General features: G+C 40.5%; 2 protein-coding genes across 3 annotated transcripts; both read right to left on the bottom strand.

Moving 5' to 3' along the window:
• Positions 1-25953: 25953 nt before the first annotated feature.
• Positions 25954-31151, bottom strand: alx1 (ALX homeobox 1). Its single transcript, XM_035427232.1, has 4 exons — positions 30888-31151; positions 30011-30315; positions 28928-29056; positions 25954-26462 (listed from the first exon to the last, which is right to left on the bottom strand). The coding sequence occupies exons 1-4, from the start codon at positions 31111-31113 to the stop codon at positions 26142-26144; spliced, it is 981 nt and encodes a 326-aa protein (XP_035283123.1). The 5' UTR covers positions 31114-31151; the 3' UTR covers positions 25954-26141.
• Positions 31152-31233: 82 nt separating this feature from the next.
• Positions 31234-68169, bottom strand: lrriq1 (leucine-rich repeats and IQ motif containing 1). 2 transcript variants are annotated; one of them, XM_035427230.1, is made up of 28 exons: positions 67553-68169; positions 67058-67160; positions 66814-66920; positions 66575-66683; positions 66009-66220; positions 65774-65851; positions 64185-65669; positions 62591-63391; positions 61842-61994; positions 61413-61563; positions 60857-61050; positions 59596-59723; positions 59447-59520; positions 59020-59113; positions 54402-54578; positions 51151-51552; positions 50645-50807; positions 49843-49962; positions 48786-48875; positions 47854-47999; positions 47022-47090; positions 46659-46747; positions 45884-45985; positions 41516-41642; positions 40560-40620; positions 39824-39974; positions 37155-37284; positions 31234-31379 (listed from the first exon to the last, which is right to left on the bottom strand). In XM_035427230.1, the coding sequence occupies exons 1-28, from the start codon at positions 67673-67675 to the stop codon at positions 31268-31270; spliced, it is 5751 nt and encodes a 1916-aa protein (XP_035283121.1). In that variant the 5' UTR covers positions 67676-68169; the 3' UTR covers positions 31234-31267. The 2 variants fall into 2 exon arrangements, with proteins under 2 accessions (XP_035283121.1, XP_035283122.1); XM_035427231.1 differs by lacking the exon at positions 31234-31379 and having other exon boundaries at positions 35678-37284.
• Positions 68170-72089: the final 3920 nt, after the last annotated feature.

The following is a 72089-nucleotide window of genomic DNA, read 5'->3' as shown; positions in this document are numbered from 1 at the left end:
CCTGCACACGCAAAAGTTTCAGTCCAACCACCATGGCACATTGTTCTCAAGTGTAAGTAATATTTTATGGTATTTTTCCCAGTTTATGGTAATTATTATAACACTGGAAATGACACAAAAATGACTGTTTACAAATTGAAAAATAATTTATATTTTTATATTCTACTTTTAAAAATTATTTTTCTTGTGTGTGTGTGTATGGGGAGGGGGGGGGGGGGCGGAAGAGAGAGAGGATGTTTCTAGACAGCTGATCTCATATTTCGCTTTTATGCATAGGCTAACTGAAGAGCCAGGGGCTTATACTTCCACTTTGGAAGTGAAGAAAACAACATACTTTTTTTGTGGGTAAATTTATGTCTAAGCAGAGTGATTACTAAAAGTAAAACAAATGTTTGCACTCAGAGCACACAATGTTGAAATAGAAAAGTTAATCTTAGCATAATTTTCAAGAATGTTGTCTATGTGTGCATGTTTTTTTATTGTTTATTGTGGCTTTGAGGAATTTTCTTTCCATATTTTATTAATTTAAGTAAGTGATGTTCTGGCCATCTATCATACTGTACTTTTAATGAACAATAGCTAAATTCTAAAAAAGTCTTTCTAGCTAAATATTTCCATTTTAAGAAAAGTTTAAGTTCTCTCACCAATATCCCAGCAGAAACTGATACGGCCCCCTTGAAATTTCCCCCATTCTATTCTCTGTGCAAGAAAGAGTTAAAAATGGAGAAGAACAATATGGCTGAAAATAATTGTCTCTCAAATTGGACTCTCAAACTCGAACCGCACATTTGAAACTGATAGGATGCTCTCAGTGGTTTATGCAATTATTTCACCCGCAGGGTGACAGTGTTTCATTGGGGAGGGCAGGTGCGATGTTAGTAAATGGAAGCCCTTGTAGCAGTTCTAAATGGAGACAATGCAAGCTCTCCAAGGCAGGAAAGAGACTGTGTACTATAGATGTTAAGAACTCCACGGAGGAAAGGCAGGAAGGGCCAGAGATGAGGCTATCCAGAGGAACACAAGACACACTAGTGTTACATGAGAAATCCCAACAAATAATTGTTTTCTTATTGTTTTCAGATTGGTTATTGTTACTGAACACCGTACAAATGACCAGCTGTGTGGTTCTCATTAGCAGTCAAGCGAACTTTGATTCTTTGCCCATTTGATTGGAAGTGTTTCCCATTAAGATATGCATTCATGTGTAGGACGTAATGCCAGTCTGTGTGTCGTGTCTGTGCTGACAGTGTGAGGGCATGGCTTCGGTGAAGGCTCTGAGTTTTCTGTCAAAGTCTCCCTAGCAGGGGCAGACCATGCTGGGAACCTTCCAGAAGCTCTGGACTGAAAGTCTTCTGAAAATGTTGAAAAGCCTACCAAGGAGTATCTACAGTGCATTAAACTAATGGTTTTCTGTACATGTGATCTAATGGATGCAAATTTTTAATTATCAAGTAATTGTTTCTTGTCTGAGCAATTCTTTTTGAGTGTTATTAAAAGCTTGCTATTAAAAGCTCTTTTTTTCCTCCTGAAGTTTATCTTTGGACTGGAGCCATTGTGCGCAATGAGGTGTTCATATTGCCTTAGTTTAGCCTGTAAGTCAGGTGTTTTATCTGTGCAGCTGGGTTTCATTATAATTAATATAATGTGACCAACCAAGCGGATGAGCTTCAAATGTGAATGACTGCCAATAATAGTCTTCTGAATGATGGTTAATCAATAAAGCTGGTCAGCTGAAAAATGTAGCAATATGTAAATTGGTAAATAACCCATTAAAACAGAGAACGCTTTATTTCTGTTTAGTCACAACCAGTCGTGCTTGAAGACTCATTTCCTCTATTGCCATAAATATATGGAAGCCATCAAAAAATCGTCTTTATGACAGTAGGGCAGGATTAGCTCTTGGTTAATTACAGCTACATCTCTGGTATGCGTGCATAATATAAATGTAATGTGTATTGCTTCGTGCAAATTAATAAAAAGGATAGAAACTGCATTTAGTGACTGCATTTGCAAGGTATCACAGATCATTCAACAGGTAATCATATTAGAAAGGTTCAGTCATTTGTTAGGGGGAGCATTGGTTAATGAATATTTTGAAAACATTTTTTCCGTTTTTCTCCCCATTGCCTCACCACTATGTTTTTTTTTGAGCTGAGGTTCGATGTACTCACCCATAGGTCAGTGATAGATTCCCACACTACAGCACAACAAGAGAGCTAGAGTGCCAATCTGAGGACCTGTCTCTCTGGTGGTAGCTGGCAGCTTGTCATGTAGTTGGGAGGATCAAATACAGTGATAACCTGTATTCTGATCAAAACACTATTCCTTGTGGGTGTGGCTAACCATGTTCCTCTGCTGTTGACTCCTGGTTATAGTCCTCTACCCTGCAAACACAGTTTACTTAGTTCTCAACTACAAAGGAATAATGGGTTTAAAGAAGACTATTCTTAGTCTTCACACTGTATTACAAATTCAGCAAAGGACAATGTATCGCAATGTTGGTTCTTTCAGGTCATGAAACATAAAGAAATGTCTGTGTGCTTTTCAGGTAAACCAGGTAAACATTTTTTTACTTCTGCTTTTGTTCATTTTTGTCCCACTGTTTCCACATCGTTTTCTTTCTTTTAGTACCTTTTTTCTGCATTGAGGGAAATTGTTAATTTTTCTCATTTCATTGTTTTTTTTTTCAAGTTCTGCATGAAAATGTGTTGCCAGTGCTTTGTGATAATTTGATTGCACAAAAAATCTCACATTTTCTAATTATTTCTTTGATGTGAAGGAGAGACACTTAGCAGCAGGCCAAGAAACCCAATATCAATTTAGTGATGCTACAGACACAACAGTGGTATTGTCATATGATAGATGGATGATGTTAACACTAATTGTAATTGATTCAGAACAAACTACCAACAGAAGGTAAGGAGCCATGTATGTTTTCATTTCAGTAATGGAAAAGATGCATATCACTTTGTTTAGCAAATTAAATTTTCCCGAAGGGCAAAACAAATGGCAAAGAATCAAGTTGGATCAAAAATAGTTTTTTGTTTTTGTCTTTATGTCCACATACTCTTATTTCACAAGAACGCTAATTATGAATGTTCCATTTAACATGGGTAATACAGAACCAATAATAACATTACTGAGCAATATTATTCATCAGAGTGTCTGTACTGTACATTTTATTCATCTAGGAAGTTTTCCCTGTGCCTGTGTTTTGTCTAGGTACACGTCTCACAAACTCCCTCCACACTGAAATGATATAATCAACAATACACCATTGATTTCACCCTCATATTAAAGATAAAGTACAAATACAGAGCAAGGGGTTTAAGGCCAAGAGTGATGCCTGCAGCAGTTCTCAGGTACTTACTGTACTACTGCGCCAATTCAAACATATTTTGAGATTTTACCTTCTTCTCTTTGTAGAAAGAGCCAGACATGTTCCACCGAGAAAATCCATGTCATTTGCTGTTGAAAGCTTGTTTATTAAGAATATTGTTCACACTCTGTTTGTTATATCAATATTCAGCAAGTCTTGAAAATGTTAAAGGTTGTACTTTTCTTATACACATGGACTCATATCCCACCACCACATGACCCTTGCAGTTGACAAACAATGGGGTCTGCTTTCAGTTCATCAATGGCCATCCATTCATACAAGCTCAAAACACAAGTGTGGGATTTGAATAAATTATTGAATTACTAGTATAAGTATATATGATCAAGTAAGTATATACATGATTCTATGAGGCTGTACTTTCCATGCAATATAAACAACACAAAATGAGACCTGAAGGCACTGCATTATAAACCAAAGCACTGTGATACGCAGCAATAGACAATGAAGGAACATTGTCAATGCTTGCACTACAATATTTCAACATATTACCTGATGCATGACATCTTTCAAGTATTTTTCAACATTGATCTCACTTTGCCTGTTTAAACCAATGGGTAAACAGTATTTACTAGGCTACGCACATGCTACAAGGTTCATGCTAAATCACAGAAGTCATTTTCTTTCCACCCTCATAAATACCATTTTGTACGTCACGTGGTGGCCTGTTGGAAAATGGTTGTTTTCTGTAGTAGGTTTGATTTAAAATACATTCAAGCAAGTATATACTTTATAACATTATACAATTGTACTCAAAAATGTATTTTACAATGTTTGTGGCAAGGCTAATTGTTATTTTTGTTCTGACTTCTGAAACTACTTCCAAGTGCATTAAAATTTGAGAGTTTCCATTTTGGAGCACTACAGAGGAAAAGCCTGCCTTTTAAATTACACTAAGCTGTTCTTCACAGGCCAAAGGAAAACGAAGCTCTCTTTAAGCAGACTAGCTGTGTCCGCTGCCAAGACGAAACAATCATAGAGCCATTGGCTGTGTGTCTTCAGAGGCCACATGTGACCATTAACAAAGGCAAATGCTACTTAGGACAAATGAAGCCTTTTGCTTGCAAGACATTGCCCATTGTGAGTGGAAAGCTGTGGTCGGATGTTAAGTGCATTTAAGCTGTGTACGGTTTGAGTAATTAGGTTAATTATACCACCCAGCTGTGTGTTATGAAAAACGCTCAACTAATTCATATAATAATTATTTGTAGAGCACTGGAGGCTGTGAATGCAACACACATCACAGTTACTGTAATTTTCAGGGAGTGTAAGGATTAAAAAAACATTAATTGGTGCAGCTGGTGGATTCAAGAAGAGGCATGTTGTCTTTTTCATCAGATTCAACCCACATTGTAAGAATACTACATGAGAAAAATTAGTTTATTCTCATAATGCAAGATAAACTCTGTGGTGCAGCTGTTTTTCAAAAAATGATTTACCTGTTCAATCAAAGGCAACTGAAACCCATAATTATATTGCCCAGCTCACCGGGCAATTAGAGCTCAAGTAAACTGTCCAATGTCCATATCAAGGAGAACCATTATTTTTGTGATAAAATATTTTAAGAAACTCAGTAAAGGTTAAAAAGTCTTGAATTATGTTTATAGAGGTATCATGCGTCCGAGGCTTAGAATAATGGTGAATTGGGATTTTACACCAAAGGCCATACGTTTGATCTACTATTGTAACAAACTTTAATTGCTTAATGTATTCATGTATTCTTTTTCTTTTTTTAACGTTATTTGAGCAGTTTCCATGAAATTTATCCTCCATAAATTCATACTCGGTTCTAGGCTGCTGTGACTGGGGGGTTGCGACGGGGGCAACTTTTTATTCAGGGCACAGTGTGTGCCACACAGTTTACAGGATATTTTCATCCTTTGTTTGCTTCAGTGTGTATTATATGCAGTGTGGTTTGCAAGTATTTAAACAGGGACAATTTTTGTTAGTTTGGCTCTGTACTCCAGCATATTGGTTTTGAAATTAAATAAGGAATATGGGGTTAAAGAGAGACTGTTGGTTCTTATTTGAGTATTTACATCCATACTGGGTGATCCATGTAAGAATTACAGACTTTTTTTATACATAGTGTTCTCCACACATTCTGGTTTCCATTGCTTTGAATCTGGCTATAATGGTGGGCCTTCTTAGATGACCCAAGTCATTGTGATACTCCTGCCATGGCTTCAATACCCACTGCTCTGAAGCACATGACCTAGATGAGTTGTAAATTAACCTCACAGTGTCCTTTAGCTCTGTGTTGTTATTATTTACTATAGATTGCTGCTATACTGCAGTTCTGAATACTAAACAGTCTGTAACATGCTTTGTCAGCTTCAATAAAATAACATAAAAGAAAAATAAATGAATTTATGTATTCATTTATTCAGTTCCAGGCTCCACTATGATTGTTCAAATGATTGAGCTCATCTCATCCTCAGACAATAAAATCCTTAATAAAAAAGTGCTGTGCGTTTAATCATTTTTCAAATATCAACATAAATTCCAGCAATAAAAACCATATAATGCATATTGTGTGAGTGGTAGAAAAGCATAAATTCACAGATACATATAGAGTATAGTTTCTTAGGGGTCATAAATGGAATGCACACCCTGATAAGGAACAGATTCAAATGACATGATTCCTGTAAATCTGGAGAATTGAAATTGTTCAGCCCCAGAATTACATTTTTACTGTGATCTATAATGAGTGGCCCCCAAAAAAACACCATTTGAAAAAGCTTTGTCTGAACAATCTGTGTTTCTATTTTCCCCTGAGATCCATTGTTTTGGCTAATACAACATATAAATACAATGTGTGCGTGTGTATTTATTTGTGTGTCTGTGTGAGTGAGTGTGTGTGTGTGTGTGTATGTGCATGCATATAACACAGTGCGTGCCTGTGTGTTCCCCACTGCTGATTGGGGAGCACATTTTGTTCGAAATGAAGCAATGTACTTAGTTTTCAGAGGACACACTGCCTCATTGAACAAAAAGGAATTCTCTCAATTCCACTTCACTTTAAAGTCAAAAGAACATGATAAATATGGCAAACTCCTTCGTGCTAAAAGGAAATTACCTGACCTGTTATAGTTACAAAGATTAGTATAGACTGCATGAACCATATAGTGAATATAAACTCATTGTGTCTTCAAGAGTAGTGTGCTTCACAAAAGTGTGTTCATTTTCATTGCCTATTCTCATCTGAATAGGAGATACTACTTATCTGTCATTATGATAATGTAATTTCTTTTTTTTTTCTCATATGAAAATTGTATTAAGGTTCTGTCGACAGTGATACAGAAATACAAAGCTGCTGTTATAATAGCAGTTTTTCTTTGTTGTGGTGCAATTGTGCTATTCTGCTTTACCTGAGTAAGTTGCTTTCTGTATAATTGTACCCATTGAGGTCTTAACAATATAGTTTTTTTCCACAGATTGTTCTGGTAGCAGTAGCACATGCAGCACAGCTGCTGCTTCTGTTTGGATGCAGGAAACTGAAGCATAACGTTGGCAAAGAACTTGGGAAACCCTATCTTTGCTTGTGACCTCCAGAGATGTTATTGAAACGCTGTAACAATAGCAGGGTCAGCAAGTCTTCGCAAACAGACCAGAGACAATACTGGCATTCTTTTTTTACACTGGGCGACAGAAATCACACAGATGATTTTAAGCCACACACTGCACCAAGGTGATTTTGTTTTTGTTTTTGGCAACTGAACTCTTGCTCACTGGATGCTTTTTGTTTAGCGCACCATTCACTATGAACCGTACAAACTGTTGTGCATGAAAATCTCAGGAGGGCAGCTGTTTCTGAGATGCTGGAACCACCACATCGGTTGCCAATAGTCGTACCATGGTCAAAGTTGCTTAGATCATGCATCCGTTCTGATATTTGATCAAAAAAATAAATTAAACCTCTTCACCATTTGCATGCTTTATGTATTGAGTTGCAGCCACATGATTTGCTGTTTGGAGGGGGGAAAAAAACAAACCAGGCTATTTGGGTTAATGAGCAGGTGTACCTTGCCAGTGAGTGTGTATATAAAGAGGCTTACCATAACAAGCGTGCCCACCTTTAGGCTTTGAAAACAAAAATCACCATCTTTATTGCTTGGAAAATCCCACCATGTCATTTAAGGGAATTTGTTGTTTTTCTTTCCTCTGCAAACCCATTTAACATCAATTCTTCCCTAAGTCTACGGTTCAGTCTTATTCATATATACACAGATTATGCAAAACGACCAGGGTCAGCTCATTCTTCTTAAAGAGAGTAGAGATCAGAATGCAGGGCTTACCAGATTCAAAAAAGCACAGGTCGAAGTAATTGCTGACCTCCTCTTGGTTTTTGTCTGCATTTAATGATGACATATTTCATCAATTCTGTGGTCCCATGGATTTCCACTCAACAGTTCCCTGCAAGAGCTAATACCACACCATTCCTGGTCTTGTAACTGCTAACACCAAATGTAAAAGCTTTTTCTCTCCATCCTTTAAGAGATTAAGGTTTTATGAATAAACAGTCTTGGTGCAACAAGGTGCACTGTCGTCCATCATAGTTGGTGCGGCATGGGGTTGGATAAATTTGTTATCCATTATTTGCTCATGTCATTATGGACCCTTGATCTTGGGAAGGGTTGTAAAATTTTGGGAAGGACATGTCAGGTTGATGGGGGACATCTGAACTTTACTTCTGGCTAAAGAAAATGGATGGGCCCAGCAGGCAAGGATCACCAGAGAGACTCTTAATCCTCAACAGCACCTAAAGCCAGTAGTCTCTGTTATGCCCTCAGCAATAAGCTTAATGCTCTGCTGGGCTCTGCAGAAGTATTTTTACCATGAATCTCACTAAAGGTCAGACACATTATTGTCTCTTTTGATATTTCATCCTGGTTTCATTAATGGGGGGAAAAAACAAAATGTTAAGTTGAGTCAAGACTTTCTCAAGATATTGTCAGGATACATGTATGAACAATAGCCAGCATTGCACATTAATTAACAGTTAATAGCAGATATGTAAGGCCAAACAAAACAAAGTAAGTTGAATTTACATAAAGTCTGCTGGAATTAACTATCCATTTGTGTAAGTGAATTGTGTAGTTCACTCTACATAAGACCATCTGTTAAATGCCTAAATGCAAATGTAAATTTACAAAAAGTTGATCACAAAAAAATGTAATGCTATTCTGAAGTATGGCACCCAGTTCTTTACAGAGGTTTCTGTGTTGAACTCTACCACATCAAATTCTTTTAATTTTCAGAAAAAGGGCTCACACAATAAGTTCTGAGCAGTGGGGCTGTGTTCTGACTAATTTGGGGGCCAATAGGTGAGTAATTGTTGATTTACTCATAAAGAGTTGAGAGAATGCAGTAATCATCAACCGAGGAAACATGTGGGTGACAGGGTGAGGTACATACCACAAGCTTGACTAACCTGTGGAATGTTCACTTAATAAGACAAGCTCAGCATCAAGGGATAAGGTATTTTTTGGCCGTTAAAAAGGGAGGTAGAATTATGTCTTTGCAGTTCACTTCATTTCATTCAATACAGTAGGGTGAAACAATGTTCCATTCAACAGAAAACTTAAAGCCATTTCTAGGCATAAAACATGATGACACTATGCAAAGAACTTGGCCATACAATATAGTTGCAATTTTACTTGTATGCAAATTGGTTTATAGTTTTGTTTGATGTGCTCAATTATTTCGGAAAAGCATAGATTGGCTGATTAATTGATTCATTGATTGATTAACTATGGAATGTACCCCTTAACATTGAAGATGGACCAACTAAGAAATACGTCACAAGACCTCCAGCAAACATTTACAAATAATGGAAAATATCTTCTCTGATGGAGAGGCAACAAACCCCAGAAAAAGCTATATTGTCTGGAAGTGTCTTACAAAAATAAACACTGTCGCATCAGAAAACTGAACTGTAGTATCAAGTGTAGAAATGCCAACTTTTAGGTGATGAAAGGGTGTATTCTCCAGATTTTCTGAAGGGAGAACCTGTATGATGTGTCCCTAGGAGCTCAACTGGTCATGTAGGGACACATTTAGGTTCTTACCAGACCAGGCCAGAGACACTGCTTAACCACAGACATTGGTTGAAACTGGAATCCATAAGGAACCATATGCTGGAATGAAAAGTTCTACCTTCCCCAGGTTTACCCTTGAGGTGGTGGGTGAACATCCAGGCTATGATGTCAGTCATCTGTGCTAAGATATGTACCTAATAACTGCGGATAACTGTCTCAATAGATTTTTTAAAAAGAAAGAATCAGAGAGGGCCAGACACTATGCCTTGTGGGACACTGGTCAAGAGGGCATGGGGGAGGAGACAAATCCCCTCCAGGCAACCTCATAAGAATGGTCAGTCACAGTAGATATGAATAAAACCATGTGAGAACAGATTCTTAGATGCCCAGCCCCACAAGAGATGAGACTAGGATCTGGTGGTTGGTGATGTCAGAGCTGGACAAGTAAAGCAGAATGAAGGCAGAGCTCAATGACTTAGCTTTTACTAAGTAGAGGGATTGACCAGACTTGAAACCTGATTGCTCTGTAGCAGAAAAAATTTGGAAAGACAGTTGGATGGAGAGACTTTATGTTCAAGTGTTTTTGATGACAGAGGAGTGAGACATGTTGGCCAGTTATACAATGTAAAAAGGCGTAACTACAGATGCAGCCTGTTGATTTCAGACTTGCGAGTCATATTTGCCACCCTGAAATGGAAACCTGTGAATGGCAGAAAAAAAAATTGACAGCCTGGCCAGAAAAAAATTTAATTGCACAGACTGCGCAGTGCAGAACACTTGACATTTGTGATTCCAGAGCAATTTCATGAACAAAGACTTTCAGTGCAGTGTGGTTAAAACAAGACGACTTGAAAATCCCTTTTCATTAAATTTTGATGCTGGAAGATGATTGAAAATTCAGTAATTGTTTTTCTTTTTTTTTTTTTTTTACTTATCTCTGGATGATTGATGAAATGTCTTTTTTTTTGTCCGTAAAACTGTAAAATCAATATTTTGTCAAAAAAAAAAAAATTGCTACTTGTGTGAAGACTACTTGACATAAGTTTTTTTGCCCCATCTTGGCAGTCCCATATGAAAAAATCTTGGACACACCACTAATGATTCCCCCAGTCATTCAAACAATGTCAAACCCATTTAAGCAGTAGAAGAAAAACTTCCTCTGCCTGCCAAATAGAAAGTTGTGAAGTGTTGCCACAATTATGAAAAGCTTAAAATGAATTTTTTCCAGTCAATGACAAACATTAATCTTGCCAATAAAGACTCACTCTTTGCTCCAGCGAGTGCGCTGACCATTGCGTTTAATGAGGGCTGCATTCACTGTTGCCCTTAGCCAGGTAATGTAGCCATTACAATCAATGAAAGGTGCTCCAAAACCCAATTGCGTCAGCATTGCGTTGTGTCTGATGGCTGTGTCGGCGAGCTTAAATTCTTGACACCGACCCAATGCATCCACTCCATCCACTTACATAGTAGTGCATTAAAATAATGAGAAATAAATTTCATGTAGGTTGCTTTCTGATGCAAGCTATTCACTCACGTCCTTAAATAGCTTATTAAATTAAATATTATTAGTCAGCAAATTGACAAGGCATATGAAAAAGTGATGTGTTTCCAGTCAGCTGATAAGCATGCACCCACTCACTAGCTCTAAAGAGAATGTTGAATCAAACCATTTTGATTAAAACGTTTGCTCAAAACAAGCAGTTTGCTCTCGCTCTCATTAGCCTACGAGCTTGAGCTCAAGCTAAAGTTGATAACTGAATGATCTCTACATAGCTTCTCAGAAGTGATATTGCACATACAATCAAAACCTACCTATATTTCCTGCTATACTGTAGTAGTTTCCTGGCTAAAACAGTCCACTGTGGTCTCCACTCCACCCATTTGTACAAATAAAATTTTTGCTTGCGTGATCCTGTACTCTATTTAGAGTTTATCCAAATTCGCCGTTTCAGTGAAAACCTGAAAGTATCTCTGTGGTGTTATAAACTCATCATTTCTATAACTACAATGGCCGCAATTATTGATCACCGTGCTGAAATCAATAATCATGGATCATGGAAGGAGGTATTGCATTTGTGGTGTTGGATTACTTTTAAATTTTAACCTTTCTAGTGTTAACTAAGGACTTGACTAATTTTCTGTGGCGATATTAACTCTTAAAATTTTATCACCTCATTAGCTCTACAAGGTAATTTTTATCAATGTTTTTAACTGTCAACTATGATTATGACCACGTAACTTTTATAGTGCATGCCTATCTTAGTTTTTTTCATTATAACCACTCTTGAATTTTTAAGTATTTAAGAGCAAGTTAACCAAATACACCAGCAATTAGGGGGCAATTTATGGTGGGGGAGGTGCAGTACACTTTTTTGGCAGCTGCTGTGAAGTTATTCTATCAGTTTCAGGGCAAGACTGGACACTTTGTCATTCATACTCTTAACAATGTACCTACAGGAATAAATATAGCTTGGGGGTGGGAGTTGTGTTCTGAATAGTAGGGCAAGAACAATGAGCTGAAACTGGGTAAATCTAGTCTGCACTTTAGAACAAATCATGGAAAGGATATGACTGATGCAGTCCTACTGCATTTATAAAAGACTAAATCCCTTTAAGATTGCACTCATAGAGATAGAGAAGGAAGCTACAAAGCTGTTTTTTTTTTGGTTTGTTTTGTTTTGTTTTTTTGTCTTTTTCATGAATTCATTTTTAAATCTAATTTGATTGGCACATGTAGTTCTGAATTTGAGTCGGTTGCTACATGGGAGGCGACCACAGAATCCACATGAACTGGTTATGTGGCCTTGGAATGACAAAGAATAAAGATGAGCTGATCCTGAAAGATGGAGACTTGCGTAAATGCGACCCCTGGGACTTCGTCTCCACCCACTGCTCAAGGGCCCCGGCATATACAAAACATTCTTAATTTACAGCAATTAGGAAAATCGTAATAGGAGATAAATCGTTTGGGTCCAGTTGCACCCCAAGTGCAGTAATACATGTTCAAAGATAAAACAGTGTAACCAGTTTATAGATTATAAGAGAATATGCATGAGGAATCAAATAACCTGTCTTGCACGTAGCCTGTTGGCCTCTTTCCATGTATTTATTATCTTCAGGTGGTATTTGTTCTGTTTGTAGGATCTACAGAAGCATTTGGGAAACAACAGATGTCTGTTTCAAAATATAAATGATATTCACCTTTGTCAATGATCTCAAGAGTTTACTAAATGCCATTTAATGAATTTGAAAGGATTTAAGCCTGTTGTAATAAAGACACAATCCCGGGTGTTAGACTGGCACATGTAGTGGATATTTAAATGACACTCGGTAGTGTAGTGTTAGAATGTCATTATTTGTAATGGGCTTTAGCTTTAAACAATGGGAGCGTTGGAATGACACACTTCAGTGTGTGTTAGAATGTCACAGTGCATTATGTGTCCTAGAAAGAGACAAAGTATACTATCATACACCACTGTCCATGCCAGTTGAAAGAATCCGAGTTTGGGGCAGGCACCGGGGACAGGTGTCTTTGTGTCTCTACAAGGGGGCTACACATACTGAGACATCAAAGAGAAAGTCATTGGATCATTTTTGATTCATGTCGTCTTAAAGAGGCCGATTTCGCGGGAGCGTGATACTCGAGAGGGGAACGCTGAAGTGCAGATGAAGCCTCGGCTCTTTGTGTTTCTCAATCCTGCTCTCCCTAGGGGCTGATGTCTATCTTCACATCATCCAGGAAGGCCAGTGACGTCTCTCGAATGCTAAGTGATTTTAGCTTCATCTGCACAAAATCACACAGTTTCCCACCTACTTTTCATCCTACCATTTTATTGATTTCTTTCCCTCAATCCTTATTTGTTCAAAATTCTGCAAAAAGAGCACAAAATTCAGGATAACGTGGCCTGTAATTTGAAAATCAGATATTGTTTAAATGTGCACCCTGCTCTGAGTCATCCCAATGCGTAGTGAGATTTGTCTCTGAAAGGCTCCCTTTAACCTTTCAGACTGGACTTCAAAGGTGAATCAGAGACGTGGGAAGGTCATGATCATCCAATGAAAATTTAACAACTGGGCCCCTTGTGCCAGAACCGCCAAAGCCGTTGTACTACAAACATCACTGGCAGTTCCGTAATATATCAAGATTCATTTTCAGATTTGTATTTTTTTTTCAGACTGAAACGTTATTAGAATCGGAACAAAGAGGGTTATTGATGATTCATGAACTTGTCTATGATTTTTCCCATTTGTGATGATCTGAAAATGAAACATTTTTAGCACATTGTGTATATCTGGAATAATGAGGATGACTTGTCATCATGACTGTCACCACTGAGATTGAGTCAATGGTTGTTTTTTCTTCCAATACAATAAAGTGCAGAAGTTACAATCCATATTCAATCAAACAATGATGACATCTGGTCAGCAGTGACTACTTTGATGACTAAGAATGTTAGAGCCTTTTCACCTATAAGAGAATGTACGCTCATTACTTTTTGGTTATCACACACAGTCATTAATTCAGTGTACAATGCTATCATGGCTTGAGCTGCTTAATACCAAATTCAGGATATGAACTATACCTTTGTCTTACAGTATAATTACATCAAGTCATTCGTAATTGTATGCCGGATGTTGTTGCTGCAATTATACTGCCATCTGTTGGAGAAAGTAGAAACTCTGCTGAGAACTGGCTTTCAATAAATCTGCAGGTTTAGAATTGTTTCTCCAGTGTTCAGTTGAATGGATGTGGCAGTTAATGTCAGTTAGCCATATGACTGATCCTTGCTCTTTCTGTGTGAAAAATGGGCGTGTGTTCCATAGTCAAATTATTATTCAAATACCTTTACATAAATTTCTGTACACAAATAGTTCATTTTTTATAGGGAAAGAAATTAATTCTGGCCTGACAGGAAGTATATGTTTGCAGGGATCTCTGCCCATGCATGTTATATAGACCACACATTGCACTACTGTACTGCACTTAAAGTTCAAATATATTTGCATAAGACAAATGATCCTGCTTGTTTGCTTACATAGCAAAAGAAAATGAGTGTGAGGGCCTTTTTGTGTTCAAACTGAAGTGATTGTAATGATGAGGATGAGGACGAGGATAATGGTGATTTGCTCATAAGCAAATTGTATTGCATTTGGCTTACATTGAGTGCTTATCACTTTCCAGTTTTGGTACAATTTAAATTGGATTTTTCAGAATAACCCCAAGTTTTTTTTTTTTTTTTTTTTTTTAATCGATTAAATTATTATTATTATTTTTTGAGCTGAGACACATCTAGACGTGATATACAATGAAATAATGTTGCTAATTACCTTAGGTTCCAGAAAACTATTTCACTCTGTCTGCCTCATCCTTTCTCAAAACACACAGCTACACCCAGTCGCTATGTGTGCGTGTGCATGCGTGTGTTCACTTGATTGATGGCCGTGTCAGACCACAGTGCTCGCCAACTGTTTCACAGTGATAGCTGGGAATTAGAGTGTGACTGTTGTACCCTGTTTCATTTTTATTTATTTATTTATTTTTGTGAAAATTCAATCATGTTGCAAGGCCAGTTCAGTGTGGTTAATGTCATTAGTAGATTTAAAATGTTGGGGTTTTTTTAAAGGGGGATTTTTTTCACTAAAATGTATAAAATGAATTTCAAAGAATAAAAAATAAACTGTATTTTTGTTATAGAAAACCAGGGTGAAAGGGTTGGGTCACATGGCTTTTGACAGTTGGATTCAAACAGACGAGAAATATGTCACAGGAGGAGGGACGGACTCAATTGAGCAGAGATCACTCCCACTGACAGCCTTTTTCATCTGTAACAAGCAGATGCACAGGAAAGCTCAGCAGTCTCAGCTTGACTGAGAATGACAAGGTAGTCATTGTACCCCAGAAACATGTCACATGTCCTGTCTCTTTTGTAGGTGGGTTATGGCATCACCCAGCCTGCCTGTGGGTGATGATGAGAGTTTGAAGTAGAAGTCCTCTGAGTTTTGAGTAATCTGTGACTTAGTCTCCAGCGGTCATCCTGCCACTTAACACCTGTCAGTGCCACCCCCTGTCTCTGAGGTGAAATGTAATCTTGTTATCCCTTCAGGGATCATTTCCACCTTGTAGCCGTTTCCTTGTCTCTTGGCTGAAGATAACCATGGCAGAGCTTGATTGGTCCTTGGGTGGAAGGACCAATCAAACTGAGTTACAGTTAGAAGTTGTGAGTTGCTGGGCCTGTGGGGGGTAGTCTTCCCTCTGGGCCAAGCAGAATATCAATTCGTGTGTATGTGTGTTTAACACATATTTCAAATAAAAGCTTCTGCTAAAAAATGTAATGTAATGTGTAATAGCCACCCTTAAATAATATTTGAATTGTCACATACTGGCCTGCTCAGTGTTCTGGTCACCATTGATTCAGAAAAGATTGTGTGGGAAGAAAACCAAGTATCTCATTCAATCAGCTGCTAAAAGCTTCTTATGTGATGGCAGGGCCTTAAGTTAGCTTGGTTTACTGAGCTCCTAATCGATGCAAACCTACAGTAATCTTTGTCTGAGAACAGCAGAGCTTGTAGCATTCATGCTATCAGTGCATGTCAGTAGACAGGGGCTGTTGAAGAAAGGGGCCCGGACGTAGTTACACCGATACATTTCAGTGGTGGAGTATGCCACTTCCCTAGGCTGCACTGCAGGGGTTACTATGGAGATGAAATGGGTCATTACCAGCCACAAGTCACTATTCTTGGTCAGATGAAATCCATGAAACCTCAAGCATGTGACTGTGTCTGAACATCATGACCAAACAGAGAATCTCAGTGACATCTTGCATGATGTTCAGTGGATTTGCACAATATGTGTGCACATGTGCCTGCCCATAAGTGTGAAGCCAGGGAAATAAATATGTGGCACAGCAAAGTGAATGGCAGATTCCGCTCCCCTCTCCAGAAGTACAAGTGCCTGAGAAGAGAACAGTACATATATTTCACCAGAAGGTGGCGATGCTATTCCAAATTTTTGTATACACATTATAAGAGCTCTCAGGGATGAGACTGGTTGCACCCAACCATTAAAATTATTTTTTTATTTTATTTTAGAAATGATCAGGACATGATATAGTACTACAAAGGAATAAAATGCTTCAAAGGAAAGTAATTCATAAAGTATAAATACATAAATACAATATTCAGTTGTTATACACATGGCATTTAAAATGTTATTATAGTATGCATTTCCATGTCATCATTTAATATAAAGCAGATTATTATTGATATGCCTGTATGCTCAATATCAAGCTGGGCTAAAATGGCAATAGAATTATTCCGAGTTTGGTCTCTTCGAGGCCTTTACGGGGAAGGTCCTAAAATAAATTCTATAATAATCTTGTATCTGCATCAGGATCATATGTCTTTAGAACACCCTTGTGGATCTTTACATTTTAACTACGCTAATGGGTACAAACCATGACAAACATTGTTATAAATCTCAGAGACTACAGCATGTTTTTGGGGACGTAGAATGAAACATTGTCTTTTAAATAAATGGGCACGCATATAATGCTCTGAACTGTGCTGATTCATAACCATGTTCCTTTACTCCCCATAAGCTTCATATTCACATTAGAGAATTAAGACTTCTGCCAAAAAAACCTGGCTTGCCATGTTGTCTGAATCAGGCTGCAAGATATTCTATTTAGGTTTTGTTAACTTGTTGTTGTTTAGCACAGCTGGCTGCAATTGTATTAAACCAAAGATTCCCTAATTTTTCCAATTTATTTACAGAGGCATCACAGCCATCTGACTCCTCTACAAATGAGTGAGAACAACAAAAGAAAGAAAATTAATGTTCATGCCTGGATGGGTGAAAGTGATGAAAAATGCAGTCATGCTGATCCCTCGCCCATATTCCTAATTCCTGGAATATTCACTGCTGGTGAAAAAGCAGGAGGTGAAAAGAAAACACACTGAAGTCTCAGGTATGCTGTCAGATATATTAGATTGCGGGCACAGGAGAGCTCTCTGCTCTGGTTTTGTTATATTTATATTCATGCTATTTTATATATGAGGCTGCTTTAACATAATCTGCTGGCCTTTGCTGCCTGCCTGCTGGTGGATGAATACAGTTTATTCTTTACCATTTTAGACATTCTTTCTGTGTATTGCACAAAGGAGATCCTTTAAGAACTTGGCTAGACAGAAGAAAGTGTCATACTGAAATACCTTTCCAGTGTGACACCCCTCAATTAGCTGCTTTGTACAATTAAATTTACAAGCAGTGTGCACAACAAAGGAAAATGGCAATCAGCAATCAACAACTCAAGATACACAAAACATCTTCCAGGGGTGTGGTGCCATAGCAGTGAGCTGTGCGATCACAGCGCAAGAACACTGACCAGTGTTTGAGTTCTACTTCCAGTCGTGAAGCAGACAGAGGCTTGTGGGTATTGAAGTAGCATGGTAGTATCTACTGGTAACCATGAAACCAATTAGGGCAGATTAAACCAGAGGGGGCTCTAATACACTCCTGGTTCATACAGAGGGGGTTTTCCCTCTGGGCTTTAAGTGAGAGGGAGGAGCTTTTAAGCCTTTCTCTGTGGGTCATTAATGTTGCCCTGTGCCACAGATTAGTGATAGAAGCAGCACTAGAGACCATAGGACCTGTTTATGTTACTCCATGATTGTGGCCCCCCGGCAGGACACCCCTCTGTGCCTATCTGTTAAATTAACGGGGTCTCCAGAGAAAAGATGTGGTATGCTGGGGAGCCCCTGTCAGTCAATGACACAAGCCCAAATCTCTCTCACCATCCAGGGGGATAAGAACACTTTACGGGGTGCTAATCCCTGATCGCTTTCAGTGGGACCACCGACAAACAAACAGCGTTGAGGGAGTAGTCTCAAACTACCAACATATGGACCAATCTCTCTCTCTCTCTCGCTAAATAAATAACAAATTGTGCTAAATAATCTACCTTTCAAATCGCCTGATGGAACACCTGACTTGCTTCCACAGGGCTGCTATGTTTGCATGTCAGACGAAAGAGCAGGGAAAAAGAATGCTGTTTTTGTGCAGAGGAGAATGAGGAATGAGGACAAGGAAAGAGTCACCAGCACCATGACTGAATTTATTCTCTCCTACCATTTTGTGAGGACATAGTTGATTATTCTTTCTGTCTCTCAGGAGCTAGCTCCAGAAATGAAAATGCCTGGGACATATGCATGCATCCCTAATGCTCTACCTGCGTGAGGAATTTATGACCAAATGTGCAAGTGTTCCTCTTGCCACTCAGCCTGTGTTGGGTTCCAGGGGAAGGAGTGTGGTTGTCAAGGGCCACAGCACTTTGAAGACCGCATGGCATGCAGGGCCCCATCTGGAGCGGTGAGAGGAGTGAAGGGGAATAATGAGGTGATTGTGAGTCCTTTAAGTGGTTATCCCTGGATCTGTCTCTCCTCATGTCAGCACTTTGGGGTGTGGGAGGTGGCCCCGGACCCTGAAGGTCCCAGGTCCCACAGGCCCAGATACAGGCATGGTCAGGCCACACCCACAGAAAGACATGCAGTGACTTTCACCGTGTAGTCTTTCACCAGGGGCCAGATCTTTCTGGGTTTTACAGCAGCACAATGAAACCACATATCCAAAATCTGATTCCATCCTTCTCATGAAATAAGGGAGTCTGGGAGCTAACAGCTGAACCAATGTTTAAATTTTTAACTAAATAATGGACTAAATAACAAGAGCAACAATGAGGGTTTACATGTCAGATTACTTGTGGTCCATCTGCTCTGGAAGCCAAGGGTGATGAGAAAGAACATCTACACTGAGATTGTAGATGTTGTGGGGGGCAATAAAACCATCCTGAATGTCTGCAGCAACTGGACACCAGTGCTCTGAACATTCAGGTTACCTTCACAATTTGAGTAAAACTGTACTATTCTACAGCTGCTGTATGTTTTGTACCCTTTGTAAGTCAATAGTTACGAGATTGTGGTGAAAGCGAATCCATCGGCTTTAATGAATTAAACATCTTGAATGGACGCTGGGTAGGCTCACAAAAATGTAATGAAAATGAAGAGTAACTGAAATGGTTAGAAAGCAAATAGCTCTCTCAGAATTAAGTCTCAGAATCTGACTCTTTAAAACTTTACAGATCTTGTATGATTACAGATTCTGTCTTGTGACATTTGATTGCTGCTGGCAAGGCAGGAAGTGTGTGTACATTTGCAGAGCAAACCTACAGGGCAGACACACTTTTAAAGGGCAGACTGAGAGGGCAGAGAAAGTTATAGGTCTGATAGGCTAGACAGTTCAACAGTGCAATCTAACACCTGTGTGTTTTACATTACTATTTCCTTTAGGGAAAATGAACTTATAGTTCCAGCTCTGCAAGGACAGGTTAGAAGTGTAGTTGATCTGTTATAATACTAATTATTGATTTGTTTAGCTAAATGCACTTCTGAGATGTCATACATTTGTATTTGTGAAACTAATACTGATTTTCTCTGCTTGTGTAAGTCACATGATAAGACCACCAGCCATGTGATTGTCATGTACTATAATGTACTGTAATGTCATGTGTTGCGCTAACAAGGCTAACAAGGTGGTCTGTAAAGCAGCATCTCTGCTGTCCACAGAGGAGCTGCAGGCTGTGGGCCCAGCAGGACTCTGATTGAGAAGGAGGTGTCAAAATATTTGTCGGGGGGCCAGAGCCCTGGCACAGCGGGGGGCCCCGGCAGTCCGCTCTGTATCTCTGTTTGGCAAAGCAAGGGGGCAGGGCCTCCGCGGGGAGAGCGCCGGCCACTCCCCGGGACATCAGGTGCTTTTAATTGCCTGCAGATCGAGGGAGGCAGGCCGGGGGGGTGGTGGCTCTCAGCCCCACACTGCAGGGGACAGCCTGAGGGATCTGCCAGGGCCCACATGAAAGGCAGGTTACAGAATAAACATATCTGTAATTAAAGCAGAACATTCAATCTGCCTGCTGCTGTGAGAAAAAGAAGAGGAAGAGAGAGAGAGAGAGAGAGGGAAGGGAGCTTTTGTTTTCCTGTTTAGTATCACAAATAAGAGGATACGGCCTTGTTATGGGCTTTGCGATGAAGAACCAGCTTCTGTGCAGAATCAGTGGCATGTACCCACTAAATCAGTGCCTTGAAAGGTATAGAACTATAAATATACTGCATTTGATTCCTTTGATAATTTAAACAGATTTCTCCAGGGGTGTGGGTTAGTTGCTTTGAACATGAATTGTTTGAGAAATAATTGATTACGGGATATTTAAAAGGCACATATCCATTGTATATAATTTCTTTTCTTTAGGTATTTCAGCCTTGGGTGCACTAGGTGGATGATTTGGAGGCCAAGTTTTTGGTCTGTATAAACAAAACGGGCCGATAGGGGTGTCTGGGTCAGATTACTCACAGTAGCTTGAGTCTAGCCTGATAAAGATTTCTTTTTTATACCTCCCCTCAAAGGAGCCATTCTAAGAATTTATTTTGCCATGACATGGCATGATAAATCAAATGACAATGTACATTTGAAAGAGCAGACTTTTTTAAAACTGGTCTGTAACTTACTGCATGCACATTTCTCACATATTCATGTATTTTTGCACTGTGATTTGTTTCACTTAAATGTCCATTTCAAGGGTATCCTGGTGTTAACTCACATAAAAAGCAGTTAACTGCTACAAAACTATTTCATCAAACATGAATTTAGTGAGTGATGTATGCTTTAAATTATGGGATGCACATGAGTACATTTTTTATTTGTTAACTACACTGAATAAGAATGTATAAACTAATCTCAAGGAAAGTTAGGCCTTGTGTGCCAAAAAAGTTAGGCCTTGTTTATTTTCCTTGTTTGCCTTTGATTTAAGTCTTCTTTGCATAATTCAACATAACATTTGTAAGCTTCTTATTGTTTAAGTTCTTTTTTTCCTCTTAAATGAATGTTTAGATTTCTATCTTCTGTAAATATTGTTGCCAGAGCTACTGCCAATGACAATAAATTATGCTTTTATATTATGATCATTCAGTTCATAAATTAGTTCAGGATTGTATCAGTTGACATAACTGTCCAAAATACATGAAGTACCTTTGTTTTACCTCACTTCACTTCTTGCACAAAAGTTCAAGGATGACTCTGTAATATCTCCTGAGAAGCAGAAGTTTTTGTTTGACAAATGCTTTCAATTTGATTGCCCGTGCCAAGGATGCACATTTGCTAGCCTCAGGCATAATTATATGTTTATTATTGCCACATTCGTCGCATAAACAAAACATCATTACCTCAGTGGGATGCTGCCACAGTTGTGTATTCGTGGGCTCTGTGATTTCTGTGACTAATTTGCAGAAATGAACTTGCAGTGCTATGTTGTGACTATAGCATGCGCTGGATTAACTGCTTGTGACTCACTAATGGAAAACTTGAGGCCTTTCTAATTTAGAGTTAGAAGCAGTTTGTCCCGTACTTCGAGTGTCAGTTATCTCCTGACTCAATCTAATGTTCTGTTCCTGGCTGTGTGTGGTGCTTCGATGCATTGCGTACCTCTTATTGGTTAAAAATAAATTCAGTCCCTTATGCTGGAGTTTTGGAGTAAAAGACTCCTACTAAAGACTCTTGAATATTCCTTGGTTTCTATTCAACATCTATTGAGATTAGGATTCTGCTATGTACTGGAGTCCTTCCCTGATTGTGACAAAATCTGACCTTTTTAAGGTTTAAACCCAGTTAGTATTATGTATTGATAATCATTATAATGATCTCAACCAATCAAGACAAACAAAAAAAAACTGTATTTGAATAGCACTTACAACCTTTCTCACCATCCATTTTCAGTGTCTACATATTTGCAGTTGTACTACTGTAAATATATATTCTGTAATTGTTTTGAGATATATGAATTTATATTTTTGTATGTCTTACTAAGACAATGAGGTACTGCAACAGTCCCAGTGTCATGGGCCTATTGAATAATTAACTATCAGTTTTATTGCCCTCGTTAAAGTTTGACACTTTCTTGCTTTCAGTCACCAACTTGGCCTCGTGTAACTAATTCAAAAATCACACATCATAAATCACCCAGGGTCCTCCAGGATTTTTAAAAAAGTTCTTTCTCCTTATTTTCTGCAATAAATCAGCAGGCTTAGAGCAGGTTTGTCACACAGCTCCAACTGGAAATGCAATGAAATGAGCGACGCCTGGCCTTTGCACTCCAGGAGTCAGAAAACATAAGGGCCCGTTGCATTTTGGGACTTAGCTTGAGTGATGGGACCCCGCTGATGCAAACATCACTTCCTGTGTGTTACGGCGATGAAGGAAAAACATACAGAGGCTTTGTGCTGACACGCAGGCTCTTCGGTGATCTATGCTTTCCATATTTGTAACGCAAAATGAGGAGGGAGACTAATGTGTGTCTTTGACACGTTTAGCATAATTCACCAGGAACTCCCTAAAGGTGTCCCAAACACACGTTGCCTCGAAGCAAGAAACACAAATACAGTCTCATCAGTTCCTCAGTCAGGCTGAGATGCGGTCATGCTCTCACCTACTTATCTAATCACGCATGGGAACGAACCCTCCGTCAAGAAGCAAAGAGCCTTTTTATTACCGTTAGCATTTTTGAGAAAGGCAGCAGTCAAGTATTCCAACGATGGCATTGACGTTGAAAATGCATACACAGAGTGCCTAGCCTGGCAATTCCTGCCTCTTATTACATTAAACAGGGTCACAAACATACCCTCTGTATCAATATCTTGCTGGGCTGCCTTGGCTCCCTGTTTGACTCTCTGCAAGACGCTGGATGTGGGCCAACGTCAGTCACAATTCCCGGCTGAGGGAGAAACTAAAATGCCTGAGAAATGCATGGATCATGAAGTCACTAAACAGGCCGGATCCTCCATTTGTCACACTCCTGAGATGTGACTGCACCTCAGGACCCCAAATCTCACCCACACCACCCCCCTTTCAGCCGTCTCAGAGGTGAGGGGACCCTCAGCCGTCTGCATGCCCTACTCTTCTGGGGGCTAGATTACTGAGGGTTAATGAAGCAACAGTTCATCCCTTTCTAATGAAATTACAGTGTTACCACACTGTTATGTTCTGCCAGTTCTGTAGAAGAGGGCTTATGCTGTTGAAAAGCAGTTGGCCCAGGATGGGCAAGGGAAAGGATGTTCTGTGCCTAAGCTTCTGTGGGGGGGAGGGTGTTGTGGGTTGGTGGGAGGTTGGTAGTCATCCTGGTGACATCCCAGCGCATTGGGCCGCAATAGCTACAAAGAGGAGGCCTGTGGCAGAAGTTCACCAGCTACCATCCCTAACAAAGCTCAAATGGGACAGCAATGTATTTTTCAGTGTTAATATTTGAAAAGTTTTTTAAGAGGATATTTGTGAATTTGAATAGTGAAACCCTGCGTACAGTGTTGCGTGCAGTTCGGATAATTTGGAGTTAAAGGTTGTATCTTTGCAGCTTAGCTGGGGTGACGTTCTGAGAGAGCCCTATTCCCCACCACCTCCCCCCCTTCCCTGGTGCACTCCCCCGCAGGAGCGCTTTATTAATGGCTGCGGTTAACCCCGTGAGGTCAAATCCATTCGGGCCGCTGACGGATCGCGTCTGCTGAGCTCGCCCAGGGACGTTTTCTGCTCACGCGTGCACGCCGCTCGGGAACATCCATCTCCGCGCCATCGAGCGCCCAATCGCGGCTTAGGCGGAGATGGAGAGAGCCCCCGAGGGCAACCGATGGCCAAACAGATACTGCACGGAGTGAACTCTGTGAGAGATTACGCGTACCTTCGTCGCGAACGCGAAAACAACCTCTCACCTCAGCTCCCCACTCCCACTCTACCGGCGTCACCTGCACTGGCCTCTCAGCCTTATTTATAAAATAAAACAATCTCTCTAAAAGAATAACACCCGGGCCAAGATGTTCACTCAGACATCTTAACATATTTACACAGATGGGTTTCCATTTCAAACGATTTGAAGTTTTCAGAACTTCAAAAGGGAAAATCTTTTTAAAAAATGCAAAAAATCCTTTTCATTTGAATGCTGAAAGCATGTCATATTTTTGATCAACAGCGTGTATGACGTTACCATGTTCCAAAGAAAAGGCCCTAAAAGCGCAAATGCAGAGATGTCTATCTGTGCATCTGACATGAGTTTCAGCTCTAATTCAATCAGCGGTATCATTCATAAGGACTAGTTTTCCTTGAGAAGCCAAGAGATGCAATCTTGGAGAGGAAGTGACCTCACACGCTAACTGACTGGGCACGGTTTTGGGCAACTGTCTGATAATGCATGCAGCAGATATTTGCTTGTTTTCATGCTTGTCATGTGTGTTTATATGTGTGTGTGTGTGTATTCTTGTGAGGGAGTGGATGTGCGTCTGTGTGTGTGGAGGGAGCGGGGTGCATGTGTCTGCGTGGAGGGTGTGGGCTTGTGTGTGTGTGTGTGTTGGGGGAGGGAGTTGGTGTGGTGAGTGAGGTTGCAGACAGGATAAATTATGTAAAGGGTATCGTGGGCCTTTAAAAACACAATAACTCAGATATTTTGCCTCACAGGCCCCCAAACAAATCCTTGGAGATATAAATGTATTTGATATGTTGCTAGAATATTGTGTTTCAGACAGATCATGATTAAGAAATAGTTGCAACACCCAGTATCACACCCAAGATTAAAAAACATAAAAAATAACACTGATAAAGCACACAGAACCAAAGTGTATAAGTGAATATCTTTGTACTTTTTCTTTTCATAAATGTACACACAAGTATACGCTGCAAACACACACACACACACACACAAACACATGCACACTCAACAATTTTCTTATTACAAAATGGGATAACTCAAATTATCAAATGAAAAAAGATACCACCATTCCTTCTTTTTGTATTTTAATTGTATAGGCTTAAAAAACATATATTACAAAAAAGAATAACTGCATCTAGTTTGTGCGGCAACACTAAGTTGACACAGTTCATGAAATACACAGCTTTGCTGCAAAGCACACAGACATATGTTAGTATGTCAATTCAATTTATCTCAGAGTTGAATTCCTGAGCTTGGACTGAGAATACAACTGGTATAGAAAAAATTAAATTATCTGCAATAGTCTGCACAAATATATGTGACTCCACATACCAGGAAAGGCTATCATGCAGACAGAGTGTTGACTGTTTTTTTAATTATAAGTTGTTTTTAGAATTGCATAGTGAATGTTTTAGCTGAGGTTTATTCCCCCATAAACACTGAAGTTGCAAAAAAAACATGATCGATGCCATTGTTTGTGCAACAAAATCTTACGGCCTCCATTTAGACTGACCACAGTGAGTTTTATTCCTTAGAGCCAAGATTCACCCAAACCGCAATACATATTCTCCTTCACTCTGAGCAAGACATTCGGCAGGTGCCAAAAACAAGAAGAAAACAGCCATCACTTATTCAATACTCTTAGGGTTAGGTTCGATGTCCTTCCAGGTTTGACTGAGCTTGTTTTGCCAGCTGGTCTACAGTGACCTGCATATGGAACTGTGGTACGTCTTCCTACAGAGCTTTGATTTACTTGAACAAGTAAAATATTATTATTATTATTATTATTATTATTATTATTATAACAAGACACTCTCTGTACCATGTTGTTGTTGTTGTTGTTTTTGTTGTTATTAACACAATAATTAATCAACCGTTAACGTAATGGGGTTATTTTTCGTCGCACCTCGTTCACATCGTCCAGGAGATGTTGGCCGTGTGCTCTTTCGCCTTCATCCGCAGGACGGCGATGCTCGATGAGCGCCTCTCGAATTCAGGCTTTGTCTCAAAGGCGTGCCCGTTGGGGGGCGGGGTGAGGAGGGAGTCAGTGAAGAAGTTGTTGAGGGAGACATGGCCAAACTGATTCTGCTGGTTGGGGAACCCCACATAGCTGTGCTCTCCACGGGGGGAGTGAGGATATGAGGTCATGCAGGGGGGGGAGCCTCGTGGGATCATGCAGGAAGACACCATGGAGCCGCCGGGGCTTGGTCCCGCCCACAAATTGTTAGGAATCTATAGAAAAGAAGCGAGGGGTTCTTATAAGGCTCAGATGAACAGATCTAAGGCTTGCAATCAAATAAATACTATGGTGCTTGTCCAGTCAATTATCAGAATCAAACTTGTGCTACAATTTATCAGTAATCTCAGTAAGGACAAAACCAGTGATGATGTGCACTTTAAGTATCATAAAAGGGTACCAACTCCCTTAAATTCTGGACTGGCAGCACATTCATGAGGTCAAATATGCCCCTCAGAATAGCACATAACAGGTGGAGTTTTAAACCAGGACTGACAGTCACAATTGTCAAAACAGCTATTTTAACATTAAACACTGATTTGGTAGAGAAAGAAACAAAGAAAGGATATATATGTACACGCATGTCTCTGCGTGTACATGTTTCTAAATGTATGGGTTTACCACATCCTCCTTTAAGAAGCATTCTTTGACAAACATACTGTATGGCATCAGCCAGAAATTTCAGATACAGACTTCAGATACAGCCAAGTATAAACATAGTGACTATTATGGTTCCATTGTTTGTTTTTTTAAATCACTCCAGATTATGCTCTTGGAAATACACAACCCACAAATCTGCAATTTATAAACCCACATTTTCTTTTTCTTACATATTGTCATTGGATGACTATATATATATATATATATATATAGATATATAGATATATATTCGCTTTTAAGTAAATTGATATTTATCATGGTTGTAAAACTGAAATGTTATACAATGTAGCCCTGAAGTCTGTGAATCTGCCTGCTGTAATATGTAAACTGGGGTAAATTGGGTTTATACTGATGTTTATATGAGAAGCATATGAGCAGGAATGAAAAACAGAATTAAACAGGATTTGTGGCTGGATGTGTGCCAAGCCATTGAGTTCCACTGTGGCTGGATCTATATCATCTGAACTAATCCCCTTCAACAATTATGTCAGTTACTGTCAGTAAATCTCCTGCACATATGGCCCCTGTCTCTGTGCGTCTGAATACTTTTCTACAGAAAACTATAACATTTACAAAAGTTTTTTAGCGGTGTCTTAGATTGTGTTCCTGTGTGTTTTATGTTCACCTTTTTTATGCATCGGCTCTTAATTGGCTAATTTGCCCCATTTTTACAATATCCTCATTTTTTCTTTGTGTTATTTTACACAATTGTAAATGACAAGTGACATCCAAATATGGTATTGCACAAAATAAATGCATTTAAAAATATGTATTCATAATAGTTCATTTCAATTGATCCCTTTTGGGATCAATTTATATGAAAAAAAAAAAAAACATGAACTTCTAGACCTTTGAGGAAGCTAGTCCGATAACTGTTAAAGAGCTCTTTGCACTGTGTCTCCAACACATAATATACCCTCATGGGGCCTGTCTCATTACCTTATGTGAACCATTCCCCACAAATATGCAAGCACTAATTCTAATCCCACAATTTCCTTTCCTCTTCTGAATGACACTGAGACCATATTTCAACACCAATGTGTTTCTTTATCACAGTGCACAAAGAACATACACACAATATCACTCTTCCTCTGCAAGATTCTGTGCTCTTTGATAATACCAGTTTAAGAAAGCTTAATAAATACTGTATTTATACATAAACATAAAAATAAATCTATAGACAGACAGAGTTATGGCAAATAGTTGAAATATGGATTTCTTGTGAAGCATGCACCTAGGCCTGTGTCCACTGGACAGCTTGCTAACACAATAATAATCTTTATTACAGTCTAGTTTTACCTCACAAAAATGATACCACTCCTTGCAAAAAATAATATCATGCACCATAAGGGGTTTAATCCTTGAAACATAAAATTCGAAAAGTAATCATAACTCCAAAACTACCCAGATGCCTCTTGTTAATATACAAAGTAACTAATCAATATATAATACAATAATATTAATATTTCCTAAACACTAGAGAGTGTTTATAGATGAAGAGGAAAACGTAATAAAGATGTATCCAATCAGCTTATCAGGTCCAAAACCATAATTTATTCTACTCTTTTTTATTAGAACAGAATAAAATTGAAAATATGCCGTTTTGCATTAAAATGTATAGTCTTCCATACACAACCAAAACTGTCTGATGCTTAAACTGGTTATGGTAGCAGGATAAAGAAGCCTCATTTATTTTCAGGAAATTGTGATAAGTATCTTGTGAAAAAGCTCTGAAAAAAACGTCTTATGGACAGCCTAAACTATTGACTAACTCCTATTTCTAAAGTGTGAAATAAGCAAATATTTCTCTGCTCTTTGATACAAAATAGCATTAGACACGAGCCTTGCAGTGGCAAAATAGCCTACTGCAGCGGATACAGTATTACTGTCCTAACCTGACTGCTCCATATCAATAACAACCGCAGCAATAAATCGCATACGTTAAACATTGGTTTGTTACTTATGGGTAGGCTACGGCACATTTCAAATGACCTATTAAAATACAAATTAAGTGTCTCACCTGTGAATAGCTGTCGGTGCGGGGTAGTACTGATATGTCATACGTGGCCGCAAAGTGGCTTTTCGCTTGCTGGATCTGCCCGTAACGTTCTCGTTTTCTCCACTTGGCTCTTCTGTTTTGAAACCATACCTAAAGATGCAACCAGATAATAATTTCTTATGAAGTTGGCTATTTAAAGGCTTTTATCAAGTGTTGGTCGCTGTCAGGAAAACACATTTGTAATGTGTCATCGGTTCACCTTTGATGATCCCAAAATTCGAGTAGGCCTAAGTAGATTATGTAGAAATACTGCAGTGCCTCCAGATAGATTTTATAGGTAGGCTACACAGTAAAATGTTCAATGATAAATCAACTCTTAACAGGTATGGTTCCTATTGGACTCATTCGGGGATGTACTTTGTTGACTTAACACTGGACATTTCACTGTGTACATGAAGGACTCACCGAATTTACGAGTCAATAAAGCAAGCATAAATTAGAAATAGGCTAGTATTTCATGGGATACTGATAATGGACCTATTGTATCATCAAACGGAATATTTCAAAATTGTATTTTTGTTTCCAAAACATTCGATATAAGCTATGCCAATACATTACGGCGTGTAACTCTAACTACCATTCAATAAAAACAGATTGGTCGTGACAGTTTTTTTTTTTTTTTTTTTCAATGCAGCTTTTCTAAAGTCTGATTCATAGGCCTTGGTCTCGATATTTTATCTTAAACTGGGCTATTTTCCTGTCCAATAGTACACTCAAAAATGATGTGTTAATATCCCACACACTTTTTGTGTTAGCCTACTGCTTTTGTGTTACTTTCAGCACGTGTTGTGTTACAAATACACATGCGTTAACAGACTCTACACTTTTTAACACATAGGTATACTGTTGAAAGAAACGCAAAATGTGTACTGCATAACTACACATGAAGGCGTTAAAAAGTGACGCATTGTGTGTTGTTTTTAACAGATCTGTTTTGAGAGTGCATGAAAAATGAGTTAAATTAGTGAACCAAATGACGCAATCTGTGACAATTAATTTCTCAATCGTAATAACATTCGGATAACAGCAAAAATTGTAGCCTACCTGAACTCTCGCCTCTGTGAGTTCTGTCCGCATCGCCAGCTGTTCTCTGACATACACATCCGGATAGTGGGTTTTCTGGAAAACTTTCTCCAACTCCTCTAGTTGTGTGCTAGTGAAGGTAGTTCTGTGTCGCCTCTTCTTACTGCTGCTCACGTTGCTGTCACACTTTTCGCCAATGTCGTCCAAGTCCGTTTTCTCTTGCACTGGCGTTACTGGGGACGCTCTCAAATTGCAACAATTCTCCATTGGCCTTCCCAGATCCGTATGCAGGCTATCATCCTCGGGTTTTTGGACACCATAATTTGCTAAATGAATAGAAATGAAACGTTTTTAATTTGACAATAACGTTGACATTGAAATATCTGTGACAAAGCACTCAGGGGATGCAGATTAATACAGTTTGAAATAAAAAAATTGGCATGTTGACGCCTCTGAGGCTAAAGATCAGCAGGATTTAAATGGACGTTTAAAATCAATTAGACTATATTTTAAAATATTTCATTTTGAAATTATGTTGTTAGTTGCAATGTCTCTCCCAAAACATCAAGGAGCCCACTGAATAGCATCCAGTAGATTTTCTTTGCCAGTATACATTTGCTTTCTTCCAGAAAATAATATCCCAACTGGTCTGTAAATAATGAATATGGATAATTTCTTGACCGAATAAGATGCTAATTAATTAAATGTTATCATAACTACAGCCCACTGTTTTTCATACTCAGGCCGGTTTTATTTAAATTCTTTCAGAGGCCACAGTAGGATGAAATAAATGCAAGTTGGACATATTTTGGTAGCATTTAAAACTCATCCATGACTAACCTACATATGTGAACTATTTTATTTAATAAAAAGTCAGCAAATTAAAAATGTCGCTCACCATTTTGGTCATCACATGGAGACGTTCGATCCAGTCTTGCGTGAGGGTCACTGCTTTGTAGACTGAAGGATTGCACGCACTTTGACGAGTTCTTATTGCTGTAGTACTGCACGCTATCCAAGTTCTCCATGACCTGGTCCAGCGCTCCGCTCGATCCCATGTAATAATCACCGCTCTTCATGACTTGACTCTTCATGGAGAATTTCTCAGTCATGTATTCCATCATCCTGCTGAGGCCTGTCGATTTCCCAAAGCTTGCCAAGTTGGAGCATAAATATTCGTGGTGTTAAGAAGATTTAAATAGAGCGATACTGTACCCCGAAAGTATGTTTCCAAAGCCCGTTAATTTGTCTTGTCATAGGGAAACCCGAGGCCTCGTTTTATATGGCGAAGTTAAACGGGGTCCACGAGGTAGCCTCCCACCGTATGAATATGGAGTAGACCAACTCCTCCCAGACCAAGAATCCAAGCGAAACAGAACTTCTGCACCGCCTTGAAAAGATATAACAATTAAATTGACTTTCATTTTCAGCAAATGTTTTGACATCTCCTGTAAACGTGTGCAACGATTCATCATGATTTTTGCCGTTTAAATTAGTTTGCTAATTGTTTAGAAATGTGGAAACACAACTAGGCTTCATTCTTAAGAAACACTAAATGTATAACTGTCCTATATAGGCATATAGTGAAATATTTATATTTTTAAACAAAAAATAAAAATAATAAAAATGAAAGTACTGACTTTATAGAAATGTATGCTTAGCCAAAAAACTACTTGTTACAACTTTATTCGACTTTCCATGCGATTTATTTCTTATACATCTTCACCCGCGATTTTGTGCAAAAGTTACAATTAACCATACGTTTTTTGTGGTTTGATGATGAAAGCAAATGCCACATGTGTTTTGATGGTCGTATACAAGCAGACATGTTGCGTGTAAACAATGAAAAGCAATGATGGAATGTTTTAGAAATTATCTGACTGTAAACCACAGAGTAAGTGGTTCCCATATTTATAAGGGAGCAATATTCCATTATATGAGCAATTTATTTTTTCCGTATGAATTGAGAGCTTTGTCCCTTCGGTATAAATACAAATTAAGAAAAGTTGAGTACATATTTACTTTAATATCCAAAGCATTCCTGAGATAATTCTTATAGCCGCCTATAATTAATGCAACCAACGTTATCTCTTGAGCGACATGGCAAAGTGAAAATTGTATTTCGTATGTTCGTATTTCCAGACGTTTGAATCGAAACATGACATTTCAAAGAAAAAATAAAAAAAATAAAATCAAATAATAATAATAAAAACTTGTTTTTCCTATTATTCCCCGGTTATTATTATTATTATTATTATTATTATTAACATCAGTAAATGGATACATAAATGAATATACTTTGGAGAACAAATTTAGAGGATAGTCTTTTAAATAAAAAAAGGCTATTTCGTCAATTTCAGATCGCACAATTTACAACAATTAGATAAGTAAAAATAAAATGTTCCGTGTCTAAAAGTTCGACACAGTTAATTTTGTTAAATAAGTTTAAGTAAGAATCTGTGGAACTTTATAATGATGCAACGCACACCGAATCCGGAGTGACGAAATGATGCGCATAGCCTTCTGCACAAATGAAGACTTCAGAGAAATGACACCGACGGTTGTCTCGACTCGAATCCAGAACGGGCGACAGTTACAGTCAAAATAAACTAATATTTATCCAGAACTTCAGAATGACTAGTCATTATAGACAAATCCTTGCGTCAAAATGCATTATTCTAAATTTAAAGAATCATTCAAATTTATTTTAAAGCCTAATGCAACGACAAACAGACAGCACATAACTGTTTTAACAATATATCTATATTGCTGCCTACTTTAAACACAACTGTACATCAGATCAGACTTCAAGCAACGAAAATCACGTTGTATATATATATATATATATATATATATATATATATAGTTTGTTTTGTTTTGTTTTTATACATATGGCATTAAGATAATAATTACTTCCTCATAATTTGCAATCAATAGGCTTTTTAAATGGAAAATAAAATCTTGTTTTATATTATGTGGTGGAACAAAAAGATCCCAGTTCGTTGTTGCCAAATTGTAATTGTATTTAAACGTTCACATGTACTAGAAACGAGGTCACCTAGAGATAGGTATACAATAATTTTGCTTTCACTGGTGACTATAAAAGCACAAATTTATGCCAAGTTTTTTATTGTTTGTAACAGAAGCTATAATAAAATATTCTAGGATGCTAGTGCAATAGAATTGAAGCCTACAATAAAAATAAATGTAATTACATTCTGTTATTAGCAGGAAAAAAAAATAATAATAATTAACACAAGCTTTGATTAACAATAAAAATGGCAGAAGTTAGCCTGTCTGTGACCACCTCGTTCACTTTTAATCCTCTTCCCCCTGCAGTGCCAGACAGCATGCCACATTTAGATATGGGTGGTCAATGATAATACCCTGGCTGGACGGTGCGAGAAGGGAAAAAAAAATCAAAATAAATATGAATGGGGGGTACCCTTTATTGGGGGCTGCAGGGTGATCTCCAGGCCGGCCCCCATGCTGAGGAGAAAATGTGTCTCTCTCGGACATCTGAGCGCGCTCACTAGGGTCTCCCCTCAGATCTGCCACAAGTGGCAATTCTGCTGGCATCAGATATTCAGGATTCATAACAGGATTAAGATTCCTTCCAGTCAGGGATCACATTCTCCTTAGTTTATGGTGTAAAAATAACCAAGAATATTCCATATGTTTAAATTCAATGAAGCCCTTCAAATCCACATTTCTGTCTGAAAGGCATAAAATATAAATAGCTCCAAAAACCTGCCTACATCTACCCAGAAACAGACACATCTATTATTGCTTGTTATGGTTCGCTTTTCAATTTAAACAAACCACAAAGCTCTTTTGCTTTTTATTCTTGAAAGTCATTACAAATAATTCACTGTAAAGCTGTGGGGTTTTGCAGTTATGGGTGCAATGTTATGTGTGTCAGTTATAGTAAAGTCTTATTATTTAAATGATAAGTAGGCCTGATTCAAATTAAATTAATAGTCTATATATCTGTGAGGTGATTCTGATTTTAAACATAGTACACACAAGAATAAAGTTGAGGTTAGAGCACATTTGTGACTTGAAGGAGAACTAAATATGTGGTAAGCCCCTCTTCTCCATATGGTTCAAGCAATTTCTCAAAATATTTTAAAATATGTTTTTTCTTCAAAACTCACCAGTGTGGGTGACCGTAATTTTCCGGAATAATCCTAGTTTCACAGATTTCCATGCCAAATGCGTTTTATTTCTTTTAAGTAGGAACTCGGTGAAACAACTGAAAAAGCATGCTCTTAAAACATGAACATTTAAAAAGACAGAACAGCTGATTCATATTTTTTCTACCTCATAAGGCAAGCATAGAACAGTTTTTTTTTTTTTTTTTTAAATCTTGGCTCCAATGAAACCTGTCAGCTACAGTTTGTGTGTACGTGCCCTATCAGCACTGCAATAATTAAAGCAATAATAAACCTCTGTCCAAGAGGCATACGATTCCTCCAGCTGCACTAATGTAGCAGCTTTTACACCAGAGCACGAGTCACACCCTGTCTCCAGGTTCAATAAATGCATAGTGAAGAAATACTCTGAAAGGACATTCAGCTTATTATAAACCAACCATGACACTTTCAATGTCTGAAAAAGTCTCATTTGTTGCAATAGGGGTTAAATAATACTTTTATAGTTTTTTAAAGTTTTAGAGAAAAAAATATTGCATAGAAGTTTAAGACCAGTTCAAGTGATTTGTGTTTTGAGCTTGTACTGATATGGTGGATCTGTGGTGGTAGTGTCATGCTTTTTTGTTATGTTGTTTTTTTGTTTTCCATTTGTCTTTCATTTACAGCAGGGCTTGTATGGTAGATGGATAAATGAACTGCAATCAGAGTACTGTGGCACAAAGCCAGTGCTGACTGGTTATCACATATTAACAGTTACAAAGTGTATCTCAAAGAAGCACGGGAAAGCACTTTCTTCAAACACAAAATACGCAGTTAAAATCATCAGTGCCTTACTGGTGGACTTGAAAGGCAAGCGCTGTGACATGGGATGTGTGTCATCATCCACAATCAGCTACTTGCTGCACAACATAACTTAAATATATACTTTTTCAAAAAGTAGACACTCATGTAAAAAACTTGCAAGAATGATATTTTGCAACTGCACAATCAACAAACATTTTAATGCAGTTCAGTTCTGCCATCTTGAATATTCTCTTAGGAAGCCATAGTTAAAGCTATTTATACAGCAGCAGAACTCTGGCTTTTAAAGTATGCGGGCCAACCACCTCGATCTTGTGATTATCGATGGCTTTTTAGATGTAACGATGTCAAAGGAAACATGACATGAAGCACTGCTGAAATAATGTGATGCAGTCATACTTCAACATTCAGATGAATGCTGAGCGTAGGTGAATACGAAAAATGAATGTTACTATACGCTACGTAGTGAAGATGAACGCTCTCTCGTTGGGGAGGAAAGTTCAGTCCTCGCCATGAAGGGACGGCAGCGCACTAAGGTTTCATAGGATAACACAGCTTTTAATCATCAGAACTCCTCCATCACGGGCAAACAATTTTGAGCCCCAGTCAAAACTCTCGGTGTGTTCATACAGCCAAAACACTAAAGAAAAGTTAAAGTCGGGGCGAGGAAAATAAACAGACTACACGAAGTCCCTGGCAGGGAGCCACTCTTTAGCGTCATGTGTTTGTTTTTAAATTCATTACATTATTATTTCCAGGCAACAGATCAGCAAATACCTCACCCACCCCCCACCATACACAAAAAAATCAACTGCTCCAATATTCCAGCAATGGTTCTGCTCTACGGGTCCACTGTTGTTCTTTGAGTTAAAATACATAGAAATTTAAAATATATATTTCAACAAATTGGAAAATATGAATACAGTTCTTAAAGATTTACTGAAGATTTAGTAAAAGTACTGTGAAATTCTTATGCATTGTTCTCTCTGCTTTTTGGCAGCATACTACAATTCCTTTCTAATCTTTTATCTTTGGATTCAGTCCCTTCTGAACAGTTATAAATTCAACTTCTAATCTGTTCACTAAATCATTTTCACAGTTCCATCAAAAATATGCATTTCACATTCATAAATCTGAGATTTAATTTCTTTAATCTCAACTTTTCGTGTACCATTTATCAACAGTAAATCACAAGCGAAATTTATTGGTGAATATTCATTATTTATATATCCTAACTGCACCCAGTTATAGATCAGATACATACCCTCACAGTAAAGAAAGTACAACATTTAGAAGCTTGTCTGTATTCTGATCTGAATGTGAGCTCTAATTGATCCATCTGGTTCGGGATCTTGGATCTGAAGCCATCCATTTCGTATCGTACATACTGGAGCAAAATGTATTGTATTAAATGCACTCCAACACAATTGGATCAACTCTAGCAAAGTTTATTCAGTCAGAACTGAATCAGTTTTCCTGAATCGGAGTTGATTCAACACTACATTGTCCAATGTAGCCTACAACATAGACAAAGTTCAATAATATTGGAATTAATTATACTGTTATACTATAGGTATACAAGTATCAATAATAGACTAATGATACTGATACAAGTATTGGTGTATACAGAGAAGTACATTTCCCTTCATGCTATTCATATTAACTGGAGCACTTTGATATTAGACCTCACTTGCACTGTCGTCATGGCAAAGAGAAAGTAATGCAGGAATCTTTGTGTATGGGGGTATATGGTCCATATGCTGGTAGTTAAAATATTATGATCTTACACGTTGTTATTTGTTATCATGCATATGCACATATTTCATCCCAAGCCACAATATAAATCAAAGACAAAGTGCCATTTTTATATACACTCAATTGGACTTTTTGAATTTTGAATTAAAATTTGGGGATGACTACTCATATTTTTTTGGTACTAATGCACTCCTTCGTCAATAACATTTTTCATAAAGTAAATATGAATCAAACTTTCAGCGAAGCTTTAAAATAGTTTTTAAAAAACGAGGTTTCAGTGAATTTGAATGAAAAACGGTTAAATTAATTTAATAGTTTTGAAAACAATGTTCATTTCACACAAAATGGCACAAATGTTACGTATATGGACGCAGACATGTACACACACACACACACACACACAAAAGGACAGCGCTGTTAAATGACATCGTCTCTTCCTCTCTGACAAAATTTACTTTCTCAGTGTGGATCTCTTCTTCCCTCCTCCCCACCCTAGGCTGAGCTGGACGGGGTTGTCCCGGAAGGAGATGCGTTCCTTTTTGGACGGGCCGGAGGCGGCTTGCACAGGAGCAGGTGCCTCTCTCCCTGCGGGGCGAGAGAATTAACGAAACGTTAAAACCGAAAAGGTCCTTGCACTCGACAGCACTCGACAGCACCCGTCCGATGGTGGCATTAGGATCTGAGCTCACTCCCCCACCGCTGAAGAGCCAGCTCACCTTCAGCTGGAGGCTGAACACAGATCTGCACAAACAGAGGGAACAAAGCACAACCTTTTTACTGCTCAATGTGTTCCATGTGTATCGCTTACTGCTGGCCCGACAGCACAATCCCACACAGCTAGTTTAACAGCGGGAATGAACTCCTAGGGGGCAGGAGATGAAGGTTTATTACAGTTAATGTGTGTGGCTGTAAATATCTACACATCTGTTGTTACATTTTCTTAATTTGGAAAATTAGTCAGCACTATGTCAATATCGATTGCAACATAACATAACAAAGGAAACAATTGCATAATAATTTTACATTTACTTAACCGATACAAGGAAGCAAAGTTATAGAACTGAGGGTCCAAATCCATAAACTTCAGTGACTTTTTTCACATATCCGGCTTAGAAAATATATTTTATGGAACCGTACCAAAGTGGAATAGATATCGTGTTGCAAAAGCTACAGTTGGTCATAGAGTATTTTTATAATTCATAGCCATGACAACTCAAGCACACTTTCTAAGTGGCCATATCTAATGCTAAACCTTGATTTAATCCATTCTGTTTCATAAGATGATCCATTTTATTTCCCTAAAAATAAGGACAAAGACACATACTCCAAGTACAGGGCATGTGCATATTAGTCAACAAGCATATGAATGCATTTATTCGGAACATATTCACCAAAATTGCTGTAAAATCTTTCAGAAAAAAAAACGTTTTTAAAAATCAGGCATCATGGTGATGACACAAACAGCATTTTACTTCAGACATATCAAAATCTTCATTTCGATATGGCAGGAGGCCTACTCACTAGCGATTTAAAAGTATGTTAAATGCATTTGCTCTTGGACATGATGCTTAGAGGGCTTTCTGACTCGCCTCGCGCACATATACAGACCATAATTTAATTTAGCCCTGACTGCTTAGATAACTGCCGTTTGATCCTGAGAATAAACGAGGGCATTTTTCTTATTCTGTGATGACAAACTGCTCTTTTCGCACGGCGGCTGCGTTCCTCGTGGATTTCATTTCGGTCGCCATCAAAATCGAATTTGTCTTTGTTAGGAGGGACAGTGTTTTCCTTTATTTCGCTATGCTTTTCGCTAAACTTGTTTAATCTGGTCGCTCCGGCGTCCCGGACGGCCTCATGTGTAGCATCTTTGTCACTCAAACTTCGGGAGTTAAACCTCTGACAGAGGGGCAGTCTTTCTTTCTCAAAAGCCTTCTGCCATTTCCTGCCGGAGCAAATCCTCCTCACCGTGTCCTTTCCGCGACCCCGCGGCTTCCCTCCCGACGAGCACGAGGGACTACAGCAAATCCATTATTCCCCAACCGCAAACCTGCTCCTCCCGTGTCGCGACTCCACACAACGCAGCGGCCATATTAAAACGCTTGACTTTGATTTTGTGAAATATTCGGCTCAAAATGCAGACTCCGCTGCTGTTTCCCACTCTCTCGCAGGACGGCCGGTGTTAGATAACGCGGTAATCTGCAATCGAGCGCCGTTATCCAAAGTACACGCCTTGCACTTTACAGCAGATTGTCAGAATAAGCCTCCCTGTCAGTGTTTGCGTTGCCACTTGACCTTAATGATTCAAACCGAGAGCGATGTGTGAAGTCTTGAACATTATTGAAGCTTTTTCCTTATTTTACAGTGTTAACCAGGGGTAACAGGTATCAGTGGCGGGGTAGATATTACAATAATATAATTCACGTCCAGTAATAATCAAAAATCCAGAATTTAAGTATGGGATATGAGGTTCACAGGGTATAGTACTGAGAATGATATAAAATACAGCAGATCATTTAAAGGTTATTGTTATTGTTTTAAAATACTATTTTACAGTTTTTTGTAGTGGTTTAGCTGTTTTAAATCAATTGGCATTTTTAGACTTGAATTGTATTTGTTTGCAATGCAACAGTGGCACATAGGCCTCTCATATATTTAGACTTGATTTTATGGATAAGAACTATTTACGAGGGATACAAACCTATTAAATACAAAATTATACATTCTATGATAGGCCGCTAAAGTAGAACAGTAATTAATAAAGTGAAATACAGAATAAAGCAAAAGCAGTTGTAAATGGATATCCTTATAAGAATATTCATCAAAATATTAATTTCCCTGACTAGTGTCATTGCAACTGTGATGTTTAATTTCTACACACGACGCAGGAAAACACTCAAGAAAGCACACACTGTTTATCAGCGAGGTGCTTCATTATACACGCGTCACGAAAGAAGTCACACACAACACGCAGACACGCAACGCGCCGCCCTCCTCGCGTGTATCGTCGAGATGTAACACAATGAAGCTTCCCACACACGCAGCGCACGCACACGCACACACGCGGCGCACGCAGACGCAACAGGCCGGGGGGAGAATGAGAGCGACTGTGTCCCGGACTCACTTGCGTGTCCCGCCGCGCTGGCGCGCGTTTGATTGTGTTCCCTGCGAGGCGGAGACAAAGCAGCGGCGCTGGCCCGGGACCCGCTCTCTTGATCCGGCCCGTCCCGGAGACCCGGGCCAGCCTGGCAGCAGCGGGGGAGAGCAGACACACTCTGCAAAATAAGAGATGACATTTCTCTCGGAGCAGCTCACGCTACGGGCCCCGGGTAAACAAACACTGCATTCATGAAATACGAGTCGCGGGCAGGGGACCCAGGGCTGCTCACGCGCCCGCGGAAAGCTTTATGGAGCGTCCTTAAGAATATACGCTTCCAGGAACCCGGGGCCAAACCTTACTCCCGGTGCTTAAAAAAGGGATCAGCGTCTGGACGATCACTGCATGTGTGTGTCTTTAAAAATGTATCGAGATTGCACTTTTTTTCTAAATACATTCCCCTGGAAAGCTTTATATTTTAAGACAGTTCCAAACAATTATTACAGGAATTGTCATTGGGTGTTTATCTAATCGCAAATATCCGTAAAGATTACAAATACATTATTGAAGAAATTTAGCACTTATATAGACATGAAGAATGCAAATTTAGGTGGAAATGAAGATTGTACAAAACCAGGAAATTAGGAAACCATTGTTACTTTCAGTGGTGTCCCTTCCCAACAGCCAATATTTTATCAACAGCTGTATATGACAGGGAATATGTCAGCGAAAAGAGGAAGTAAACAGAGGGAAGTGCATTTACCACAAGCTGAACTCTCCGTCCATTCAGAATGTCAACGTCAATCTCTGGCAGGAAATGTTCACTAAAAAGGCCCATAAATGAGGTTATTAGTGTAACCAGCGTATGCTGTGTCCCAGCAGAAGCCATACATTGCTGCTTTCAGAGTAAAAACTTTAACATTACATTTCTATCATCACCCATTTTTAACTCACAATAACTGACTCGATTATCATAAAATTAATAACTTTATATATTATCCAAGTTATTGAAATGTCACCATCATAAAAATTACAAAGGAAAGTAAAGTGTATTCACATTTAATTTACCATCTTCAAAACTGAATTATACATTTCCTTCTGAAATATGTGATACTCTGTAATTAAAATGGTATAGTTCAAGGACTAAAATAAGGCCCAACATTTGCTTTAGACTGGTTAGGTCAGAACAAAGCGCAATGTGGAGGACTGAGCCTGGCCTCCATCTTCTCAAAGCCACCGAGCCAGAGTATGAAGCATCATCTGGTTTTAAGTGCTTCGCTATTGGCTCTTCCAGCGCGACCGCACCTCTACACGTCATCACAGGCCGCTCGGTCAGACGGCTGTGCCAAGCGTGGGAGCTAGTGACGCTCTCCCAAACACGACCTCACGCTCCTCCATGATTCATGCGCTCTTAAGCGGGAGACGGCTTAAACCGGGCACTGGGGAATTTCCAAATATCCAATAAGCATAACTTTCATTACAAACGCATACATGTCCTGTTCCCAATAAGGACGTTTCAGTCGGAAGTGTTTTTCCCCCACCGGCCCGGCCATTAAGCGCTGTAGCCTATAAAGCCCTCATTACCCGTCAGTCAGAGCAGGGCTGTTATTGGTGCAGCAGGAGCGGTAGCCGCACAGCTGACGCTGAAGCAGCCAGGCTACGGCAGGCCTTAAGTAAACTGTTTTTTCTCTGTCCTGCGATTGTGTCAGATAATCTCACCTCTCCAGAGCTGGGGAGGTCCTGTCAGTATCGGGGTTGTTGGCCTGCGTCTGCAGCCACAAGTCGGTCCACTCGCTGCTTATCCTCTTCTGCTCATCAAAGTCCTCCTCGCCAGCTACAAAACAATCTAACACACACACACGCATAAACACACACACACACGCACACACACACACATGCACACACGCACGCACACACACACGTACACACACAAGCGCACACACACACAACATCTTACTGCTGAAATATACTGTTTGACTTTTTAAAATGTATTCATCTTTCGACACATTACGAATACCCAACGGGCAATGCCCCATATGCACAGGCAATAAGAAAAGAAAACAAATATATATTTTCCAGCAGTTTCACTGCAATTAGACCCTGCTTGATTTAGTGGACCATCAGGGCCCACTGCACAGAGCCCGCACTCTTTATGTTTAGGCTTAAGACCTGTTTGTTTTGGACGGCTCAGAAGGCATTATGATAACACACTTTGAGGCTGTGAATAACAGGAGCCGAGAGGTTTGTTTATACGGGTTTTGAGGTTTGATGTGAAAGGTTCAGATGTAATGGATCAATAGGAAAACCAAGTTTTAATCAAATAATTTCTGAACTACATCGAGTCATCATCCGAACTGCATAATTCAAAGTAAACGGTTCTGTATGACAGACGGTAATACACCCTAAGTGTGCAGCGATAATAACTTGTGACAGCCTAATGCTGGAACTAATGCGCCATTTATTTAGCCCATTTTCATGGTTTGCCAAGCTGTAAAAGGGGAAAAAAATGTTTATAGTTTATAGCTGTGTTAGGTTAATTGAAAATCCACTAAAAATGTCAATTGATTAATGCCTCCCCTGGGGCTGAACCGAAAGGAAACTGAAACTCGCACTTGCTGGTGTGAAAACGATTACTTGAGGCAAGTGGCGACTCTCAGCACCCCTGTAAAAACTTTACCGGACTGAGTACTTACTTTCTCAGTGAGTTACTGCGAGCAATTTGACTGCGTAACAACAGGACTTTTCAGAACACAATGTCGATATGCTGCCAGCTACAACAAGACAAACCACGCAAATTTTGAAGGTCCGGCAATAAATCCTAAAATGTCAGCCGAACCGCATTGTACAGTTCAGGCCGTAGACGTAACCGTAGATTGACTGACAGCGTCTATCCCGTTAAAAACCCAGTAGCGCCACGAGACCCCCCCCCCTCGCCCCCTCGCCCCCCCGCCCCCCTCCAAGACCTCAGGAGTCACGCCTGTTAAGGGAGGCTCTGAGGGGGATTATTCAATCTTAGGCCGCTATCGAGGCAACAGGAGCCACGCCACATCATCAGAGAATGAAGCCATTGAAGGGGGGTCAGCCAGAGACAGTCCAGGAGGTCAGGCCCCGCAGCGAACGCACCGCGGGCACTTTAGAGACGCTCCCCTGAGAGCGGCGCACTGCGGGCACTTTACAGACCCTCCCCTGAGTAAACACCACCAAGGTCATGCTCAGTTTAAACCCGCAACGGGCCAAACGTAGCCAGAAAAACGCGGCGACATTTCATATTCAAATTCTGCAATCTGTAGAGGGCCTGAGATTTATTGGCCAAATAACAGGGCTGTCTTTTTTGGCATTCACATATTTATGTATGTGCCCGTATTTATTTTTTACAAGGGACGTATACGAGGGCCACATAACTCACATGATGTTTACCTCGCAATCACAGAACTAAGTGTAATAAAACTTCTGGACAATCAATCACTGCCTAGTCATGTACTTCTTACAAATAAAAAAGAATACGAAATATTTTCCTACAGCATGTATGTCTGTATATATTTTCTTCTATATTATTTTTCTTCTAATCATAGTTTAATGGTTTATATAATTTCTTCAATAACTTTAATATCAGTGTGGCAATGATAGTATACAGTTAAAATATACTCCAAAACAGAGACGTAAAGTAGGCTTTTGCTGTCATCTTTAAAACCCAGTCTAGTTCTGCTTAATGTAAAGGCTCAACATAACTAACACTGGAATTAAAAGCACCGTCGGCATCAGAAACAACTAAAGTTTGAGCGCTCGTTCTACGATTAACACCATAAAATTTAACTGACATAAGGATATGCTCCACACAACAAACTAACATTTTCAATAAAAACTACTTTCCTATTCAGGCCCAGGCAGCTGACCTTACTTTCTAACCCTGCTGCTAAGACAGTCCCTGGGGTGTTTGCCGCTGTGAGTTCCAGCAGCAGACTTAAAGCACGGGGTTAGCTTTTATCATGAGGGTCAGTCTCCTGGCCTCTGTGATGCGGGTCAGGACCTCACCTCGGGACGGTCAACCCCATCTTGGTCATCCAGCGGTCAAGACGCAGCGCACCGCTTTTGGGTTTGTGTTTCCACAGTGAAAGTTACATTTCAGACAACTCTTTCCAGACTATTCTAACATGTCTCAGAATACAGACAGGTCCTGTGCGTATAACATGTCTGCTAAGTTATCTGAAGTGTATAATTATGTTTGTGCTAATTAACAGAACTGTACCTATTTTATTTCATTCTGGCTTTATGTGAGATAAATCCAGCTTTGTTATACCATACAGCTTAATTTAGGAGGAACTCTTTTAATACTTTTATAATGTTATTTTTTGTATTTTGCCATTAAATGTTTCCTCTGAAACAGGATACACATCATTAAAGAAAAGAATGATGTCTCAGCATTTTCTCAACATCAACATCTCTGTTTCAAAAAACATCTCTAGCTGAGCATAATTAATTGCCTGCGATTATATTTCAGCTGCACTGACACGTGACCAGGCTCCGGGTATATTACATCTATAATTTTTCAAATTGTAATTGATAATGAGTTACAGCTAATAATCCACGTCAAAAAAAAAAGAAAAACAGAACATGCTTTCAGGCTCTTCTGGCAGCCTATTGGGGTTCAGCTCTAATTTCAGTGAGTACGCTCTATTCCAATTCACGACCCGAAATTTTAAGAAACGCCTCGTTGCCGTGAACCTTGCGGCAGGCCGAACGGCAGCTGACGGACAGGAGGTCAGGGGACCGGGCCGAGCGCACGGGGTCTGTCCAGACCGGTCCGATACTCGGGAGGGGGTAAGGGGTGGAGTGGGGGGGGGGCTGTAACCCAAACCCTGGCCGTGCGCACGCGAGAGAGACAGCGGCGCCCCTCGCCCTCTCGCGGCTCCTCTTTGAGCCGCCGCGGCGTGAACCGGCCGTGCCCTCCGCCGGCAGCGCGGCTCTGACCCGCGGAAGGCACCCCCCGCCCCCCCCCTCAGATCCACACAGCGCCCCCGGGCCCGCCCGCCCTCCCCCGGCGAGGGCTTACGTTTCAGGCGCGCGGCCCTGCCTCTCCTGCAGACAATTAACCCAAACCCGTGACAGATTCTTTTCCGAGATACCCGACTCGCCGTGTTTATTTTATCCCGGCTCTTTGCTGGATGTACTGGACATGAGTAACCGGCTGGAAATGGCTATCGGCTTACACGCGCGGGGGACCAGGTAAGGAGCCATGAACCTTTCTTTTTTTTTTTCCGAAAGGAGAAAATATTTCCTCCTGTTGATGTCTATTGTCAAGCGAGGCTGATAGACCCATGCCGATAAATGTGGAAGGGGTGGAAATGCGTACCAGCAACCCCCCACCCGGAAAAAAAATTATTATACCCCCCCCCCACCACCACCACCACCACCACCACTACCAGCGTCCCTCTCCACGCCCCCATCTTAAAGTGGAGACAGAGGTCTTTTGCAGCCCGAAACGCTTCAGTGGTCTACCTCCCTGTACTTAACTCAATTTCACACATATGCAGTGAGCGTAGGTCCCCTTGAAACACTAGCATCTTGTTTATCCTATATCATCCTAAACAACTTAATCTCCCACTACTAACGGCCATTTCTGCACGGTTGGCCCGATCACGTAATGTGCATGCGTCCGTTTATTAAGAGCAGAGTGCATCCGGCGCTTCGCTCCGTCTACACCTTGGGCACGGCAACGGAAAGGGCCTTCGCAGCGAGCACATTACACTGCCCGTCTCATATAGCCTGTGATGGATCCCATGCGTCGCAGTGCGGTACTCAGGGCTATTTAGACTTGCCAGCAGGTATTTAACTCCAGAACTGTCACATTTCAAAAGGGCCCTTAGCATTCGGCCTGTGTACCACTGCAGCACATACTGTTCATGCAATGTTAATTCAATGTGAAATAAAATTTATTTTGGAGGGAATTTATTTCTTCAAAAAAAGATTCCCTCCAAAAGAAGTTTTAAATGAAGTCTAGAGAGTTCTCTTCTGAAATTGGACTTCTCTCAATGGAATATGGGCACATCCTCATACACACAGCTTAATGGATCAGCAGCTGAAACCCACCTTTGAAGGGCTGAGTTTTTTCTGGTTGGCTTCTCTTGGGTACCTTGACGGGGGCCTGTTTATTTTCGCTGTTCCTGAACAAATCCAGATACGCAGCCGGATCTGCGAGAGGAGACGGAGCGAACCCGCAGTCAGGACACTCCGCTCGAACCCTCGGCACCACAAACCAGTGCCACCTGCATCTGACCGGCCATGACCGAGTACCCACAACTGGCAACACACCACAACACACTCCACATCCCAGTGCAAAACCCCCCACCCCCCCCCGGTCTATTACGTTAGCGGCCCTGGAGCCCAGCTAAGACCTGCGTGACAGTTAAAAATGATTGGATTTCTGGAATTAGGGCCACGCTCATCATAGACAATCAAAGGCATGCATTTCTCCATCACTACTGTCTTCAGACTCGCTCTACATGAAATCGGAATCAAAGCCCATTGACGTCAGGGCCGCCGAGCGCTGGCTCATCATAATGAACACTTCTCTGGGTAGTGTAGAGGCTGATTGAAGTTGAAACTAAGAGTAAAAATAGCTTATTTCCTGCAACTGCTCTCCGACTCGAAAATATGCTGTGACAACAAGGAGTCACGTTATATTCAAAAAACAAAGGGAGCTGCTTGTTGTTACAGTCAGTTGCGTTTTATTGAAAATGAGAGGCTATTTATGGTCACGGAGAGCCTATAAAAACTTTGGCAGAAAATGCCCGCGGTTCATGAAATCAGTTTTTCTGAAGCAGGCGGCCTTGCCATACAGAGCAGACTCAGCGGAACAACTTACCCCCTGACCTCCTGTCCTTCTTCTTCTTCGGTTTCATTTTCTGCGCTCTTTTCAACATTAGCTGAGCTGTATACCTGTCACTTAGTCCCCTATGAAGGTAATGGCAAAGGTAAGACAGCTGAAAATATACCATACATATACCATTTTGAAAAATCCCAAGTTACGTTATTCATAATGTAAATGTAACAAAAGCTTAACCAAGTTTAACCTGAGAGATTACAAAATAGGAAAAGGGCCTATCCTTTGTTACTGAATAAGGAATTGAACAAACAAAAGAAGACATGGTAACAGAATGTGCTTACAAGACTTCTGATTTTTAATGAAAATATACGGCATTGCCATGCACTCAGTTGAAAAACTTACCACTCTTTCATTATTTTTTCAGATTTCTCTTTTGGTGGGCCAAACACACATGCCAATGGTGACTTCGTTCTACAAAAAAAGCACAAACATGTACTTAACATAATAACACCTAGTCATTGGTAAGACTGTACAGCCTGGGTTTTCAACAGGGGGTTCTTGAAGGTATTGTAGGGGGTCCCAGGCCAGACTTGAGATGCAATTACAATATATTTTGGAAAATATTTCAAAATATAAAACCTTTTTCTTATATAAAGCCCTTTTAGACCTATGATGGGGGTCCCCTGATGCACAGCATAATAAATAAACACAATGTCTTTATTATATTCTATATTGCAATCGCGTCTAATAATAATAATAATAATAATAATAATAATAATAATAATAATAATAATAATGTTTTTTGCAGACAACGGCAGCTTGCACACCTTATATTTCTCATAGTACCCTAGGCTCATGTGTCTGTGATCTACACTGCCACTGTCTTTTGTTAGTTGAGTAAGTCTGTATGATTTTAATGGCTCTGTTTTTTATTTACCCGTGTGTGTGTGTGCACGTGTGTGCGTGCACACGTGTCCGGCTGTGGTCTACGTTGGCTCTGTCTTTAGACACTGTTATACTCACATTACATGAATTTAAAACGCTCTTATCCCAAGCGACTTGTCGTATGTACTAGTCAGTACTAGTGTAGTAATTTCAGTTAATATCCAACTAACCAGCTGCAAATATGTGCGTGTGTTTGTTCTCTTAAGTAACCTGTGTTATAAGTAGCATCCATTTTGGCTCTTTAGTGCATGTGTGTGAGTGCCATCCATGATGGCTCTGTTTTAATTACCTGTGGGTGAGTTCAATTATTTCAGGCGAGACACTGCGACGTCCTGAGAGAGCAGCTCTCTCACTCTCACCTCCTGGCCATGCTTGTCTGGGCTGCCACGGCAACGCAGATGAACTAGTCCGCTGCGTGTACTGGTACACTGGGGGCTATAACACACCATAAGGAGGCCATTCAACCTAACTTCTTTGGAGTTTTTATTTATACATAAAAATTTGGATTCCATTTTCTGGTTAATTTCACAATTTATGCTATTTCAAAGACCAAATTGGTGATTACACGACAAAAAAATTCACCACTTCATTAAATTTGTTACCTTAGAATAAAATGCCGCGGTGGTTTGAATAAAGTGGCCCCCAAAGTGGGAAAAGAACGCACGTAGAATATATGTCATGTCAGCACAGCACCACGTTAGCATTTATTTGATTTGGCTGACTGTGTAAACTTTAAAAAAAAAAAATTGACATCAGCTTAGCCTCACCTGTCATAGCTTCATCACATTACCTGGAGCGAAAAAACAGAACCGCTGCGTTTACTCAAACAAAAACAAGGGGAGCGGTTCAGAATCAGAAACGAGCCTTTCCGCTGATGTTATTCCTCTCCGAGGCCCCTCGTTTCGACCGCTACGCCGGACCCCCTTCTATTTGTGGACTGGCGGAGGCTAATTGTTTTTGTACTTTATTAATGTTAAACAAAGTCTGCTCTCCCAGCTGCCGCGTCTCAGCGCCCCTGCTACTGTGATGTAGAAGGCCTGAGCGCCGTCCAAGATAAAGAGGGAGCCGGAATGGAGAAAAGAGGGCTCTGACAAACGGCATCTGCTGGTGCGGAGGAAGCTCAAAGCTCCATACAGCGACTGTGTTTTTCAAGGTAATAAATTTGTGCATTAATCACAGCAGGGCCGTACATCCTGCGAGGAGACGTTTCCATGCTGTTACCTTTGGCCAGGCCGCCCGGTCGCGAGAAGGCAGCGTTTTGGGAGGCGAGCGCTCGGAATCCAGGGTTATCCAGTCCCTGTCCAAAGCGGCCTGTTTGGAGGAATAAAAGAAGCATTAAATCCTTTGTGGTAAAAAATCCAGCAATATATGTGTGTGTTTTCACACCCCTCCCAGGGTCTGGCACTTTATACTTCAAAACCAGTTTTCGGCAGGGCCACTATTATTAAGTACAGATTAAACTATACTGGGGGAAAATAACCTGCATAATCAAATAAACAGTAGTCAAATGTTCTCAGAATTTTTTGCATATTTGTTCAGACTGTCCTCGGGTTCTAGATTTTATCTACTTAATTGCAAAAAATAATTCAAACAGCGTTAATGAATTTTCTGAACTCTAATGGGACTATTAATACAAGAATTTATGTGGTCAATTTGGGAGAAACATGGTTTTGAGGGACTTTATATAGCATCCTAACAATAGTATTGCAGTCATTCTACATGTACTAAAAGTACTGCCACACATTAGCACCACTGTTACAGCACCATTAACAACAGTGTTACAGCAATTGTTTTTAGTATCTTCCTGTCGACTAGTATTGCCTCAGTAAAATTTGTATACTGTAGCACTATAACAATGGTATTGCCACAATTAAACTGAATGTAATTCTTAGCAGTAGTACTATTCTAGTTAAATGTAGTATTGCATAGCATTTCAATGTCACAGTTCAGATTATCATAGCACCTTAACAGTATTCAATTAAGTTTAGAATTACACCATTCCCAAAAGTATTTCCAGAATTAAATTTATTACTGCACAGCAGCCTTAATGTCAGTATTTCCAAAGAGCACTTTGTTCAGTTCAACTCAAGCCAAAGGGACAGTGAAAGGACTGGCAGTGACTGATTCTCTTCTTCTGTTCACAGTTAGGGACACCAGCCCGCAGTAGGCTGAGGAAACGGAGGGGACGTTCAGAGAGGGCCCATCTCTGCCAGGGAGTTAAAATAATCAGGGCAGGCGTTCCCGGGATACGCCAGGTGGATTTATCAGGTACTCTCACCTCGTCAAACGCGAATTCGTCCATGTCGACTTCCGCAAATTCCTCGTCCGCCTCCGCCACTCGAACGGCCGCCAGCGCAGAAGCCAGCCTCTTCCGCAAAACATAGCCCTTCCACGCGGCCTGGAGGCAAAGACACCGAGGGTTATAGATCAAACGCAAATGTAAATATTGTACGTTATCCCATTAGGAAGATAAAACACGTTAGCCTCGGTTTAATTGCAGAGTGATCTGTTATCTGAACTTTAGGTGACACATGCTGCTACAAGACAAATGGAACGCCAGAGTGCTTCTAAATCTTAGAATTCCCCACGGAAAGACTTCACAGGCCAGAAGACTGGAATCCTCGAGCTCCCACTACCGCAAATCTTCTGTGATCTGATTAATCATTTTACAAGTCCTCCAGGACCAGTTAAAACGCAGCGAGGAGAGAAAAAATATTTTAGCACAAGTTAAATGTCAAGCACTGCGTCGCATTGGGAGCGCAAGATTGCATGTATAAGTCTTTTAAGTTGAACTTGATATTACATTAAAGTTCTTCTGGCACTTGTTCAGTAAAACAAGAGATGCACTTAGAACCCCTCCGGTGAAATTGCGTACTTTCATGGTCTGGAAAGAAGAACCAAGTTAAACGAATCTAGAAAGTAACACGATTTGTCTGAGGAATCTATAACATGACTGAAGCACAAGCATTCGCTTGAGATGAAACAGAATGCAACAACAGGGGAATCTGTCTCTTTTCCTGGTCTAGCAGCCATTTGAGTTGTGCTGGGCAGTACGCTTTCCACAGTGGAAACGATCCCACCTGAATGACGGTGGCCGCCCGGCACTGATCCGGACGGGCCTCTTCGGAAACGCGCTCGGCGGCGACGCCGTCTCCCCTGACGACCCGCGTGGCAGCGTTCAGGACGGCGGCCCGGCGACATCGGTGTCCTCGCCAGAAGCTCTGAATGACCACGGCCGCCATGCTGCGCCGAACACGGGCGGGGTTACAATACATCACAACGCACAGACAGCAGGGTCTAATGACAAACTCAGCACAATTACCCTGAGTAAGTAAGGCCATTCATCAACAGAATAGAGCAGCCCCAATTCAGATGCAAAATCCTTTCTTTGCGTCTGGGGATATTACTCGCCATACATTACAGAATATCAAGATGAATAAGGAGAAAAAAGACTCAACGTCTTGTGTCTACGTCAATGAAAAAGTACAATGCATAAAACAGTCAATATATTTACAAATATTTAGCCAAATTTATTTGTAAAAAAAAAAATGCATTTATGACTTAAACGGAAAAACTGGGGAATTACTTTTTAAGGTCAAACTTTCGAGAGGGCTTCTTGCTCGGTTTGTCTTTGGCGTGTTTTTGTAGTGGATCAGTACAGCGGTCACTGGTCACATGACCTCTTTGACTCCCTGCATCCTCTCCGCTGGTGCCGGCTGAAGGTTCGGGAACGGAGCTGGGAGTTCCGCCGGTCCCTTCAGTCTCCCGGCTGCAGGAGGCCCCGCCGGCCGCGTTCTGCTCGCTCTCCTCAGCGGCGCTAGCAGGAAGCGCGCGCTGGTCCAGACAGCGACCGGAAGAGACCGGCTCGGCTCTGTCCGTCACCGTCAGGTCCCCAAACTCGTGAGCGTACCGTTGCTCCTCCGCCAAGAGCAGCAGCTCCTCGCAGTGCTGGCTGATGATCGTTGGGACATCCAAAGGAGAGGGGGCGCTGTCACACACAGTTATGAAAATGATTATCTCTATGGAGCAATTAACAATACTTCAGTAACTTCAGACAGAAAAATATTTGTTCATATCGAGAAAGGAAGCAGGAAAGAAAGGAAGGCTTTTCGATTCGGATAATTTAACATTTTAAGCATTTAGCAGCTCCTGTTAGGCAGACTGCCTTACACAGGCAACATTTTTCTTAAGAGCAGTCCATTAATACAGCTGCATATTTACAGAAGCAGCCCAGGTTAAGTAGCTTCCTCAAGGGTACTGCAGCAGTGCCCAACCCGGGAATCAAACCGACAGCAGGGTTGTGGAACTGAAATTACAAGCCCAGGTCCCTATCCACTGTACTGCACTGCCACCCTCATACAATTTTAAATTTGTACATTAATTTTATTTATTAAATGACTAAGACCTACCACTACTGCACCAGTTGTAGGATTTAATTCATACTAACTAAATCACTGAGGTAGACCAGAGTACATGGACTCAAACGTGAGCAACACAAAACCACGTTGTTACATGCAGCATCAGCAAATCCCATGATCAATTAATAAATCAAAAAAACACTATTTATTTGAGTTCATATCAGATCATATAACATACATTTAAAAATGTATTTGCATTGAACTATGTCTTCTAGTCGAGGGTTCAACTTGAACTGCCATAAACCTTAGATTAAAATCACGTCCTACAGAGTAGATGAATTGTTCACCGTATGTGGGGTTGCTGCATTAAATCATCCCGAACAGGCTTGGAGAACTTATCTAAAGGTGCAGTGTGTAACATCAGTGCCGCCTGTCTTATAATGTGTCTTTTCATTAGGAGGATTAGACCGGTACAAAGCCGGTTCATCTGCATCTTATTCCATTAGCAATGGCCAGTTCCGCTTCCCCCCGGCCCGTGACCTCGGCCATCTCTGCCGTTGCCTAAGGTAGCGCGGGCCACAGGGTAGGGCCATACGGAACAATGCCCCTGCTCTTCAGCTCCTCCAGGGGATTAGGCCAGACACAGAGACACTGTATCTCTATGCCCACATACCTGCAGGTTCAGTACTGAAGCACGTCAACCACTTAGTACTTTGCAAAGTACTCTGAGTCAGAAACAGGGCACTTTGGTTAATTCTGTCAAATTGTGACTGTTTAAAGTACGCCAGATAATTAAACAAACAATTGATTTCTTTTGTTAAACAATTAATTTCAACTTGTCTTGGCAGGGTAAGATAGGATCTTCAGGAATCACATTTTGTTAAAAGGAAAGACAGTGTGCCAAGGCAAATATCTGCACGCTCGCCCTAGACCTTCTACAGGTCATCAAGTTAAATGCTAAAATGACATATTTGCAATCACAGCAAACATACCGTTCCCTTAAAAAGTTTCATACAGCCTACAGTCTACAGTCAATTTTCACAAAAAAACAAAAACAGCCTTTGTCTTTAACTTTGGAAAAAAGTTCAAACCGAAAGTAAAGTAAGGGTCTGCGTAAAAGTTACTTTTGCAAATTTAACTTTTTGTCAATGGTTATGTAGCCAAATGAGCTTAGCCGTTACTGCAGTTTTGTTAATTATAAAAACAATGGGTACAAAAACATACAAAAGGATTAAAAATAGACTTTGAAAAAACAGTCTGAAATGTAGCAGTCAAAGTTAAACAGTACTGCGGTTTTAAGAGACGGCACAGAACACTCCTCCCCGGGGCGGTGGTGCGTTCTGAGACCGCGACGCTCCGTACGCGCACGCAGCCCCTCGGCCCGGTTCTGCACCGGCGCAGCTACGCGACTTCACACAGACGGAGGCAGACTTTCCCCCTCTGTAAACCCCGGCTGACACCAGGTCAGGTCACAAGTTAAATGATGCTGGTGGTCTCTGTCCGGTCCCAAAAGCGCCATTGTGCAGGGCGTGGGGGTGGGGGGGGGGGAGCAGAAACGTGGTCCTCTAACCGTAAGAGGCCCCGGTGTGAACTGCGGCAGAGTTCCGCATATATAATTCCACAAGGTCAGCAAGATTACGCTACAACGTCAAAACACAGGCTTTTAGGTCAATAGTCCGTGGGCAAACTGGAAAGTTTGTATTTTTTGGAAATGCAAGTTCAGATTGCACCAATTTAGCAGACATCAGTAAATATCAATAAATACATACATACACATGATTTTATATCCTAAAATTTTTGTATACCCATGGTATTGATATATTTCTACAAATCCCCCATCTCTCCAGTTCTAAAGTCTTCTAAAATCTGATAAAGCCCACCCCAGTCCAATAAGTTATTAGTTAAAATCCTGCATGTAGCCAAACCATTTACCAATTTGAAGAATTACCAATTTGTTTTGAAACCATGTAAAACATATTGCTTGGGCTAGAATGGACACAGTTTTGAACATATTACATTGCACTTCAGCATTTAGACAGTTATTCAGAGTGACTTAGACAGATTGCATTTTTTACAGTCCATTCATACAGCTGGATTTTTACTGAAGCAATTCAGGTTACGGGGACAGGGGGTAGATCCCCAGGTGGAAAACAAACCAGCAACCTCAGAGTTACAAGCCCAGTTCCCTAACACAGCTACTTCACATGGGCAGATTCTGACTCTTACCCACAACAATCTGAGCAATCTCGCTTCTTGTTTATTTCAAAACAGGGCATTTTGTGCAACAGTGACTAAGAAACAGGGCTTGCTGCACCAAGGAGATCACAGGAAAGCCAACTGCAGTATCCTTGAGAACAGTGTCTCCACTGAATTTCATTAGTTCAAACATATATAAAGAAAGGTGGGCTATGTAAGATACTCAGACATCCATAGCCTAAGCCAGGCTTATGTTCGGTTCAGCCTGGGGAGAGGCACTCACCTCAGCTGGGCCTCGTGCCTCCGCTGCACCCTCTCCAGCTGCTGGAGCTGGGCACGGCAGAAACCCAGGAAGCTCCCCGGAGGCGGGGTGCCTGCCCTGCCTGAGGGGGGCGCTGTGGAGCTGATCCACTCCCCATTGACCCTCCGTAAGCCCGGCACCGTCTGAAGCAAAGCGGACCTGCAACAAACGGCCTGTCATCTCTCACGTCAAGACACATCTGGGTCTGTATGCTGTAAAATCACTCTCCACATCACCCAGTTTTGGCTATGAAAACATGGAACAAAGTTGAGAAATTACATTTTGGCAGAGTTGAAGCAATTTTTTGTCATGCTCAGCATAACATTTTGTTCATCAAAAAAGTTCAGTAAAGGTTTTGACTTTTACTTTTTATTTGAGTTTTCATTATATTTGCCTTCTCAGGAAGAATATACTCTAAAGAAGTATAATCTACCGCATCATAAAAATGCTGTACTTTCAGTGCATTTTCACATGGCCACAGACAGCACACACTACATTATTTATCTCAGTGAGTGTAAAACTGTAGCATGTACCAGTCATATATATAATGCAGTATGTGCTAGTTATACCTTTGTGTGTGTGTGTGTTTGTGTGTGTGTGTGTGTAATTTAAATGTCTAAAGCGATCACAACCGTCACTAGTCCCTGCAAGATCAACCACTCCTCCAGCCTCTCCGAAAGGCTTTTTGAGGAAAATGTTTACTCTAAGCAGATGAAACCACTTAGGAATGTGGATAAAACATATACTGAGTTTGACATTCTGGTCCCACGAGAGTCAACAAAAAATGTCTCTCCACGCAGAACAAAAGATTTCGTTGGGAGTCTGCTGCGCTCATGGAAGAAGTATGTGATGACACAGGGCTCAGATTAAAGGCTCAGAGGGTATCTGGGCTTCGGGCCCGAACCTGGAGCCCCAGGTGTCAGTCAAGCACTGTTCCTCTCGGCCTTACTAAAGACTGGGGAGATTAAATCGGAGCGGCCGTATTTGGCTCCCCTGTAAGCCCCCGCCCCCCCCGGGTCAGAGATACCCAGAGAGGTGACCAGCGCCTTGGGCTACGGATGTGCCTTCTGAGGAATCCCAAATATCCTTACAAGAGTCTATTTCAGGCAAAAACGGCGGGGAGAGAGAATTCTGTCCCAGTCCACTTCCCATTTTGAAGGCCTCGGTAGCCTGTGTTTGCTGCTCGTTAAACTAAATAGAGTATGACAAATTGTTATGGCCATTAAAATAAATCAACTCTGATTTCAGGATTTTACTTTTAAAAAAATTAAAAAAAAACATAGTGAAAAAGCATTCCACTTCTTTCTAGCCTGTCTGGAATGCGCTGTCAGTGTCTGCGTACACTTTTCCTGGCGGCATTTTGCGTTTGAAGATATATAGCGCTCGCTAATCCCTTTGATACTATTTCAAGACCTGAAGCTGTAAAAACTTCAATAAAACATTCATTAAGAAGAACCATAACAACCAGCGATGGCAACAGAGCCGTAAATCAGCATTACTTGCATGAAACTGCATTAAATATGTTAAGCATTCGGCTTTACATATTCCAACATAAAATTATTGTCCATCAATTACATACCATGTGTTAGAGACGAGTTTATTTCAGAAACTTGGGAAGCGCTCACTCAAGTTTAGTACGGTGGCAGCTAGGGAGCGGTGCTATACATGCAAATTAAAGATGTTCCTTTTTCAAGACACTCACAGAATTTAGCTCTAGCTGACTGAACATGCAATTAAATAGACGCGCACAAATCCACACCTAATACACACTTTATTCTGTGCACCCACTATTTTTGCCGTACATAAGTCGCACCATAATGCGTTATATATCAACCATAAAGCTATTTATGCAGCCGGCAGCACGGTACAGTCAGAGGGCAAGTAATGATGAAAATCGAAGTAAGAGAAATGTGGTGGGAGAGGTGATTATCCTCAGATAAAAGTTAGAGAGTTTTGAGCCACGGCAATCCCAGCTGCGCTTCTCCTTCAGAAGAACCCAGTTCGTATTTCATTTAGTGAAAACTTCCCCGAAAACATCTTGTCTTAAAGAGGCGCAATGAATCACCCCGAAGCGAGACGCACTCTTCTCCGCGGGCTCCTCGGGCGTAATTCTCCGCGATATTCTTTAGTGCTTTAATTTAGGCGCTGTTATCACTGGCCGCGGATGAAAGCGTCGGGCGAAAGGGGGGAAATGCTGGGGCTAATTCCACTGTTGGCATTGAGGGTTAGGCAAAGTTCAATGGAGCATTTGGTCTCCGTTTGAGTCAATGGTGGAACCACAGAAATCCCTCGGTAAAAGTAACACATCTTTTGTGTGTTTTCAGGACTTAGCACTGGTCTCCAAAAGGTTAGCCTATGAGTAATTAAAGACAGACTAATGTCAGCATCTATGTCAGTTCCTAACCCACAATACAATTGCATAATATATCTCTCCATAATAATAATAATAATACACTACTATTATTATTATTATTATTATTATTTCACAGATACTTTTATCCAAATCATCTGTGTAAACAGAATTCAAAATTGCAATATAGGATACAAATAGCAAATAAACAAGCACAGTAAAAGCTGCTACATAGAATTACATAAAATGTAGCATGGAACCATCTTCACCATTTATCTCAAATCACCAATATAAAATCAATAAAAACCATGACCATAAACTAATCTGTATATCTACAATATCTGCAATAAATACAAATAATAAAACAGACATACACTGTTTCTCTGTCTACATAATCTTCACCAAATATTTATTATATATTAACTATTCTGTGAATAATATATACTGTATATATATATATACATATATATATATATATATATATATATACAATAACCATACAATATATATAACTATATATCTTATTAAAGGCAGATAAATATATCGTTGACAATTTCTGGAAGTAATTATCATAATATAAAAAAAGTTCATACAAGCAGAAAATAGCCATCTCAAGCCAAAAAAAAACTTTTTTACATGCTTGCAAACACCAGCATAAATGTAGTTGCACTAGGAAAAAAGTATGAAGTACCAACAACTAAATTATTTATAAAAGCACATACATCACGGTTGCCTGGAGACAGACATATAGCAACTGTAAAAAATCATGATTTGCCACACACTACTGGCACTGTGTACCCACCGTAAGGACAGGGACAGTTACAGACACCGTTTTCATTGTTAAAATTAATAAAACTACATAGGTCACGTCAGGACAATTACTTGTGCTCGCAAAAATGCTCACAATTTCTAGGTTGCACCATTTCCTTTTTTTGCATATGCAACCAAAGGTCCAGCAATTTTAAGTCTTGCATCTCAAATGGCTACTGGAAAACTTCTATTCACACCAAAAAACATAAGCAGTATTAACACACGGTCCTGTATAAGAAGCCACATGTACTGTCTCTAATAACTGGGTTATTCTGATTAGTAACAATATGGCAATACAATCAAAATAGATACTCATATCATGATCATATCATATCATGATCAAAATGAGTTTGTCTTAAAAATTGCTACAATAATGTCATACAATGACAGTGTTACTTGCACATTAACTTTACAATCTGAGTACGGGGACACCGAAGCTTCACAACTCAATGTGAAACCATGTACTCTTGACTTTTTACCGATGTAGAAAATATTCATGCACACTGTTTTAGCTATACTGTACAACTATAATTTCAACAAGAAGAGACAGTCCTCAGTGTGGTATTCAGAAAGGTTTACTGACCCGACAACACTGAGTATGAAAAATGAGTACCCACAAGATAATGAGATAACACTGATTACTGGGGAAATCAACTGAGCCTGAACTCCTTCCTCCTGCACTGTCACCCAATAGGATTATTATTTTCTGTAATTCATTATTTTTATTTGTTTTTTTTTAAAATTCTGAACGACATTTTTGACAGATGAGGTGAATAAATCAAGTGTTTTGTGCGCCCCCATGTGGTTCTACAGTGAAATGTAATTATGCCTTCATGAAACTTGGCTGAAACCAAGGGAAGAGAGCCACATGTGGTACTTTAAGTGTGAGATTAATGTGAGAAATAGAAAGAATTTAATTTTTTTGATTGGAAAAATATTTTCAGAATTTCGAGCACTCGATCCTGCAGGGCTCCATATGGTGCATGTGGCAATCTGGTCGGGGAACATTAGACACAGACACACCCACCGGCCCACAGATGTGGGCAGGAAGCTCTGTATTAAAAAGGAATGTTTATTCTGCCTTCCACGCCTAATTCACCTCTAGCAAACCGCCCGCTGGGTATGACCGCTATATTCTGTGACAAGCATAAGACAGCGGAGGCATTCTCTGCTACTTTCTTTATGCAATTTCTGATCAGGAAAACTCAGATAAACCTTAAATAAATGCTAAATGTGTCATTATACACCAGACTAAAGCAGTCATTTTTTTTTTTTTATTCAACACTAGTGCCTAAGAATAGCTCAAAATTTATTGTAGTCTTTCTGAATCTTAGGTCTGATATCTCTGTATTGTGTATAAAAATGGGGGAGAACTTTAAGGCGTTGAGTTTTATGTCAGCTGCGATGTACACTGCTTGACAGATAAGGTGTATTCTTTACCTCCAGTTGCTTTCCTGTTGAAACGGATTTCCAGAAAGGTTAATCTCTTGGAGCTGTGAACATCCCTTTAGACTGTGACAAACATTTTCCAGTTCTACAAAACAGTAAGAGCAAACACAGATGCTCGATTATTTGCCCTGACTGATAACACTGATTCATTTGGGAACACAAAAATGTAGTTATTTGTGACACAAAATTAAAAATCTCCAGGTTTGGCATATTATCATGCCTTCACAATCAGATTGTTACAGAGATTCATGCTTCAATCATTTTTGGAAACCTCAAAGAAAGGAAAAGGAATTTCATTTTAGGGAAATCTACAAATCAATTACAAACTGTAAGATAGTAACAGTTTTTAAGGCTTAACCTGGTAAAGCAACATTAAAGCTGAACTGTTCAGTAAAATACAGTTCAGTACTAACATTACCTGAAAGGCAGTTGTGGCTAATATCCAGTCTTTCCAGAGACACGCAGTCGGACAGAGGAGGCAGATGGGTAATGCTGAAAAACACAATAAAAACGGTCAGGCATGCACGCCCCGAGCCCACAGCTGCGATGACATCACTCATAGACTACCTGTTCTTAGACGCAGAAATGAGCTGCAGCAGAGGAAGCCAGCAGACCGACAGGCTGTCCAGAGATGAGACAATGTTGTCATCCAGATACAGCTCCTTCATCAGGACGTGGTTCTTCAGACTGGGGGGCTGCAGGAAACGGAAACATAATCACTTCAAAATCACAGGACAGCTATCATTAGATCATAGTGTATGACTTTAACATACAGCATGCTCCATTATCACAAGGTGAACACAACTACCATTCCGTTTATTATAATATAAAACAGTGCACACTGTTACCACATAGTGTAGTTTATTATCATACCACACACAATAATCTGTTTTCACACAGAGTATTCAGTTACCACACAGTAAAACTGCACAGTATTCTCCATTATGGCTCAGCATACTCCATTATCACACAGTGCACTCATCTAAGCAATATGATCCAAGCCAAGTAGATGCTTAGATTGGACAACACTGGTTGTGACTCATGGCTGACTCAGGAGGTGACTAAAAGGTACCAGCGACACTCAAATTGTCATCCAGGGAAAGGGAAACAATTCGTGCTTCATAACCTGGGCTCCTTTACATCAAATAACCTGCTCCTGTGGATTTATGGAGCAACCATTTACACGCTGCAGTAGAACCTGGGGTGAACTGTGAGCTCAGAGCCAGCTAGGGACGGTTATTGTGTTTTCATAAAAGACGCAGAATTGGTGAGGATCCATTGAGCAACAGTCTGTGGATGTGCAGGTGTCGTCTGACTATCCAGTTAAAATTGAACTGCTTCCAGTGGTAAGAAACACATTACATGTGTGCTATTCAAGACAACAAAGTACAGTTGGTTTTGTTTCATTATGCTACTCTCTCATAAACTTGCTCCCAACTCTTGACCAGTGAGACTTGTTTCCAGTGTTTTTATCAATGGGAATTGTGACTCATTTCCATTTCTTACCACATTTTTTTTCAATTAATAATTAACAAAGAATGAACACAACCTATTGTGTAATGCGATTGTGTAATAAGGATCATGAAAGATGCAATTGCTCTTGCCACTTGTTTGTTCATACCCAGTTAGGTTGATCAGTCTGTCCCAACCTGAGGTTTGTACTGTACCACATATGGAGATCATTTTTAAAAACTGTGTGAAAAGCAACCTAAAGCATTAAAGAAATAAGCTTACTGTGAGTTGAAAAAATGATGTCTCATTCTGGAATTTGAGGAAGGAGAGACGATTTTAAGCGATATACAAAAACTGAGCAGTGTGAATGGATTACCTCTGTGAGATTGTTGCCTTGCAGTTTCAGGGTGCTAAGGAGAGCACAGTTTTCTATGTCGCCCATGCTAGTGAGGTGGTTGTATCCACAATCGAGGTACAAGAGAGTGTACAATTCGCTCAGTCCTCTGGTACTGATCAGCTGGTTGTGGTCGATCAATAACCTCTGAAGTCTCTTTTGAGACTCCAAACCACCTAAAATGGGAAAATGGAAACAATAAATCAAAATAACAAAGTTACAAGTGAGCGGATAATATGACAGAAGGACCACGGGGAAACAATTGCCCTTTAATGTACTCAGCATTTCATTTCAGACCACTTGTGGGAAGCAATGATGCCTTAAATATTTTCCGTAGACTTCATATCCACACTGAAGGTTAAGTGCAGTTTAAATGTATTTAACCTCTCCTTTATGGGATATTTATTCATGATTTCACAAGCAGAGCATTTTTCACATGCCAAGCCTGCTTCCAGTGTCTCGCTCAAACACTGCCACCAAGTGGACGTGCTGGGTAACTGTCTGAAAACAGAAGGCGGTCCGCGTTTTGGGCACTCACCGAGGCGAGAGATGCGGTTATGAGACAGCTCCAGGACGTCCAGGTTAACGGCGTCCTCCAGCCCATGGATCGACGTCAGCTGGTTCCGACTCAGAAGCAGGACCTGTAGTTTGCTCAGATCCTTGCAGTTCACAAATTTGATCTCGTTTTCCTTCAAAACAGAAAAAAAGGCTTAGCAGATACCTTAATTCACATAATTACACATTATCCACTTGTACAGAAGCATATTTGCTTATGCATTCAGTGCCTTCCACACAAGCAAAACAGCAGTTAGGAAATGAACTCGCAACCTCCGGGTCACAGGCACAAGTTCTGAAACCCTGAACCACACTGCCACATAAAAGCGATCTCATGAATCAGCTTCCAGCAAGCACGCCCATTAAAAAACGCATGAAGCCGCTGCTCTGGAGGTCAGCGCTGTGTTTTCACCTGCAGGTCGATGTGCCGGAGACCCCTGCACCCACTGAGGCCCTCCAGGGCCAGCAGCCCGCACCGCCGCAGGCTCAAGGCCTGCAGTTTGGTGCACTCAGACAGGGTAGAAAGGCTGCAGCCGGGCAGGTCCTCAAGAGTGACTGTGGTGACCTGTGAGGGAGCAATGTCATATTCAACACTGAGTCAGTCAAATGTTACTTACCATATCTCATTTAGCATGATACCTTTAACAGTCATTTTTTTGCAGAGCATAACACTATTTGTCACTGCACAATGCAGGGAAAGGTACTGAAATACAGATCTATGTGTATACAAACATTTTAAAAAATAACACAATCAGACCAAAGAATTATACAGGACTGAACAGAGCAGCAGAACAAAACAATTGTAATGAACAAAATCAAATATTGAGCCAAAAAAAAAAAGCAAGACCAATTTCAATTTCAGTTTCAAAAGCACCAATAATGATTATACTATTTCATTATACTATTCATATAAAAGTAGCATCATGGTACTGAAATCCTACAGTCATTTACAGAGGATAATCAAAGCTAATGAACGTCATTATTTCCAATTAACTTTAGTTCAAGATTAATACCTTGCTTAGGTGAAATTAATAACTGCTTCAAGGTACAACAGATCTGAAAATTGAACTCTTAAGCAAGAGACTGTTTAATAACTACTACACCATGCTGTTGTTATGAGCAGAGGAGTGCTAAATGCTGGGTGTTTCTGGAGTTTCTAACCTGTTTGAGTGAGCTCCAGGCAGCGCTCTGCAGAATGGCGTCCATTCTCAGGGGGGGCAGAGCCTTCACCGAGCCCCTCCTGGCAGTCTTGGCGTGCGGCGCCTGCTTCCTCTTATTCAGCAGGGAGAGTTTGGTCCAGGGCACGCAGTCCTTCATCCACTCCAGACGCTTCCGCTCGGCGCCGTCGGGCAGACACATCAGGCTGGAGGAGGGTCTCTGACTGCCAGCCTCAGGAGGCTCTGAGACCCCTGCGCGGCTCCCCTCGGCTGGAGCCGGTTCTCCAGAGCTGGCCCCTGGGTCTGGAACGGGAGCCAGTTCTGCAGCTTTTACACCCGAGGGCCGTGGAAGCTGTCGATCCTCAGGGACCGGCTCTTTCTTTTCCTTTCGACTCTCCTCTCTTCTCGTCTCACTCTCTCCTTGCTCTCCGAGCTCTTTCGCTTCCCTCTCCTCCGACTCCCTCTGCCGCCTTCCCTCCTCTTCCTCCCTCCTACGCTCCGTCTCCAAGCGCTGCCGCTCTTCCTCCTCGGCAGCACATCTTTCCCGCTCCTCTTCCTCTTTTCTCCTCCTCTGTTCCGACGCTTTCTTCCGGGCCCTCTCCTCTTTCTCCTCCCTCTCTTGCTCCGTCTGCTGCTCCATGGTCTTCCTCCACTCGTCTCTCCTGTCATCCTGTGCGGCGGTGCTCTTCTTGCACACAAGGAAGGCTGGGTTGCTGTCCCTGGTCTCTGTGTGCTCAGCCAGTCCTCTCTGTCCAGCCTCTGCTGAGCCCTCCTCTGTATGCTCCAGCTGTCCAGCATTCAGTTCCTGACCATCAAGCAACCAGCATTAAAAATCATGTTGAATTTCATTAGAAAACATACAGCTTGAGCACATTATGTACATCAACTCATGTGATTTCAGTAGTGCTTTTACATTTTCTCCATGCCCTACAGCACTGCAGCACCCTACAGTAATACAGAATGTTCATGTCTTTTTTACCTTTATATTAAATTCCATATATTCTCTTTCCTCTAGATTTACAAATGCCCAGCAGTAATTTTATAAGTCAAGCTCACTGCGGCAACCTCCTCTGTCAATTAAGGAGAGCCTACAACTAGTACACGTGTCCTCCAAAGCACATGCTGCCAGCCATTTATTTTCACCAGGACACCAGCTGAGAAGTACAGGATTTCAGTTATTGTGCAACTAGCAGTAGGCACAAGCAGACTGCAAGCACCCCATCCACCAGAGGAGATGCTACTGAGCAGAGAGACACGGAATATCCTGCTGAGCACAACACTGCCTTCACTGGCAATCACTTTAGCCAATTATGTGCCACCTGGCAGAGCTGGCAAAATGTTAAGGGTTTGACTTTAACCTCAGGCATATAACTGCATAAAGAGGTGGTTACAAACACCACTCAACAGACACCAATTTTGCTTTTTTTAACCTTCATACATACCCTTTCACCAATGAATGTTGTCCTATTACTTACGGTATAGCACACCGTACAGAGGGTGTCGAGTGAGTTGTATATTTGCAAAGTAAAACAGCTGATATTAAGTACGTGCGTGACAGACAGTAAGTATCCAAACAGCTTGGCGTTTATTTGTTGTACCTCACTGTGGGAGTTCCAGGAAGCGGAGTCCGCAGCCGGAGGCGGCAAAGATTTTGCCGAGCCCCTCCTCACAATCGCGGTCTTTAGCACCGGCCTCCTCTTAGTCTGGGGGGAGGGCTTGGCCCAGGGAGTGAAGTCCTTCACCCACTCCACACACTTCTGCTCCGCACCGTCGGACAGAGGGGTGGAGGCGGAGGAGACCAGCCGCTCAGAGTCCTCCGCCCCAGCTTTGTCCGGACCGAGGAACGGCGGACCCTCACGCTGCTGCTGGCCTGCCTCCGCGGCATCTCCGCTGCTGACGGACGCGCGCATCTCATCGGGGCTGGAGCTGACTGAGGACCGGCTGGCTCGGTAAAAGCATTTCAGGCGCCAGTGGCACTGCTCTTCTTCCGATTGGTTCGCCTCGGAAACCGTGTCGCCGCTCTCCGGGCGCTTTCTGCCTCGTTCCAGTCCTTCGGAGGATGACATTGAGTTGGAAGCGTGAAACATCTCTTTTTCACTTTCAGCAGATAAACAGTATGGATTTTCTTTCTCTCCAGGGATCAGGATCTCTTCTTCCTCTTGACTCTCCTCCATACTGCTCCTTTCTCGCTCTTCCTCCTCTTGTTTTCGAAGTTCCTCTGCTTTCCTCTCTTCTATCTCCCTTTGCTGACGCTCTTCCTCCTCTATCCTTTGCTGCCTCTCCAGTTTTTCCTGCTTCCGAATTTCTTCCTCCTTCCTCTTCCTGGCCTCTTCCTCCTGTTTCTGTATGCGCTCCCTCTTCTGCTGATCTTCTTCCTCTTTTTTTCTCCTCTCTTCCTCCTCCCTTCTCTTCTCTTCCTCCAGTCTGATCCTTGCTTCCTCCTCTCTTCTCTTCTCTTCCTCCAGTCTGATCCTTGCTTCCTCCTTTCTTCTCTTCTCTTCCTCTAGTCTGATCCTTGCTTCCTCCTCTCTTCTCTTCTCTTCCTCCAGTCTGATCCTTGCTTCCTCCTCTCTTCTCTTCTCTTCCTCTAGTCTGATCCTTGCTTCCTCCTCTCTTCTCTTCGCTTCCTCTAGTCTGATCCTTGCTTCCTCCTCTCTTCTCTTCTTTTCCTCCAGTCTGATCCTGTCTTCTTCTTGTCTTTTCTTTTCTTCCTTCTGTCTGATCCTCTCTTCCTCTCGTCTCTTCTTCTCTTCCTTCCATCTAATCCTCTCTTCCTCCTTTCTCCTCTCTTCTTCCTCCCGTCTGATCTTCAGTTCCTCTAGTTTTTTCCTGATTTTTTCCTCCTTCTCTTTTCTCTCCTGCTCCAGTCGCAGCTGAACCTCTTTCTTCAGCCTCCTCTCCTCCCTCTTTTCACTCAGCGCCATGGCATTCTTGGTGCGTACCAGGAATGCTCGGACGCTGGCCTGGATTTTAGTGGCAGCTCTGCACTGTTTCTCCTCGATTTTTTTGCTCTGTTCAGCCTGCACTTCTTCGAAGGCTTGCCTCTCCTCCACCACGTGCTTCTGCAGGCCCGTAATCAGCTCCTGCTCATTAAAGCAATCAGCATTAACACGTGTGCCGTTGGGCAAAAGACAAGCAAAAGCTCTTGAATTTTATCAAACAGACCAAAGATAGCATGGTACCCCACCTGCTGTTTTGATAATTCCTTTGATATTCTACCATTTATTTTGCCGTCTTTGGAACCCAGTTCGAGGTGCTGATGAACCTGCAAAAATAACAAGGAAATTCTTATAATATGAAAGTTACTGGTGTTCACATCAACTTCCCATTCATTAAGGAGAGAAACCACATCTTGGAACTAAATAAGTAAGCACTTTTAAAAGGTACATGCAGAATCCATTATTATAAGATAGCTATCTCACCATGTTATCATATTCTATTCTTTTAAGCTCTTCTTCAAAGAATCTGTGCCTACGCATCCTCCTCTCCTCCTCTTCTTTACGTGCTTTCTGAAGACGCTCCTTCGTCACTTTGTGCTCTGCCAACCTTTCTTCCTCCTCTGTTTTCAGTCTTCTCTCCAAATTCATCAGTTCAGTCCTGAACTGCCGCTCAGTTTCTAAGTATTCATCAGAATCTGAATGTTGAAGAACAAATTCACAAATAATGATTATGTCTTTGGTGATAGGAAAATTCAGTCACTGAAAGCACATCATGATTTTACTCATTTTGGGGTTTATGAAGCCTCACATTTCTCTTCAATAAGCACAAGTAGTGAAGTGTGAAAATCAAAAAAATTGACAACAGTAATATCTAGAGGTCAGATCTGTAGCCAATAGACAAATTGTTTAGTCAAGAACATCACCTCATGATTTCTATGTAAATCAGGTCACAGTGAAAAAAAACTATATGCCAGATTTAATGAACTGTTGACCAAATACCAACTCACTTTTACTGTATGCACCAAATCGATGGAAAACATGCACAATACCTTCATCATTGTCTGGTACAAGCTCAGTTGTATTTCCTTTGGATGCAGTCTGTGCATCTTCTGTGCAGAGAACAGACTTTGATTCCTCTTCTTCAATTTCAGATATGACCTAAATGGAAGTTATTGACACTAGCTCTAATTAATGACTATATACAGCTATTGTGCATTAAGTCAGATAAATCTTTTGTATGTCGGAGAAAACCACAAATTTAACATCAGGTGATTGGTGATTGGCTTACTCGTTTTTTTAATGTGATGAGATCTTCCCCACACTCAGAAGCCAGCTCCTTTAAAAAGTCCTCACAATTATTTGGAGTCACTCCACGTATGCCATCTTTGACGGTACCTGAAAATTTAAAAACGTTTTTAAGACTCAATGAAGGCAAATACAGTTGGGGGCCTGTGAGCTTCCGTCATTAAAAAATATAAATGCACTAGAAGAAAAAAAACAGCAAGTCTTGAGTCACTGAATCTGCTACTTACTTTTTTCCTCAGGTTCTTCCATAAGCAGGCGTTCAATGGAATTCAATCTGTCTCTCTCCAGTTGAAAACATGAAAGCACTGACTCGGGTATCTCATGAATAACCTAAAAATTATGCAATATTTCATGTATTACTAAATATAAATAATAGCCATCCTTCAAGTTATTTTGGTCTTATTTTCAAAACAGAGAATTAAATGCAAATATGCTACGTTACCAACACACCCATTCCCGATATGAGGATGGCTGAGCTCGTGCTACTATAATATTACAGCAAATAATTACAATAATAATAAGAGAATGAGGAAGAAGAAAAGGAAGAAAAAGCAACACCGTCATCACCAGTGATTTGTAATTTAATAGCACAAGGTAGCAGCTTACCAATTAAATTAACGTTAATTAAATAGTTAGCCAATACCTTTCTTATATTATGGTGAACGGTGGTTACATTATGCTAAATAATACTAGCTAGTTGCTTGCATCAAAACACGGGTTACCTGGCCGCCATCAGAAAGGTCTTCAGCTTCAGAAGAGGTTTCAGATTCAGAGTCGACGTTGCTTTCATTAAGTTTGCTCAACTCCTGAGAAATGTCTTCTTCGATTAACTTATCGTCATCCATTCTCTTTTAGTTGTGGCTAAAATTACTGAACGTTGTAGAGGTGTGCAAAATAAGAAATAAAAAAACGAAAATAACGACGTGATAGATATATGAAAGGGGGTGTACAACACGAGTGAAAAAAAAAGACAAATCAACAGGTACAATTACAAAATATCTGGCTTGCTAGCTAGTTCTTGCCATTTGACAACCTGGGTAACTGGTAACAATGCAGCTAACTAGCTAGCCGCAAAACAACCTAGTCTAGTGCTATATCAGCAAAAATGAACATTGTGGATTCTGTTGCGACGAATGCAAGCAAACTCCTTAACGAGTTACATTAGGAATGATAATTAGCTAGCAAACAATGGGAAATGTAAAATAATAAACAGACTCAAAGAGTCGAACGTGAATTACGAACGTTAACATTAATGTTAATTTAGCTAGTAGTATCTGACACTTGTAGCCTACTTTCAATCCACTTCATAGCGCCCAAGTTGCTATAGAAACAGAAGCAGCATGTCACGGAGACTACGGATTGTAGGTAAGACCAAATCTGACAGTATGCAGAAGCGAATGTAAAATCATGAAAAGTCTATTTCAGTGATTCATTATTTATTTCCGTTTTATTTACAATAACAACATTTACACTACACTATCAAAAGATATATGTTAGCAATAAACAGGAGGTGAGGTGAGCTTTTTACGTGAAGCATTAGCTGAACTGTTGATAACGTAGCCACTGCTTTATAGCCTAATTCAGTGATGTTCAACAGGAATTCTGGTCATTTGGGGGTGATTAACTTCTACTTTAGGATAGGTACTTTAAATAATTAATTGTGCAAAAAGTAATGCTAAATAGACAAATATGATACATATTAACAAATAATATTGGCAATTATCAAACCAAAGGAGCATAACAGGCACTTGAGGGGCAGATGCTTGGGCACCCAGGGTACCTCAAAAATACTTATGTTGCAAAAAACTTTCTTAACACAACTATTCGAACTAAAATTAAAAGCAATGAGCAATGGGAAAAGCAAACTGGATTGGTAAAACGTAAATAGAGAGGACTTCTGTGAATCTGAATAGGGGAACTGCTAAAAAAATCAAAAATCAAAAACACCTTAACAATATCTGTGATTAATATTGGTGTTTTTTTGTTTTTTTCCTCAAAAGGGGACTGCTGCACAGACATCAGGATTCGTCTTGTACACTCTAGTCTCTATGGAAGACATCTGTAGTTACCTTAACAGTACCCTCTTGTGGAAACAATGGGTAAATCATGAACATGTCTTTTTTGTGCTGTCTAATCAGCGGCATAATTTCAATTGTGGGGGTTGAGGTGAATGGAGGTGTCTGATGGTCTTCCCCCAGGAAAGTTTTGCTGCTAATTTGATCCTGCATTTCAGTGGCTTCTGAGCGGCTATAAGTGACTAGATTAGAATAGATAAAATCAGATATAAATTGCTTTATATCTTACACACGCCACATATTTGTTCAGCCAAAATTTCACTTTTTCTTTCTTATCTGACCCCCCATAAATTATGCCTACGGTTATAATTCAGGGTGAGGGTGTGTAAATAAAATATAAAAAGATGATGTTTTCAAGTGTCTAGTGCAGACAGAAAGTTAGGAGTGCCCTCCCATTTTGAGTTAGTGGTATCTTAACTGTACACCTTTTAACACTGCAGCAATAAATGTCTCATAACCATGACAAGGTCAATGCTATGTAAAATAGACAAATTTATGCAGTTGGTGATCTGGTTTCCTACCAATGAGCTAGTAAATCATATCCTAAAATGTGAAAGGTCTTCACTAAAACAAAGAATCTTAAATTAATCTTTGCTGGGTGCTCACACAGCATATTTCATCACATTACTGTGTGTCTTTTCATATGGTAATGGAATTGATCAGTATTCCCGCAATCAGAAAGACTTTGCTCTGTATTCTGACTTGCAGACATTATAGTTTACTGAGACAATCGCAGAATTCAAAGGAGACAATACAGTGCTGCTGTGAAAATTTCCATCAAACCATGTGCTGTGATATTATTACAATAAGAGGGCTTGTTTCCCATAACCAGAAAACTCAATTGTGCATTTTCTTTCTTTTTAAAGAGCCAAAACAACCTTCTGACTTTTTCTCAATCATTGTCCCTATTGTTAATCAATGCCAATGAATTGTTATGAAATGTTGGCACTGACAGCAGTAAATGTTTGCTGTTCTGGGGGTGTATTCAATACTTGCTTTGTCAAAAGAAGCAAAGTAGTGAGTGAGAAAGACCATTTAGCAAACCAACTCTCCAAAGAGACATACTGTATATGTGTTACCAGACCTGTTTTTTAAAGGAACCACAACAACAACAACAATAATAATAATAATAATAATAATAATAATAATAATAATAATATAAAAGCCAATGTGTAACACAGGTCATTCTGTGTCAGTGCTCAGCCTCAGTCACCAACCAGGGGGACTTTTCTCTTTTCTTTGGGGCTGTTATTGAAGTCAGATGGGGACAGCCCCATTCACTCAAGTTGATAAGAAGCATTACCAAGTTCAATTGCTTTAAAAAGGCCCCATCAGCAAGGCTTGTCTGTTCCTATTAGCGGCAAACTGGCTCCGTCCTTTGTCAGTGGGCAAGGTGTCCAGATCTTTTGTTCCATGTTGGCTGAACGCAGACAGAGACCAGACAGACAGAGGCCGCAGATTTACGCAAAGATTACACCAACAATGGTGTCTCTGCTCCCAGCACTGTCCAAGTTTGGATAAGGCCTGTGTTTATACAGTCAAGGGTTTTCTGTAACTGCACTGTAGCCATTATCTGGCAAAACAGCTTCAAGCGTTTCATTAATAAAATATAGGAAATACAAGTTCATAATATTATCATGAACAGATTGGCCTCCAGCCATCAGGTAGACACTACTCTGCTACTAGCGCTTTATTTACAGCCCATGAATGCTAGTAAAAAATCTTTTTAATACATTTAATATTTAGTATAATTTAATAAAGCATCTGTTCTTTAGCCAACTGACGTCTTCTTTTGAAAAGAAACTAAAATAATAATATATTATTCTAGTTTCTTTTATTTTAATATATTATAATGTGTTTACAATAGGTAATTCAGGGAAAAAATTAATAATAGCCACAAAGTTACTACAAGCACACTATGCTACAAACAAAATTCCAGAAGAGATGAGAAAAAAGTTGTTAAAATATATCTGTCTGGAAAGGGTTACAAAGCCATTTTTAAGGCTCTAGGACTGAACCACAGTGAGAGCCATTATCTCCAAATGGAGAACACTTGGAACAGTGGTGAATCTTCCAGGGAGTGGCCAGCCTGCAATTCTCTAAGGGCACAGTGACAACTCATCCAGGAAGTTACAAAAGGTCCCAGAAGAGCATCCAAAGAACCGTATCCCGCCCAGCTGTGAGCTGAAGTGCAATTGGGTTATGCCTCACGACAATGATCCAAAATACAAAAGGAAGTCCATAGTTGAATGGCTGGATAGAAATAAAATAAAAATTTTGTAGTGGTCTAGCCAAAGTCCAATAGAGATGCAGTGGCAGGACCTGAAATGAGCAGTTCACTCTCCAAGACCTAACAATTTGCATGAATTAAAGCAGTTCTGCAAAAAAAGAGTTGACTAAAATTCCTCCACAGCGATGTGAAAGACTTGATATCAAAATACAGGAAGCGTTTGGTTGCAGTTAAAGGTGGTGCAACTAGTTATTATAGTTTAAGAGGTAAATTACTTTTTCAGATATAAAATATGAAAAATGGGAGTATGGGGCAGATACAGTATGAGCTTAGCAGCCTGATATACAGTAAGTATATACGCCTTTGAATCAATACCTTTGAATAGTGCAAGCTTTCTGTTTGAGATTTTTTACAGGGTCCAAAAAGCAAGTTGGCCACCAGCAGTTTGTGTGTCAGCTTTGATGCACACTCTCCATGCACCATGAACATTCCCTTCTCACACTTTCTCCTGGAATGAAAATGTGTGGGTGTGTGGATGACTTCAGGGAGCTAATGAACCCAAATCCTTCAAAGAGCCACTCAGTCTTGTCTTCTGGCCACATGATTCACAGGAGCCTCGTGACACTTACGATTTCCAGAGAAAACCGTTTGAGGCCACACTGTGCATAATCCTCTTCTTGTCAGACAATGCAAGCCAGCTACAGGGAGAACCCTGGTTAACCCTTAACTTCCATTCCACAGATAGCCACTGCTTCTCAGCTGCTGTCAAAATGGGAGACAAGGACAAGTTGGTGAATAAAAAGTAATTTAAAAGCAAATCTGAAACTAACTTCTGTAAGAGAGAATTATACTGTCAAGTCAGATTATGTGAAGACTAATTTGAATGTCAGAACAGTGGACTTAATACATATAAAGCAAATAGTTTTTTCCTCTATACATCAAAGTGACCAAAGG

This window comes from Anguilla anguilla, chromosome 7 (assembly GCF_013347855.1).
Source record: "Anguilla anguilla isolate fAngAng1 chromosome 7, fAngAng1.pri, whole genome shotgun sequence".
In the NCBI taxonomy this organism is placed as follows: domain Eukaryota; kingdom Metazoa; phylum Chordata; class Actinopteri; order Anguilliformes; family Anguillidae; genus Anguilla; species Anguilla anguilla.
The sequence above is the reverse complement of the archived record's forward strand: the minus strand, read 5'-3'. Positions and strand labels throughout refer to the sequence as shown.

What these genes read in the sequence shown, in the direction of transcription:
- alx1 (XM_035427232.1), bottom strand. Translation starts at nt 31,113, where the DNA reads ATGATGGAATACATGACTGAGAAATTCTCCATGAAGAGTCAAGTCATG. An exon ending in TCCATGTGATGACCAAAATG is followed by an intron (nt 30,316 to 30,887) that starts GTGAGCGACATT and finishes CTATTCATTTAG; the next exon opens with CAAATTATGGTGTCCAAAAA. An exon ending in TCACAGAGGCGAGAGTTCAG is followed by an intron (nt 29,057 to 30,010) that starts GTAGGCTACAAT and finishes TTGCATCTTTAG; the next exon opens with GTATGGTTTCAAAACAGAAG.
- lrriq1 (XM_035427230.1), bottom strand. Translation starts at nt 67,675, where the DNA reads ATGGATGACGATAAGTTAATCGAAGAAGACATTTCTCAGGAGTTGAGC. An exon ending in GGAAGAACCTGAGGAAAAAA is followed by an intron (nt 66,921 to 67,057) that starts GTAAGTAGCAGA and finishes TTAAATTTTCAG; the next exon opens with GTACCGTCAAAGATGGCATA. An exon ending in ACCTCCCCAGCTCTGGAGAG is followed by an intron (nt 40,621 to 41,515) that starts GTGAGATTATCT and finishes GGGCCTTTTTAG; the next exon opens with TGAACATTTCCTGCCAGAGA.